Source organism: Rhopalosiphum maidis, chromosome 3 (genome assembly GCF_003676215.2).
Source record: "Rhopalosiphum maidis isolate BTI-1 chromosome 3, ASM367621v3, whole genome shotgun sequence".
Taxonomy (NCBI): Eukaryota; Metazoa; Arthropoda; class Insecta; order Hemiptera; family Aphididae; genus Rhopalosiphum; species Rhopalosiphum maidis.
The window spans coordinates 60,549,225-60,621,313 of NC_040879.1; the positions used below are offsets into that span (position 1 = coordinate 60,549,225).

The following is a 72,089-nucleotide window of genomic DNA, read 5'->3' on the forward strand; positions in this document are numbered from 1 at the left end:
GTCTAAACTGTAGTACTTCTGTAATACTGTACTACTGTTAAGTGTATTAATTGTATTTATTAAGTTAACGTGTATTGGAGAAAATTTATATTAATTTGTATTAAGAAAACGAGGAATACTGAAAATTTTTAGAAATATAAAAAGGGATTTTTGAATTTTTTGTCTGGCAACACTGGTCTGTCCTACGCTCACCTTGAGCAGACCGTGCGTCTCGCCGTGTCCGGCCATTCTTTTCTGTCGCCCTGTTTTCGCGACCATCTCGTGGCGTGATACCCGTTGTGCACCGTTTTTTACTGTCACATTATTTGTAATTATTAGGTACCGACGAGCCATATTTCGCACCGCGTTTGGCGAATCAATCGTGTCGTACCTATTTGCGTGACGCCGCCTTCAGTATCGCGATTACGTAAAGTTGCGCCTTATGTATTCGATCACTCGTCGTTAACGAGTGCCGCCGCCACCTTTCGCTGTTAACACCGCCGTATCAGCTGCTGCAGCCACCAACGCCGCCGATACTGTTTGTCCCGACCGATGCGCATATGCCGTACCGGTATCATTTATGATTATTATTGATTATATTGATTATCATTTATTATTGTTTTGATTTATGCTCGGTTGAAGAGACGTCTTCACCAGCCAAGTTTTATATTTTGTACTTTCCGTGTTACAATACATCTTATCATTACAATATTACACATTGTATTATTATTATTTACATTGAGTCATCTCATCCGGCCAAATGCTAGGCAATAGCTGGTGACGCAACTCTACTATTCACTTTCAATTTTTATTCCATGGTTTATTAATTTCTTAATAATATTTTTGATCGATTTTTAAAACAAAAACTTTCTCACAAGTTTTAAATATCTTTTATCAACTGGACATAACCCAACAGATGAAGAAATTACAAGTTCTAAAAATCTTTTTGACTTTTATGTAAAAGATATGCGACAAATTATTTTTTCTGTTGCAAAGGCCAAATCCGAATTGTAGTTATGAAAAATAAAAAAAATAATTGCTATACTTCACCGTTAAACACAATTAATGGTTTAAATTTATGTGATTTATAAATATTTTAATCAGTATTTATACTTTTGAAAATATTTGCAAGTTACCAGTAATTACATGTACAGCTGAGAGATCGTTTTACACACTGAATTAAAACTTATCTGCGATAACAATACAGCCACGTTTAAATAGACTGGAAAATTGTCATATACGTCGAGGAATTAAGAAACTCGAAATATTAATAGTTCTTTTCGAAAAGGGACCAAGGAAAAGTAAATTTTAAATTAATTTGTCATAATATTTAGTTATAAATATTAAATACCTAATAATATAACATACTAGCTGTTCGAATAAACACTCCTAATAGCGGTTGGTGCATTACTCTGTATTGCACTATTTAAATTATTCAATTGTGTATCTGTCAATGAAACCGATTATTATTAACCTATTTATTGAAGTGACCTAATTATTGCATAGCAGTATAAAACAAAATAACAATTAATAAATATGTCAACTGTTTTGAGAAATAACAATTACTGATATATATATAAGAATAAACTGCAATAACAAATATAATATATATATTTTACGCGCAGTAAATGTTAGTAATAATAATAATAATACCTCATAAGGTATAAATAAAACCATAAAACATCAATTAAAAAAATATCACTGATAACAGTGTATAATATATAAAATTGATAATGACAATAAATAAACCTGCATCACAGGGTGCATCAAATGTCCCACGGCGATCTCTTCAACGCCGTCAACTTTAACAACAATACAGCACGCACCAACGCCAGCCCCAAGACCAATTACACAAAGTTCCGGGTCAAAGTGGTCAATTGAAAGTAAATCGACACGGCGCAAAACGGAAGGCGAAGAGTACGCAAAGCCACCAAACAAGACCGTGTGTCGGCGCATAATATAATAGCAGCCGATCAAACGCGTTATTGTAGTAAAAAGGCTCACAGCACAACCGCGATACGTTAAAGAACGTAATAATAAAATGTACGACAACGCGTCTCGACGAGCGTATGACAAACGTGTCAGCACGAACGATAATAATAATAACGCACAACCGCGGCATGCCAAAAAGCGTAATAACAAAAAGATGGGGACAACGCGTCTCGGCGAGAGTATAAAAAACACGTCTGTACGGACGGATGACAAAAAAAAAAACCACGGAGCCAGCGTAAAAACGGAGATTATAAAGAACGCTATTACGGCCAGCTCTGCACACGGCGTTACCAATATTGACCGGTCAGTCTTGATCCAACACTAGCTGTTCCGTCACAACGTTGCCCGTGTATTAGAGAAGTTAATAATGTGTGAAGATCACGTCGATCAAATGGTTTTCAAAGTGTATTCGAATAAATAAGTGTTTAACATTCGCAAGATGCATTGGAAGTGAAATACGTCAGACGGCAGCGGCATTATTATTGAAAATGTACTATTATATATTTATTAGTTTAATAAAAAATTCCAGTTGACCCTATCCAATAGTTGCATATATTTGTATGACTCCAAAAAAGAAAAACATGTCTCATTTTTCAGTATAACTTTATCAAAAACTTTGGCCACTCATGGACACTAAAATAATCTATTTACTTTTTTATTTTTAGTTATCCATTTAATTACATTTTTTATTTTTCTATATGGTAATTCAAATATCAACATCCAAACCGAAACACTGGGTCTAGAGACTTGAAATTTTGTACAGAGGTTCCTTAACCAATATAAATACTATATAATATGCTATAATACTATAGCTATATAAAAAATACCTTCTTACCCCCTTAGGAATCAAATTTTCAAAAAAACCTTTCTTAATGCGTCCCTAAATTACTTCAGGGAATTCTGTACAAAATTTCAAGTCTCTAGACCAAGCAGTTCGGTCTGGTCGTTGATGAGTGAATAGAGGCGGTCCCCTATATGAATATAGAATACAAACAAATGAAATTGATTATTTAAAACGACAAAAATTAGATGTACTTTTTAATTGTGTGATAGGAAAGTAGGACAATTTTAACCCCCCCACAATCAAAAAAAAAAAATTTAGTAAGCATCTAATATTGTAAAATGTTTTGAGCCCAATTGGTAAACATAGAGTTGTTTAAAAAAATAAATAAATAGTATATAATGTGTATAAATTTGTAAATTAATTAAAAAACTTATCATTTATAACAGTATCTAGTCAAAATCGTACGTATTATTTGTTTATTTATTGTATATCATTATGATATTTCATGTGTTCATTCTGATCAGAGAATTTCGAATAATATGTGTTCTCATTTTTTAGAAAAATAGAAAATCTTTTAACTGCAACATTGAGGGTAGTTTTTGGTATAAAATTTAATTTAGCTAGTTTAATTTGGGAAAAAATTCGTAAAATAACAAACAATAACGGAGAAATATATTTCAAATATATTAATTGTTATTATTTTGAGCTCTTATGAATAATTATCGAAATCAACGATTTTTTCGAATTTATTAAAAATGTCTTAATAATTTCTATAAAGTTATTTTATAAATAAACCTTTTTAATATTACCGTTGTCAACGACATTGAGGAGAACACATACATTACTATATTAGTTTAATTGTTATAACAAATTATTTTATATTTTTTTTTCGTAGAAGGGATAAGTACGTATTATAAATTATTTAAATTAATATTAAATATTAATTCGACATATTAAAATATGTTTATTGAATTAATAATCAATAAAGATACTATTTTATTGTTAACTATTCGATTATTAACTACACAGTTAAGACCAATAGGTTTTACCTATACAATGAGATGAATTACTTATTTTTTTTTTGTAGTACAATATATTAATTATTTTAATATTAAATTTTGTCTTCCTGGAAACTTATATTCTGAAAAATACTAAACAAATAAATAATATTTTATCAACCAAACAGTTTTACTTTAAAACTGTTTGATTCTTAAATGACCTTTTTTATTTCTTTAAATAAGTTATATTGCAATTTAAGTAGCTCTTCTAAAAATAATTAATTTTTTTGAATTAAATAATGATAATTCATAAATAATAATATTTTTTTTTATAGAGAGTGATGAAAGTATGTAAATATTATAAGTTATTTTATTAATTTTTCAGTGCATTTTCAAATTTATATTAACAAAACAGATGTCTCCAAAAATTGTTTCTTTACTCCAAGCTATATTTTTATTGTATCTGGGAAGACCTTAATACTAAGAACATTATATGATGATTTTATCGAATAACTAAAGATGTAATCGTTACTTCGAGTAAACAATAATCACATATCATCATAAGTCATACAGCAACCCTACTGGACTTCTGAGACGAGTTCAATAAGAGGGAGCTGAGGGGAAGACGCACTTGGTGTAGATTCTATCAGGTGTATTTTGTTTTTCAAAGGAGATAATTCAGTATGAATTTAGGAGTTTCGGCTTTCAATTCGGATATTTGAATGAATTAGCGAGGTTTAGATTGAGTTCGTTAAACTGAGTAGACTGCTAGCACTGTTTACTAATTGCTTTCATGTGTGTTTGACGGTCTTAGCATCTTCGACATTAGTAATTTAATATTAAAATTATGAATTTAACATTAAATCAATGTTAATAATGCAGTAAACACAATCGCCAAGCTTTAGAATTGTTATGTTTTAAAATAACGTAGTCACTGATCACCTATCCTAAGTTAAATCAAACAAAACGAAATTATCATTGTCATCGTCACTTTCGTCGTCTCCGATATCAAGTTAAAAAAAAATCTAAAATTCTTGACACGCCAAACAGATTTGAACGTACTAATTATAAAATGTTTAAATTAATATTAACTATAAATTAAACATATTAAAATATGTTTATTGAATTAATAATCAATAAAGATACTATTTTATTGTTAACTATTCGATTATTAACTACACAGTTAAGACCAATAGGTTTTACCTATACAATGAGATGAATTACTTATTTTTTTTTTGTAGTACAATATATTAATTATTTTAATATTAAATTTTGTCTTCCTGGAAACTTATATTCTGAAAAATACTAAACAAATAAATAATATTTTATCAACCAAACAGTTTTACTTTAAAACTGTTTGATTCTTAAGTGACCTTTTTTTTTTTTATTTACTTCAAAATAAGTTATATTGCAATTTAAGTAGCTCTTCTAAAAATAATTAATTTTTTTGAATTAAATAATGATAATTCATAAATAATAATATTTTTTTTTTTATAGAGAGTAATGCAAGTATGTAAATATTATAAGTTATTTTATTAATTTTTCCGTTAGGTTAGGTTTGGTAATTAAAATATAATTACTAATATAATTTGTAATTTAATATTAAAATTATGAATTTAACATTAAATCAATGTTACTAATGCAGTAAACACAATAGCCAATCTTTAGAATTGTTATGGCTTAAAATTACGTAGTCACTGATCACCTATCCTAAGTTAAATCAAACAAAACGAAATTATCATCGTCTTCGTCACTTTCGTCTTCTCTGAAATCAGGTTAAAAAATATCCAAACAGATTTGCCTTTCTCTAAATTATATGAAAGCTGATTACCTAACTATTTTTAAGCAACCTTGTGGTGAGAGGCAATTTTCCTAACGTAAATAATAGAAACAAATTTGTTTATAAAGCTATTTAAAAAACTATTATGTTGTTCTTCTAATATTTTGAAGCATTTCTATAAACTAATTTGTTTCTATTATAATATTTATGTTAGAAGCCCCCTCCCCCACCCTCACACCAGAAGCTTGCTTCAAGACAGCCTTTAATCAGCTCTTGTATATACTGTGAGTTTAAATTCTATATTTATTAACTTGTTAAGTAGAGTTGAATAAATAAATAAATATATATTCTCTGAGGACATTGTTCTAATATTCGAACTATTAATATACTTGTACCAGTCTCAGATACGCCTCCCACCAAAAGTAAAGTCAAAGGGAGTTTCCTAAATGTATCACAAAATTACCCTCTTTTTAATGTTACGAGTGTGTCCCAAGAAATAAGGTCATAATTTTTAGATATCCCAAGTGTGTCATAGTTCATTTAGCGGCTAGGTTTTATATATCCAATCATCATCAAAGATAAAATGAAATTCAATTTCCACACGCTTCGCTTTCATAGCTGTAAAAATTAAGTACCTTTAAAGTTCTATAGTTGTAGTTGTAGATTTGAAAGGGCATTGACCAATTGCGCCTAAATCACATTTTCTATTGCGCTTGAAAATTTGACTACTTTCAGGTATGAACATATTGTTATTCTATATAATTCCATCAACAACAACATAAAAGATCTGGACACTAAAATTATTAAAGATTAAAAACTTTTTTATCTATCAATTGATTACTGTTTAAATAGTATCGGAAATTTTATGAAACGTTATTTTTATTACGCAAGTAAAGCAACTTATTGAATTTGAAGAAAACAAAATGATTTATTTATTTACTTATATTATAATATTATGTATCAACACTCATCAAAATATTGGTTAGTGTATACATTTATTTAATTATAGGTTACTATATTATAAGTTTTCCTTGGGTATTGTAAAATGTATAGAGCACATTTGATATATTACAAAAAAGTAATTTTTAAGTGCAATTGGTAAACTGCCATTTGAACCACCATATTCGATCGTCAAACCTATATCTTAAATCGGACGCACTCGACATATCCCGGCTGTTATCTTAGTAAATTTTTTAAAATTAAAACATGTGAGTAACAAATTTATTGATCAACAAAAAACGTACAAAAAGGTACTTTAATGAATACAAATTTGTAGAAGTTGTATAATAAGTATATAGTATATTATATGTATATATTTATAAATTAATTAAAAAATATATCGTTTATAACAGGTTCTAGTCGTAAACGTACGTATTATTTGTTTATTTATTGTATATCATTATGATATTTCATGTGTTCATTCTGATCAGAGAATTTCGAATAATATATGTTATCGTTTTTTAGAAAAATAGAAAATCTTTTAGCTGCAACATTGAGTGTAATTTTTAGTATAAAATTAAATCTAGCTAGTTTAATTTGGGATAAAAATTTGTAAATTAACAAAACAATAACGGAGAAATATATTTCAAATATATTAATTGTTATTGTTTGAGCTCTTATGAATAATTATCGAAATCAACGATTTTTTCGAATTTATTTAAAGTGTCTTAATAATTTCTATAAAGTTATTTTATAAATGATTCTTTTTAAAAAAACCATTGTCAATGACATAGCGGAGAACACAGCAGATGCTAGAGTCTAAAGTCTTTTCCATTAGCTAACAATAGCGTAATTTTTCGTTAACGATAGTAAGAGTTTCTCTAAATTATATGAAAGCTGATTACCCAACTATTTTTAAGCAACCTTGTGGTGAGAGGCAATTTTCCTAACGTAAATAATAGAAACAAATTTGTTTATAAAGCTATTTAAAAAAACTATTATGTTGTTCTTCTAATATTTTGAAGCATTTCTATAAACTAATTTGTTTCTATTATAATATTTATGTTAGAAGCCCCCTCCCCCACCCTCACACCAGAAGCTTGCTTCAAGACAGCCTTTAATCAGCTCTTGTATATACTGTGAGTTTAAATTCTATATTTATTAACTTGTTAAGTAGAGTTGAATAAATTAATAAATATATATTCTCTGAGGACATTGTTCTAATATTCGAACTATTAATATACTTGTACCAGTCTCAGATACGCCTCCCACCAAAAGTAAAGTCAAAGGGAGTTTCCTAAATGTATCACAAAATTACCCTCTTTTTAATGTTACGAGTGTGTCCCAAAAAATAAGGTCATAATTTTTAGATATTATAAATTTAATAAAAGATTGCAAATTGAATCAGCTACGGATTTCATGTCATCAACAATTTTTGCCTGAGGTGTGCGTGAAGTAGATTGGGGCATCCATAGGATATTACATTAGAACTACATTTATTACGTCCAGAGAGTTCTGGACTTGTGAGATGAGTTCAATAATATGGAGCTGAGGGGAAGACGCTCTTGGTGTAGATTCTATCAGGTGTATTTTGATTTTCAAAGCAGATAATTCAGTATGAAGTTTGGAGCATATTATATAGTTTATAATGTGTATATATTTATAAATTAATTAAAAAATTTACCTTTTATAACAGGTTCTAATTATAATAGTACGTATATTTGTTTATTTATTGTATATCATTATGATATTTCATGTGAAATATGATCTACAATTTAAGATTCTGATCAGAGAATTTCGAAGAGTAGGTGTTCATATTTTAAAAAAAAAAGAAAATTTTTTAACATCAATATTAAGGGTAGTTTTTGGTATAAAATTAAATCTAGCTAGTTTAATTTAGGATACAAATTCGTAAATTAGCAAAACAATAACGGAGAAATATATTTTAAATACAGTAATTGTTATTATTTTGAGCTCTTATGAATAATTAATGAAATCAACGATTTTTTCGAATTTATTTAAAGTGTCTTATTAATTGCTATAAAGTTATTTTATAAATAAACCTTTTTAAAATAACTGTTGTTAAAGACATTGCGGAAAACACAGCAGATCATTACTTATGTGCTGCTACCATAATTTATTTACAATAACAATCATATAAATATATAAAATTGGTAAGCGAGATTCAAAAAAGAAAGTGGGTTTTATCCCTCTAAGTTATCACAAGTGCTATATTATTGATGAGTTTGTTCATGAACAACACTGCTAGAGTATTTACCATTAGCGAACAATACCATAATTTTCAGTAACGATTGTTAGAGCCATGTTGGTTTAATTTAACCTAGATTAGGTTATGTTGATACCCCTTGACTGCTTTTCAACTTTACTTTTGGTCCATCAGTTCGTTTATAGTGTTTATACTGAAATTTCCTTATCTCTCTGATTCTTTCCAGTTAATATTGACCCTAAGTATCAAATATGCATGGTCCTGCTGAAAACAGAGTTTGTGTAAAAATTCTTGTTTTTAAAATTACTATATAAAAATATTATAAATTATAAATTAAATGAGCACATAACATTATGAAAACAATATATTCATCACCTTGACTTCGATTAGAATCTAAACTTTATGAAATATTTCTTCTATTAAGAATCGATTTTTGAATACAATGTTAATTATTTCGCAATATATACATAATGGTGACATTGTAAACCTACCTAACCTAACCTGTAATTGTGACTATTTTAAAAACATGATAATTCATAATACTTTAATGTTATTGATAATTTATTATTTATTATTACTATATTAGTTTAATATTGTTATAACAAATTATTTTTTTTTTTTGTAGAAGGAATACGTACGTAATTAGAAAATGTTTAAATTAATATTAAATTTAATTTAAAATATGTTTATTGAATTAATAATCAATAAAGCTACTATTTTATTGTTAACTATTCGATTCTAAACTACACAGTTAAAACCATTATGTTTTACCTATATAATGAAATAAATTAGAAATAACCAAAAAGTATGATAATTCATAAATTATATTTTTTTTTTATAGTGAGTAACTCATGTACGTAGAAATTATAAGTTATTTTATTAATTTTTCCGTGCTTTCAAATTTATATTAACAAAACAGATGTCTCCAAAAATTGTTTCTCTACTCTAAGCTATATTTTCATTGTATTTGGGGAGACCTTAATACTAAGAACATTATATGATGATCTTACTCGAATAACTAAACATGTAGAACTGAAGATACTTCTAAAATTAAATACCTAAGTACCTGATCGTGATCGTGTAAATAACCTTTTCCTTTAACACAGTTAATTAATTGACCTAAGCAGTAGTCTTCAACCGGTGGTTCGCGACTCATTTTTTGGTCGCTTAAGCTTTAAAGTTGGGTAGTAATAAGTCTTCTTTTTAAAATAAAAATTAAATTTATAAAATTATATAATCTAAGAAAAAATTTTTTTAATCTTTAAACTTAGAAATTTAATCAATAGAAATACCTACTAAAATGTAATTTTTATTCAGTTTTAATAGTACTACTGCAAATAATTTAGCAATTTTAACTTTATTACAAACTCACGTGGGTCGCAAATAATGTAGGCCTAAAAAAGTGGGTCGCGAGTCCAAAAAGGTTGAAGACCACTGAACTAAAGTATAAATATTTCAAAAACAATAATATTCATTTTAATACAAGTATAAAACCACCAGATCATATATTATGTTAAAATATACAATTAATATCAGTATGCATACATTGTAAGCACATGAGTGCAATTGTCAATATGTTATTAAGTTATTAATGTCACACAAACACATACACATACACTCACACACATATATATATATATATATATATACATAGTATATGACAGGGATGGCAAATAGGATTTTTTTTACGTGCCAATTTATGACATAATTCAAAAAAAAATTTTCAGCCGTGCCATAATTATTTTTATTAACACAGCAAAATACAAATACAAAATATAAATGAAAATTTATTGATTTTAATGTAGAAAATTATGTAAAACTGGAAATAATGTGAAAAAAATATTAAATTATTATTGTTTGTTAGAAATCTTTTGCTTCATTTTGGTTGAAAGGTTTTTTATATCTGGTTGATATGATGTTGATTGCAAGGCAATACATGCTGCCGAATCTTCCTCCGTTAATCTGTTCCTAGCCTTTGTATGTGTATGATTTAATACCGAAAAGAGACTTTCGCAAGCATATGTTGAAGAAAAAATTGTTAACAATGAAATTGCTAATTTTTTGACAGAAGAAAAATTTTCTGGAATATTATTCCATACTTCTAATATTATGTTGTCAACACCGCAATCTGTTTCTTCGTTATGTATTCGATGACGTTCCAATTCTTCGATACGCTCTCGCATATTCACAAATTTATTTGTCCAAATTGGATTAGTTTGCAAATCGATTAACTGCATTTCTAAATTTTCTAATTCCATCCAATTAAGATAGTAATCATTAAAATCTTGCACATCGAATAAATCGGGATAATTAATAATTTTTATTAATTTTTCAATTTTTTTAAAATCATGAAAACTTTGTGAAAACTGTATTTTTATCAAACCAACAATATTTGAAAATTCATTGGTAAAATCCCAATTGGTTTGTTCAAAAATGTCCACTTCACCTAACATTTTTTTCACTTTTGGGAAGTATAGAAATTTTCCTGATTTGACATCGTTAATAAACATATCTATTTTAATTTCAAAACCTTTTATTAATCCAAACATGACTTCAATTGTTTTCCCGCGTCCTTGTAACTTTTTATTCAAAGTGTTCAAATGTAATGTTAGATCTGTGAAAAACATATACTATATGACGTCAATGACGCGTATTAAGGCTATTATCTTGTACAAGACTCACTCTCGATCCACAATGTGATGATCATACGATGTGTGTCTAGATCAATTGTATGTTACATTTATATTATTATTTATTTTTTTATTCTGTATTATATTAAATTACGGGACTAGCCCAAGGTACAGTTATCAAAACATAGAATTAGTATTAATCCAGATATATACTATAGGCTTAAAGGCTAGAAAGGTTCACATTTGCTAATCGCATTATTCGGTGGATAGGGTAGTTTCGGCAATAATTTGTGGTGTGTCAAGGGACGTAGTAGGGAGCCGCTAGCGTGGATGATCTGATTAGAACTCTATAGTTTAGCTCTGCAAGAAGCTCAGATGTATCTATGCAACCGTTAACCAGTTTATTAAGAAATTTAATGTTGGCTAAAACTCTTCCTTCAGAAAGACTACTAGGCTGTAAGTGGAGAGTGACAGGGAAATAATCGTAAGGTTGATGATCAACCTTAAAACAAAAAAAGACAAAATCAAAGAAATTACATTGTACTCGTTCAAGTAGTGATGAGGCAGAGGAGGTATTCGGATCCCTAAGAATGTAGCCATATTCTGCTATCGGTCTTACAAGCTCACAATATAAGTTTTTGAGAGAGTAGATTAGTTTAAAATTCGAAGAAAAGCGTTTTATAAAACTTTAGGGAATTACAGGTGATGTTCTCGATGTGGGAGTAGTAGTCTAAATCAGATATTTGGATAATAACCAAGTCTTTCTTGACAGACACTCTAGTTATAGAATGATTGTTAAGAGAGTAATCAAATTGAGTGTAGACTGTCGTCTCGTAAAGGACATGACCTGACATTTGCTGATGTTTAGGCACCCATGATTTTCCAACCAGGAAGATAAGCAACCGAGTTCACTCTGAAGACATAGACAATCGTCAACGAAATTGATTTGCAAAAATAATTTGACGCCATCAGCGAATAACAAAAAGCGGCAGTGCTTAAAAGCTGTTAATTTTAACAGCTCTTTAACTCAGCCTTCAAAAGAATCTTCTGAATCGTATTCTCGTCCTTTATAAATATCATCAGTATTTTTCAAAGATGTTTTAGAAATGTTTGGCCAAAAGTGTGCAAATGACTTCATCTGTTCTAAAAGAACATTCTTATCGATTGTAGGTAATAATTGAGAAATTTCGTTCGTGGCATTGGGGTCATTCTGCTGCCTCTAATGTCTTTGTTTGTTCCATACTTGTAACTACGACATTCATCATGGCAAAAAAAATTTTATTTTAAAATTGTCTCAAGACGTGTGAATAGTTTCTTCATGAATTTAAGTTACCCTCCATTCTGTGTGATACGAATTCGCTTTCGTTTTTGAGGATTTCAAACTATTTCATTTTCTCTTTTTCAAATTTTTTTTAGAAACAAAATTATTAAAAATCTCAGCTGCTGTACTTATTGGAGTAAAAGTTTGTTGATTTTGCTTCTATAATTTCTTTGTTAACTTAAATATTTGAAGAAACGTCATTGCTGTAAGTGTAGTCTCGTGGCAATTATGATCCAATAAACTTCTTGTATCACTTCAACATTAAAATCACTGGATTGTGAAATTTCATTAAGGGTCATAACTATTTTAACATACCTATATAAGACTTCCGTTCTCTGTGTTGAGTTCCAATTATCCACATATCAGCTCAACCAAATATTTTTTGTACTCACATCGCCAACGAGTAGCTCCAATATTTATTCTGTGTGAAGAATGATCATTTTTTTTCTTTCCTTTGTAAATATTAAGCCTATTATAAGATATATTTATACATTTTATATAGTTCTTGCATAAGTCAAAAAAATGAAATAACTGTCACAGAGTGTGATGTGGTTTGCTGTAATACTAAATTTCAAACGTGTGTATAGTGTGCACCATGTATGTATATGTCTAGGTATCACTTCTTTAAGTTTTGGTTGTACACCTTAATATTGATATCCATTCATGTTTGTTGCACCATCAAACGCATCAGCAATACAATTTACTAAATTAACGTTTATTGACTTCAAAATTGTTTACAAAAATTCAAACATTGCTTGACCAGATGATGATTGCATGATGCATGATGATTCACTACAATTTTAAATCTAGAAACACAAAATAAGTTCTCTATAATGAAAATTGAATACGTTGTATAATTATATGAAAGAGGCTATAAATGCAGATTTTATGTCTTCTTAAATTAATTCCCCATGATTCTATACAAGTTTACCCGATATTTAAGGTGTTAGAAATATTATACTTTTTATCCATTTATAAAATGCTACACGAATTGCTCATTTGTTCAATTTTATGTTTTTATTTTTGAGATATAGAATTCTGTTTCTGAGCCCACACAATTTTGATTGTTCTACCATTTGTATAATATTTAGGATTCTAGGTATTTCATTCAACATTTTTAGAACACTTTTACATTTAATATTTTACAAATTTATTTAAAATACTTTAGACAATTACTTAGATTTTAAATTTAATTGTAAATTCTTAACATATTATTTTCTTAATAATACTTTTATAAATTAACTATTTATTACTTTTTTTAGGTGCTAACCAATGTACGTTTTAATTTTTAGTAACAATTATATAGACAATTTATACTAATAAATTAATTTTAGATTAATTTTATTGGTATGAATAATAATATAATAATAGATTTTGATATCGATATATTAATATCAAACATGTGGTCATATGCTTGTAGTAGGACAATTATGAAGAATTTATAATAATTATTAATTCATTTTTTTTATATTATTATGATAACAGTGACTAGAGGTACGTAATGAATTCTATTTTGTAAGAGACGATGGTATTATAAATGGTTTGATGTTATGGTATTTTTCCTAACACAGCATAACATTGCGTTGAGTTAAAAGTTGAAGAAAGAAATTTATGGATTTTTCAATAATACTATTTTTTTTTTATCGACTGTTAACTAGAAATATTTATACTTTTAAAACTATCACACTCATAATGATATTTAATACCATTGTGAATATTAATTATCTACTTAACGGATGGACACGACATGAATTATAATTAGTAATTAAAATTAAGTTTACAGCAGAATATTAGACTTATGAATTATAGAAATCTCTAGAGTAAAAACATTTATAGTAATAGATCAACATTTTTTGGGATGTACCATACTATTCCAATAACTAACATTTTTCAAAGTATTTAAACTTTTATGAAATACTAAGTTATTGGTTCATTATAAAATAATCACCTGTAGGAGTCGATTATGTTGTAAGGTACCTTTTGACAAATCTTAGATTTATTAAACGAGTTTATGCTCAGTATAAATAAGTTGCGTCAACCTTTATACTGTGCTATTATGTGCACTGTGTTGAGATATTTTAGATCTGTATTGTGGGATCCACATAAATTAGTCATATAAATATTTTAAATAGATTACAAGCTACATGGGTTTGCAAATTCTAATTTCTTTTAAATTACCTATTCTCGTTAGATAGGTAATAATAGAGTCTATGCATATTTAGTTTTTTTAAGAACATTTTTTTCAGGTTTTATTTTTAACTAAAGCCGGGGCTATACACGGTCCCTAACCTAACTATGGTACCACAGTATCTAACCTAACTAGATATCAATTGTATGTTAACCAAATAAGTAGCACAAACTAATTTGCTAACGAGCTCCATGTAATAATAAAGAGGATTGTCAAATTTCAACCATCAATCATGTTTTTAATATTACACAACCTTTTTTTTAAATTTTTTTTCTTTTATTAATTCAAAATCGTGTAAAAGTGAATTATATTATAGTAATATATATATATTGGGCTACTTTCCCGTAATTTAAAAAATAAATAAAAACCTCGCTTCATTCAGAATCAACAAGGTAATCATAAAAAACTCTAGTCAACTTCCATTGGTTAGGTTAAGATCGGTAAGGTTCTACATAATGATATATTTTTTTACAAAGACAATATTAGGTCATCGATTTTTTATAATATTAAGTATGAGATAGTTTTATAAGGTAAATTTTATTTGGTACCTATTAATTAGTGTTCATTTTTCTTTTTCTAGAAAAAATATGTAAGTACATTTTATATTTATTTTTTATTGAATGTATTAAAATGTTTAACTGAATTTAAGTAATCAGTGTCTAACTTTTATACTTTTATATTAAGAGAAATATGATTTTAACTACTTATAAAATTATCATTTTTTTCGATTAAAAAATAGTTAATGATTGAAAATGTTGAAATCTTGTTTGGGTTTGTTTTTATACTATACAGTATACTTGACAAAGTAGTAGCATCATATACCTAAATATTATATTTATATCTCAGTTAAATAGCAATTAATTATTTATTTTATTTTTAGATTCTATATTGATGAGTATGTATGTTTTTAGTTAAATTCTCTGTACAATGTGGTTTTTTTTATAATCATTGGAGTACATATTTGACATAAATATTTTTTTCAATGGATGCATTGAACAATTTTAATTGATATACAATTAATATAAATATAAAGTATACAATAAAATATTTTAATTTGTATTAAATATAATCATCTTATAAGTAATACTGTTCAGATTTCTGTAAATGTATTTATCGTGTACTGATGTAATAATATATGAAATACGGGAAGATAGGAACCTTATCACTATGCTGTACAGTAGATATTGAGTAGTGTAGGATATATGTAATAAATATAATAATAGGATAATCATAGGCAACTTAATTGTAAAAGTTGGACGAGATTTAGGATTTAGAGCAATCTCCGGGGACTATGGGGGCTATAGTTGACACGAAATAATCAACAATAATTGTAATATGCTATTAGATTTTGCAACTAGAAAAGGGATGAGTATAAAAAATACAATGTTTCCACGTTAATTACTAATTAACTATATTTTTTTATCTTTATTAATATTGACACGGTTACGGTAGTAGGTGCTCGGTGAGTCCGCAATGAGCCGGTCAGGATAAAAGAACAACACGAATTTCACTATATGTACTCTGTATTTTTATTTATGATAAACAACAGTACACAATTATAGCTAGTTGTCAAATTTCACTATGTCAGGCGTTGACGACATAAAAGAGAATACACAATTAAGGGGATTCCATCCCGTGGTTTTCTGTCTTTGTCGAACACACGCGTGATATAGTATTTTAGATATGTTTTTACCAAACATACCAATTGATCTAATGAAGCGATAAGATTTCTGAAAACAGATTTGAATTTGTCGTCAAGTCTATTTGAAATCGACTTTCTCACAGCTTTGATATTTCTCTCCAAATTCCTAAAAAAATTATGTTAAAAAAGAGTAATTAAAAATTACCATATTTCAATTTTTGTAGAAGTTAAAATCAAAAAGTCAAAAATCTGTTTTTAGAACTCTTATCGCTTTATTGCAGGGGTCGGCAACCTTTTTGGTGTCAAGGGCCAAAAAATAAAAATAAATTTTTTCACGGGCCATAATTTGAATACACCTTATTTTATTTAAACGAAATATTGTAGTAATTTAAAATTTAATTTATTTAAGTACATCACTGATTGGTACATTAATTATCGAGGTATCTACAAACAAAGTTATAATAATAATTACACGTAATAATAATAATAAAAAATACATAGTAAAATATAGTATAATATTGGAAAAAATTAATAAATAAAAATTAATGTGATTTTTGAGTTTGAATAGCATCAACAAGTGTATTGATAGTAGGTTTTATTTTCTATGTAGAAATTCTCAAAACAGCGTTTAAGTGACCATCGGTTAATCGTGAAGCATATTTGCTTTTCCGATATTTCATTGGGTAAAAGTTTGTTCACAAATATAAGTGCTTCCAAATATGGTCATCATTTTTTTAGCAAAATATTTTATTTTGCTAAATTTTTTTTCACAGAGACTCGAATAAAACTGAATTAAATTATTACAATCACGAAAAGCGGTTTTAAGACATTCGTCACTTTCAACTCAATAATTTCCATTTGTAAACAGCTTTCAACGTCATCAATATCAACTACAAACGGGTTCTGAAATAATTTAATTTTGAAGTCAATTGAATAAAAATCAGAAAATTTGATTGAAAATTCATTTTGTAATTTTTCAATGATACTCATAAATTTTACTTTAACTTCTTCCCAGTTACATTGTTGAAATGTTTCCATAGATTTTTTACAACAAACAAAATGATCTAATTTTTTTTCATCAATATGCTTGTAAAACAATTTTAATTTCACCGTAAATGATTTTATATCAGAGTACATATCCGGTAATAGTTTTTCTTGCCCTTGTAATTTTACATTTAATTCATTTAAAAATGTGGTCATGTCAGTTAAAAAAGCAAGGTCGAGTATCCATTTTTTATCCGATAATTGGGGAAAATTTTTTTCTTTTTCATTCATAAATATATTTATTTCCTCTCTAAGAGTAAAAAAAAACGTTTTAAAGCTGCACCCCTACTTAACCAACGAACTTCCGTAAAATAAATAACATCACCATATTCAGCTTCAATTTCTTCCAAAAACTGTTGGAATTGTCGATGAGCTAACCCATTTTTTCGTATATAGTTTATGGTTGATATAACTGTATCCATGATATTTTTCCAAGCCAAGACTTTGCAACATAGTGCCTCTTGGTGTATGATACAATGAAAAACCATGGGCATTTAAAATTTTTTATCAATCATTTTAGTCTTAATTCTCCCAACAAAACCTTTATGTATGCCACTCATATTTTTTCCTCCGTCAGTAGTAATACTTATAAATTTCTTCAACGAAAGCCCTAATTTTTCGAATGAATTTTCTATATTTTTAAATATATCTTCACCTGTTGTAGTGCCTTTTATACTACACATATCTGCTAACTCTTCATAAATATTAAACTCCTTGTCCATACCACGTATAAATATTAAAAGTTGAGCTGTGTCAGAAATATCTGTGCTCTCATCAATAGCTATCGAAAAACAGTCTAATGACGGTATGATATCTTTTAATTGGGAAAATAAATTATTTCCCAATTCCTCAGTTCGCCTCACATACGTTCGAGTCGAAAGACTAATTTCTTCAAATAGTTTTATTTTTTCTGGACATACTTCATTCGTTACAGCTAACATGCACTTTTTAAAAAACTCAATGTCAGTAAAAGGGCGATTGTTTTTTGCCAACATTTCAGCAACTACATAACTTGCTCGTACAGACGCTTCGTTACGTGTATTTTGGGATTTGAAAATATTTTGCTGGCTACTAAGAGATGTTAAAAAATGTTTTATTTTGTTTTGTCTTAATTCACCAGTTAAGTTTTCAAATTTTGCTTTATGCTCATTGTCGTAATGTCGCCTGACGTTGTATTCTTTCATTACTGTTATGTTTTTATTACAAATTAAACATAATAACTTACCACCGTGTTCGATAAAAAAGAAAGTTCGGTCCAATCTTCTTTAAAAATACGATGCTCATCGTTAATTTTTCGTTTAGGAGCCATAGAGTTACACGTACAAAAATTTGAAACACAGAATTGAGACGATTACACATCACTAGAAAATCAATTCAGTAATACTAAGTCGTATTTTGTTTTGTATAATAAATTATTATCGATGTTTAACGAAACGTAGATAACGTGTACAATGTTTCTATACATAATATCTATTTTTGTTCAATAATTGTATAACTAACTTCTCGTGAGAAATCCCAATTTTTATCAGCAAAGATAACGTGTTGTATAATATTTTTAAACTAACTATAAATTATTATCGCGGGCCGCGGGTTGCCGACCCCTGCTTTATTGGATCAATTGGTATAATTGGCAAAGGATCAGTCTAAAATCCTATGTCCAACGCATGGTTGGACAAAAACAGAAAATCACGGTATCGAATCCCCTTAGTTATACTTTACGCGCTCTTACGACTAGGCGACGTTGCCGCCGTTGTCGGTAAGACGGTTCAAGCAAGAGAACGAGCCGGCCGGCGCCCAGTACTTGTCCGGACCTACTTGCCTTCCCGTCACAACCTGTGCTTTTGTGGTATGGGGAGGGGGTAAGTCGACGGAGTTCTAACGTCGTTACCCGTAGTGGTAGTTGATAAGGCTTGGACCAGTCGCTTCGGTGACTGTACTTTGTACCGTCCACCGTTGCGTACCGTGTCAATATTCTCTTATCTTTATCCGGATAAGAGATACCATTAATGTTGCCTTTATTTTTAGCTACATAATACTTTATTACAATTATTTCGTTATGTTTTTAGTTATTTATTCTCAAACTACCTATATAAATTTTTTAATACCATTGAATTATAAGTAACTTTTATAATATTTTTACAGATATTGCATCAAGTTACAAAATGTCATTAAATAGTATGTATTAATGTATTCCAATATTGATTTAACATATTAACATATCTTAACATATTCTTTCAATTAAATTATTTTTAATTTATTTTCACATTAATCTTAAGTATAATAATACCAGTAATACCAATTTTTATTTAATATATAATAAATAAATAAAGTATCATTTTTGTAAATCATTAATAAATGCATTTATATGTAAAATATTAAAAAATATATGAGGTATAAGGAAACGTTCAAAAACACCTTGTGCGATCACACGTGTTACAAACAATGATGGGACTCATGGCGGGTTAAATATATAAGTAGTATCCGTGTTTTACATACATATTATCATGTGATTGAGGATAAAAAAAACAACTGAATTCTGCTATTATTTTTGTTTATTTTAAATACGTAATAATTAAATATATAAAAATAAATTATTTCCCTTACATTAATGTAGTTTAAGTATTAAATAAAATGTAACTAGGTATGTTGCAAAAACTTGCTCTTTGCTATATTTGTATACAGGGTGGTGCTTTTATCATTAAACACTCATTATTTTAAAGTGTTCACTTTTTTTCAACATTTTTAGTTTTATAGTTTTCTAAAACTATTTAACATTTTTATTTTTTTCATTACTTATATTTATTACTGAAATCATTATCAATTTTTGATTTACAAATGGAAACCTATATTTAAAATGTCATAAAATAGTAGGGTTATTTTTTTTATGAATTTTAACGTTAAAATTATTATTTTTCATTTAACCGTTAATGACTTACAGTTGTTCAAAGTTGGTGGTTAGAAGTTTTTAGGTGTTCGTCCCACAGATCATTACGGCTGTGAGGCATTGATGACTATATGTACAAAGTTCATCATAGTGTCGATAGTTGATAACGTGTTTATTACATATGAAAATATGTACCTCTTATTATTATCTATTACGCATGTGACTACTGATCTTCGGAAACAATAAGTAGTATAAAAACCAAAAACACCCAACTTTTAAAGCTATATCTATTATAATGTCTATACTATAATAGCCATTTAGAGCTATATTTAAAAAATTAACGAAAAGTAATAATTTGAACGTTAAAATTAGGTTTGAACGTTAGAATAGCCTATTAATTTAGTTCATTTTAAATATTGGTTTCCATTTGAAAACAAAAAGTTGTTTATTATTTTACTAATAAATAAAAGGATGAATAAAATAAAAATTTCATTGGCATTAAAAGTATGTAAAAAAATATTGCGAAAAAAATTAAAGAAAATCAATACTTGAAGAAATAATGAGTGTTTAATGATAAAATAATCACCTTGTATAAACAAACTCTAAGATTATTTGTCCTAAGATAATCTTATAGTAAACAATTACCATTCTTATCCAAATTTATTTTTCAGTTATAAATTCTAATGATCCAATACAAGAATTCTGTGAAAGCTATAACCATATAGCCCATATCAAATCAAATTATACAAATGCACTAAACAACGATGTAGTCGATCTTGAATGATTATAGATGTGAATACAACCTTCTTTAAGAAAAAAATTTAATTCAATAAAATATTTAATACAGCACTTTTGTTGAAATATTAATAATATTAATGTATGTACTTATTATTGTGATATTGACTATGTATTGCATTTTAACAATAAAGCAAATATTGAATGTAATAATTCAATACATTTAAGAAAAAAGTTTGTAAAAAATATAATGACATAAGATAACTTAACACGTTGACCGCCATGAGGTCCTATTTTGGGTCTCACTAGTTTACTCCCAGACGCCATGACATTTTAATGTGTTTACTTAAATTTAATTTGAAAAAAAAAAAGTGATTGGATTTTGCTTAAAATTTAAATATAGGTTCAGTATCACTTATATGACTTATATGACAGTAATTTTAGATAAATTCTAGCTGAGACCCTTAATAGAGTCTAGAGACGGTGGGAGTAACATATAAAAAAATGATGATTGTTCCTAACATACTGAGATACCAAATAGGTTCTCAAAATATTAATTGTAATAATGTTGTCATTCCACTAAATTTAGTTGGAATTAAACTTAGGATATAACTTTTAGGAACCTGAGGTTTACATGGTTAACAACATAATAACAAATTTAAAAAGAACCATTTACCTTGGTAAACGGGTAATTATACAAATAAAATAATAAAAATTAAAAAGTAACATTTTCCTTAGGTGTTCTATCTTATAATAAAAATAAGTAATTTTATAACAATAACAAAACAAATTAAAAAAAGTAACATTCTCTTAATTTTCTTTATATATCACAATATAATTTAGTTATTTTTAAATTTTAATTTCATAAAAAAAATAAACAAGTAAAATTTTTCTTAGGTGTCTTACCTTATAACAATAATAAGTAATTTTATAACAATAACATAAAATAAATTTAAAAAAGTAACATATTCTTAATATGACAATATAATTTAGTAATTGATACATTTTCATTTCATAAAAAAAATTAACAAGTAATATTTTCCTTAGGTAACCTACCTTATTGCTACGTGCTCTGATGTCCTATACCAATAATATAATACACAATAAAGGATACTACGACGTACTAGAATAACAATTACCCATATATTATAATAACATGACACGCAATAAGAATATTACGACGTAGAAATAAATATCTACATGTAATGGGGAGTATCTACACACCTGGGCGGTAAAATAATAGGCCTAATCGATATGAAAAATAATAATAGGAGAATTAAAATCATCTATTACTTTAACCTTCGAAAATTGGAGATAAGCGAACTCAACGATACATTGTAAGCCTATAACCGAAAATATGATTTTAAATTAATCTCGAGTTCTGAGAATCCCGAGCGAGGCTGACTACAGGTGGGTGAGCAAGCATCACCGGATGTCATATACAGATTAATCATTGCACGTGCATCCTGAAATGCGCAATAGTGTGAGAACAAATGACGCACTTTTTGAATAGGCCAGAGGATACATGGGTAGTAGGTCGGGGGACACTGACTATATAAGGGGGCCCTGGAGAGGACTCCCGCAGACGTGATTTACCAGAGTTAGCGCAAGCAACTTCACGTCAGTCTACACCAGAAATCTGTGATTTGGACTTATAATATTTTAAATTAATTTAATAAACGACACTTAGAAATATTTCGACGACCAGTTGCCGGTTGGCCCCAACTACAAATTTGGCGCATTCGGTAACGGAATTCTTTCAAGCAGAATTCTTTGGCTGAATATTATTTATTAATTTTTAATAAAAAATACTATTTTTCAACTTCGAATTTTTTCCGAAATATTTGAAAAATAATTCAACGAGACAATTTACAAACGAATCACTGTTGAAGAGGACAACTGATCACTGTAAACTTCAGCGACTTCAAGAAAGAACCGTATGCGTAGCGAGCCATCAGCATTCAACACGTCCGTGAAGTTGGCACCCCCATTGTGAGGTATCTACTTCAAACCAACGGCAATATTTTGCAACCGATTTGCAATAATTTGCAACGTCTCTATTGAAATTTACAACTTCACCAATCTCCGGAAAAACCGATTTCCCGATGGGAATGATGTATTTTTTTTTTGTTTGTGCTTGTCATCACGTTTTGGAGTAGAAATAATGCTTTGATTTTTGACTTCAGCCCCTCTTTGAAAAGGAAAATTTATTTTGTTGGTACTTTGGTGGAAGTAAAAAATTTCCATAGGTTTTCAAAAGCGTCAGGAATAACCCTAAAAAAGTAACGGAAAAACGGAAATTTTTACACATAATCAGTTTTTGACAAAATTGATTTTTTTATTTTGCTGTAATTAAAAACGAATCATTGTAAATACTTGAAATTCTCACTAAATGTATATATTAGCGTTATCTATAAATGGTTGAATTTTCAAAATATTTTGACTTTTTAAGCTATTTAAAGAAAATTGAAATTTTTGATTTTTATATTTGGCATTCTAAAAAATCTTTAAAATTGCAACAATTTGCAACGTCTCTTTTGAAATTTTCAACTTCACCTATTCTCCGGAATATTCGATTTCCCGATGAGAATGATGCATGTTTTTTATTTGTGTCATCGCGTTTTGGGAGTAGAAAATAGAAGAATTTATACATTAAACAGTGGTAATTTTCTGACATCTGGAAAATCTGTTCTATAACTTCAATTTTAAAATCTAGTCAGGCACGGACTGGTTAAAATGCTGGGATGCTACTTAATCGAAAATATATTTAACACATCCATTAAAGTGACTTACTCAATAACGACATATACTCAAACCTACTATAGTGCTGAGAAACTTCCATAGTTTTAACTTTTAAACTTGCCATTTACAAGCAAAGATAATCTTTCAATAAACAACTGTAAAAATATAGTCATGTGTCTTTATAATTTAAAGGAAATAAAACTATTGCACGTGTTTTGTATTAATAATGTGGTACGATGCTACATTACATGCTGCATCACCACCAAATGTTTAGGTGTAATCTCATCACATACGTTAACAACGCGTCGTGTGGTCACTGCAGGTTTGTTATAACCAGGGCTCAGGACTTCAAGCATTTCCTTATTTTTACGGATTGACTTAAAATGTAGTAGAGTGATATAGAAGTGTATGTCATGTTAAAACGCGTTCAATAATAATTATGAAATTTGAAAGTGCTCTTTTTTTGCTTTTTTTTACCATTTTTTCTACTTTTTATGGTTTTTTCAAAAAATCCCTCGGAAAATCTATAAACAATAAGGCAAAATGTCTCGAAAGTGAAGTTTGATTTTTTTATAATATAAAGATTTTTTTTTTAAATTTTTTTGATTTTTTAGTTGGAAACTTTTCCTAATCGTTTTGTCTCAATATTTTTGTAGTATTTAATTATATTATTTTTGCACAGTTACAAATTATGTATAGTACCTCCTATATCATGTAAAAAGAAAGTTTTTTATTTGATTAAATAATTTTGATTAAGTTTAAGTTTTTTAAATGCTTTATTGAGTGCTTATAGTATGTTTTCAAGCGTCTTTTTTAAGGTATAACTTATAACTAAATGGTCCGTATAAAACCCAACAAACACGATGACATATATACCATTATAGCCCCATGCGGCAATATCGCATAGTTTGGCTAGTTAGAGCCTTCAACACAGTGCCGCAACTACACCAATTTGGGCCCGTGTGCAAATAAAATTAATGCCCCCCCCCCTGTCTTGAAAATTAATTTTTCCAAATTTGAAAACAAAATTTGGAATTTTGAATTTTTACTCATACAAATATAAACAAAAATAAGGTTAACATAAGGAAAACACATACAGGTATGTATTTACAAATAAATAAATGTAATAATTTGTAACCTTTTTTTATTAATTTTAAATATAAATAATTATCAAGTAACAATTTAATTGAACACACTATACATAAGCATTAACAGCCAATTAAAAAATTGAAAAAAAAAATACATTACTCACTTTAAAAAATTCTTTTTTCTTGCCTTTTTGTTGGCAAAATTGTCAATTATATTTTCTATGTTAATATCATTTGTTTGTTGTCTTTCAATATTAAGCATAGCTATACTTGAAAGTCTCTCTTGACCGATGGAGTTTCGTAAGTAATTTTTGATAAGTTTAAGCTTTGAAAAGGATCTCTCAGCTGAAGCAGATGTCACTGGTATAGTCAAAAAAATTATAGTACCGATAAATACATCAGGAAATATTGATGTTAGCTCTTCCTTAACAATAGTATCAGCTAAATCATGAATTGTCATACTTTTTAAATAGTTGGTTTGAAATTTGGAAGATAAATAGCCTTTAATTATTATAAGTTGACGAGTGAAGTCAGAACTGATATCTTCTTTATATTTGTTAATAAAGTCATATGATGACTTAACAATCAATTCGTCAACCATTGATGTTAATATTTCAGGCATTAATATAATAAAATCATTACACACAGTTTTCATTCCTTTAAATCTAACTCTTAATTGTAATAGTGTTGTATCTACAACTGGGTAAAATATAGTAACTCTAAAATTATCATCAGTTGTAGTAAGCCGCCGATCACTGTCTACTTCATCAAAATACTTTTTAGCATATCTTTGACGAGTTTCACTTAACTTGATGGGTATATTCCACTTCATACATAATTCCCTTGAATCTTCTACTATTTGGTCATATTGATCCCGCAACTTTTCTATAATTGAAATAGCACTTTCTAATTGTGTTGATGCTTTTTGCAAGCTGAAATTAACTGATTGCATACTCTTTGATACCACTTGTAAAGATTTTAAAATGGGTTCCCATATACATAGAATAATTATAAATTCAGCACTTTCCATTTTTTTTTTTTAAAGTTGTAGCCATATTTATTTCATCTTTTTTGGAACTTGAAAGCTGGATATTAGAAAGAGCTTTCAAAACATCAACAAACCTGTGTTTTAATGAAAATAAAGCATTATGTCTTGCTTCCCATCGAGTAGGACACACTTTTTTTAAAGTTATTTTATTTATTTTTATCCCGTACTCTTCACCAAAGGCTAGCTGAGCCCATCTTGGCGAACTTGAGCTAAAAAAATTGTAGATGTCTTGCACAGTATCAAAAAATGATTGTATTTTTCTAGTACTTTTAGCAGCATCACATAAAACTAAATTTATATTATGGGAACAGCAATGAACAAATGTAGCGTTAGGTACAATATCACAAATTTGTTTTTGAACGCCTGTTATTGAACCACTCATCACCGCTGCTCCGTCATATCCTTGACCACGACATTTCATAATATTTAAATCTAATCTCATTAATGTATTTTTTAAAAGTTCTACATAATTTGCTGCACCATGATGGGATAGTAAATAAAAACCAAGAAATGACTCTTTAATTTGTATTTGTTTCTTTTCAAAATCTAATGTAGTATAACGAATTACAAGACTAACTTGGTCTTGTTTGGTTACATCTTGAGTTGAGTCTAATATAACAGAAAAGAAACTACTAGATCTTATTTTATTACAAATTAAATGACGTAACTCTGTAGACAAAATGTCTAACAACTCGTTCTGAATAGACCAACTTAAATATTTAATTTTTTGATTTTCATCATTTAAAATATCATTTAGAATAGGATTAAACTCTGCGAGTAATCGAACTGTTCTTAAAAAGTTTCCTTCGGTGGCACACTTAATTTTTAGGCTTCCTTCATTCCCTCTTAAAGCACAATTTCCTGCTGTTATAGAAAGTATTATTTTTATCAACCTTTTCAATACATTCCTTCATTTCACTGCTTCATCAGTATATTGTTTTTCTAAACTAGCGTCAATGGTTTCATTTTTAACCCAAATGGAACGAATTTTGGCAGCATCCAAATGTTGAATAGATGATTCATGTCTTTGAATACTTTGTGACAAGTGATTCCAATCATTAATACCATAAATCCAATCCCACTTAAATTTGCCATAAGATCTATCAGCAAACAGCCAACATGATTCGCAATACACACAGTCTAAGTTATAAGAATAACATAGCCAAGTTCTTGGAATTTTTGTACCAGATTTAGTTGTTAGAAAATAATAACTAGATGAAAAACGTTTACCATTATTATTTACTGGAAAGTTAATATCTGGCTTACAGGGTCCATATAAAATCAAACTTCTTATTAAATTTGAATCAGTAATAGTCCATGGAAATTTGGCTATGTCTGTTGGGAAATCATCTTGGAGATTCAGCATACTATTCAAATCTATAAGTTTTAAAATATTTATTATAATATAGCATAATATAAAAATAATAAATTTGTAATAATAAATTTGTAATATTAGAAAAAATCAAAATCAAAATTATTATAATGCATACATAATAATAATTAATAGTATAGAATAAAATAGAAATTTTTAAATCAAAAATATTAGGTATTAAAAATATTTTACAACACTGAAATATTATTAACATATGTACGTATTTGAGCTAGACGCTAGTGTATACCTGTAGAAGTGCTAACATTAGGAGAGTTATTATTTTCAGTGTATGTATTATTTTTGTCTTGTCCATCTTGTTTTGAGTCTAAAATACTTTTAAATTCATTTTCTGATATTTGTCCAACACTTTCAAGTCCCACATCATATTCTACAACTATTAAACCAAAATTAATTTTAGGTATATAATATTATATCGAGTAGTATAAATACATTTGAAGTTTTTGAGTTTTTTCCATATAATTTCAATTTTAACCCTTTTAATTAAATTAAGTAGGTAATTTTATTAGTCTTAAAGAACCAAATATGCCAAAAATCATGTTAACCTAATTTTCAATAAAAATAACGAAAAATATATAATAATTTTATAATATAGTTCACTCATTTACTTCAATTTGGAATCCCTGATTAATATATATTTATAAACCGACCAAAATTTAATTTACTGTGCTATGAGAATGAGAGTATGAGACCCTATACGGAAGAGACAGCCAAACAGTCGATCGCGGATAATTTTAGTCGATCATGTTAAAATTTATTTTTAGGGCCACGCACACGAAAATTAATCGACGTTGTAGTGAACAAATTGTCGATAAATTTTATCTGTATAATTTTTATATATTATATAAATTGTAAATGGAAGTTGATCCTCAAGGGTGAAGTATATATTAGTAGATCGTGACCAAAAAAAGTTTGGTCACCCATGCTATACGGGATCACACGGTTTAAAAGTACAAAAACCAATGAAAAATTTACATTTATGAGCTAAAATTGTATAATATGTACATTTTTGAATTAAACAAGGAAAGTATCCCATAATTTTAAAATTTTTGTTTGAAAAACTAGTAGTAGAGTTTAAAATTTAAACTGTGTGAGATTTCAAAAAGAGTCTCACGGACCATGATATAGGTATGAATATTGCAATAAAATTGTTAATAAATACCTAGATTAAATAACAAAATCTCAGTCATCTCTAATTTAACATCTTGCTAGTCAACAATATTTATTCATAAAATAATTTTGTACTTACCATTGTTATGTTGACTGCTTTCAAAAAAATAATTTATCTTCTGATTGGTTTTTAAAATATTACACTGTAATTGGTGTTTTTTTTTCTTTTAGCTGCTCCACTTAAAGCTTTTGGCGGCATGATTTATTGTAGACGTAAATAAAAATAAATAAATGGATAACTTATTGTCTAATGACCGAATATAAAACATCGACTGACGAAGATCCCGCATTTTCAACGAGCGTCGTCGTCGTGCAATATAAAAGCTAGCCCGATCGCGGTTTTCCCGCGTGGCACATAACAAAAATAAACACCGATAATTGAGATGCGTCACACACTCATACTATATAGGACGGTCAAAATACGCGTTCCTTCGCATGACGCGCTTTAATCAATTGCAACTAAACTATTTTTAATTTCGGTTATACGGGCCGCAAAAGAAACGTTAATATACGATAACGTTGTGTTGTACAAGACAAAATCGATCTATTGTTCAATAATTATTAATTATTATTATATTATTATAACAAAATCTTATTATTTTTTTCTTTCTACATACTTTTCAATTTTTATCATTGGGCCCCCCATTATAGGTTGGGGCCCTGGGCCCGTGTGTTTGACACACGCAACACACCCGGTTATTGCGGCACTGCTTCAACACAATTACCAATATTGTAATTATTTATAGTGTGTAAACTGTGCCCATTGTCATTTCTTATCACTTGGTGTTGATGCGCTGTTACACGCGTGCTAGTGGCATCGTCTAAATACGACGATAGATTTGTGTAGACAAAAATAATATTATATTGGATAAGCTTAACCGAATAATAACGTTATTGTTGAACTAAAATTCAAAAGATTGCGTTCCCATTTGCATTCCAGACGTTCAGTCGTATGTACGTGCATTTATTCACCTACTTAATTGTGTGTATACTTTATAGTAGTTTGGGTCGTTTTGTTGATTTATTTTATTTAAATTCAACATGTTTATAATGGTAAGTTTAAAAATATTTTAAATTACAATAGTATGCACTTATCTACGTATTATTAAAATTAAGTCATTAAAATATACAGCTAAATAGGTCATTTTTTTAACAGTCCCACACTCATTTTATATTAGTTATAATACTTCAGTTTTATATTATCCACTGCGTTCGATGCACACGTCTTATTCCAACTCCGTTATAATTTCGTTGTTATTCTCGCTCTGTGCAACCGATTTGGTTCAAATTTATAGCAAAAATTTACTAACGTTAAACTCTATGCAAATTAGTAACTTAATTTGTACTGTTCTCGTAATGCTTACTAAATGTAATTTTTATTTTACCTACATGATATAAGTGTCTAGTGAAACATCTAACAGTAGTTGCGTAAACCGCAGATAACGCCCCGCGTTATCGCGGTTTCGCGTCCGTCGTCCAGCGGTCCGTGACCTTGCTCACGTAAGTAATGCCGCCTACTCCAGTTATAAATAGTGTACAAAAAAAAAACAACCAAATCAACTATTACGGATAAAATTAAAACTAAAAACAGCACTATACAGCCTGCTCGTTTAACAATTCCTACAAATTCTAACAAAAGTCCCTTAATTAATTCTGAACACAGCTCTCAGAGTCGTAATATGAACAACCCTACAGATGGCGAATGGATCTTGCAGAATTCCTCGCAGAAAAATAAAAGGATTCTTTCTAGTTCTTCTTCTGACGTTTCTCATCCGAAAACCCCCCCTCCGCCGAGCAAAAAATTTTTTACAACACGAAATCACTTCAAAGCTTTAAATTCAAATCCAAGTGAAAAAGATTCACCAGATATCGATGTTGACGCTACCTCTGAAGCAGAAGATGTTAATAACGATATCCACATCAAACCTCTTCCCCCGATATTCATGAAAGGTGTGTTAGACTTTCCAAACTTCTGCGCAGCTCTTATAGAGCTAATTGGTGTTGACCATTTCTTTTGCAAATCCGCCGGCGACCGTCTAAAAATACAAACCTCAAACCCGGAATCTTATAGAATGCTTGTTCGCTATCTAAAAGATAGCAAGGCTGAATACCACACCTTTCAATTACGGGAAGATAAACCTTTACGTGTTGTCATTCGTCATATCCATCAATCTACACCTACTGATTTAATAAAATCTGAGCTTGAAGCTCGTCTCTTTGAGGTAAGACAGGTTACAAACGTTCTCCACAAGACCACCAAATGTCCACTCCCGCTGTTCTTTGTTGATTTGGAACCAACTGCTCATTCAAATGATATTTACCAGCTATCCTCTCTTCTACATACTAAAATAATAGTTGAAGAGCCTTACAAACCTAAAGTGATCAGTCAATGTGTTAACTGCCAGGAGTATGGACACACAAAATCATACTGTGGCTATCACTCACGTTGTGTCAGATGTGGTGATCATCATCAATCCTCGTCATGTCCAAAATCGCGCTCAGATCCACCAAAATACGCACTTTGTTCGGGGGATCACCCAGCAAGTTATAAAGGATGTTCAGTCTACAGAGATCTTCAGCGTGGCAGAAATCAAACTACAAAAAGTAACTTTTTATCTGATAATGTTAGAAATAAGACTACAAATGTAAAAGGCACCCACCCCTTAACTCATCCAAACCAACCCTCAAATCATTCTCCCACTTATGCTCAAGCCACTTCTGGTCAATCAGACAATACACTTCCTATTCCAACTCAAGATTTAAGTAACACAATTACTAATTTTCTGGAGGAGTTCAAATCACTTATTAACCCTCTCATCTCTCTACTCAATAAAGTAATCACGAAACTACTTGATAAAATATAAATGTCTAGTAACGTCACAAATAAATCTCTTTTAATACTCCAATTTAATGCTAATGGCTTAAAAAACCATATTAATGAACTTGAAACTGTTTTTCACGTTAAACGAATAGATATAGCTCTTATAACTGAAACCCATTTTACCAAATATTCTTCAATCCATATCCCTGGTTACAATTTATTGAAAACCAATCATCCTGACAACACTGCGCATGGTGGAGTTGCCATTCTAATTAAATCATCGATCATTTTCCAATCGCTTCCAAATTTCTGCCAACCCTATTTGCAATCCTGTGCTATAAATATTAAATTAAATAACATACCAATCACTATTGCGGCCTTATACTCCCCCCCGAAACACAAGATAACAAACCAAATCCTTACTGACTACTTTCTCACATTAAATCACAATTTTATAGTTGGAGGTGACTATAATGCTAAACACTTGTCATGGGGTTGTCGTACAAATAATCCGCGTGGATTAGTTCTTCAAAATTTTATATCATCCAAATATTTCAAAGTTCTTGCTCCACCTGGTCCTACATACTGGCCGACCTCCACACACAAAAACCCTGATATCTTAGACATTTTTGTTGCTAAAATTCCAAATAACCTTTACTGTAAAACAGAAAACCTCCTCGAACCTAATTCCGATCACTCCTTAGTGATGTTAACAGTAAGTGCTTCCCCACTGACTAGACAGGAGTCTCCTAAATTATTCAACTCCTCTACTGACAAGTTTAAATTCCACAATCTTGTTGACCAACAAATCCGTCTCAATGTAAAACTTAAAACACCTGAGGATATTGATCTTGCTGTAAATAACCTTACAAAACTTATACAGTCTGCGGCGTGGTCTTCAACAAGAAAACTTCAACCTGCAACTCATCACCCCCTAATTCCAGAATATATACGCAATATCATTGTAGAAAAACGTAGAGCTAGAGCTTTGTATCAACGAACGCGTCTTCCGTCCGATAAACAAAAATATAATAAACTTGCCAACTATCTTAAAAAAGTTTTGGCAAAATATAAATCCGAATCTCTTGCTAATTTTATTTCAAATCTATCTACTAAAGATGGTAGTCTCTGGAGAGAGACTAAAAAAATCTGTAAATATAAATCTGCTAACCTCCCAATCAAAAACCCAGATGGCAGTTATGTAATTTCTGACCCGGACAAAGCTGAACTTTTCAAAGCGCATCTTTCTGATATTTTCCAACCTCACCCTGACATTTTTTCCCATACCATTGTTAATACTGTTAATGATTATCTAAATTCTCCGTTCCCTCCTACGACTAGTCCTGTTAAACATTTCACACCAAATGATATTAAATTCGCAATAAGTCAATCCTCCCTTAGGAAATCTCCAGGATTCGACCTAATAACAGCTGAAGTAGCTAGATGCCTACCTAAAAAAGAAATTGTCCATCTTTCCCATATTTTTAACTCTGTTTTACGTCTTTCTTACTTCCCAATCTTATGGAAATTCTCTACAATTATCTTAGTCCCTAAACCTAATAAACCACCTAATTCTATTTCCTCTTTTCGACCCATAAGCCTACTTCCATTTTTTGTTAAAATTCTGGAAAAACTTTTACTCAAACGTTTGCTCCCGTGTATAGCAGAAAACAGTATCATTCCCAATTCCCAATTTGGATTTCGTATTGCCCACTCAACTATTCAGCAGGTCCATAGAGTAGTCGATGCCATATTATACGCTTAAACCAACGTTTACGTCTTTTAAAAAATCTCATTTATAATAACAGATACACTCACACTAGTACCAATCTCCTTATTTATAAATCCTTACTTAAACCCATGTGGACATATGGACTGCAATTATGGGGAAACGCAAAAAAGTCCAATCTAAACAAAATACAAACTTTCCAAAATCTAGCGCTTCGTAAATTATTAAATGCCCCTCCCTATGTATCTAATCATACTATTCATTCAGATTTAAAAATGCCTCTAGTGCATGATGAAGCAAAAATTTATTATAAACGTTTCCACCACCACTTATTATCTCACCCCAATCCCCTCGTTAGAAATCTCTCTACCCCAACTATCCCCGGAAACCCTCCAAGAAGGCTAAAACGTAAATGGTGTCGTGACTTGCTTATATAAATCAAGTATTAAATAATTAAGTACTCGTAGAAAAAAAAAAAAACGAGCGAAAGTGTCATTAATGGGTGGCTGCTCTCATCAAACGTAACATGTTTTTATTATTAATATTGATTTGTTTTGATACCTTGTATATCTATTCTGTATCACATTTACTCATTGTGCCTAAGGTATAGATTGTAAATTTCTTTTAAAAATAAATAAAATAAAAAAATAATACTTAATTTTTACCAAGACATTTGATTTGATTATATTTTTGTTCAAATAATTAGTTAAGATAAGTTTTTAATTTTTTTAATATCTGTCTATATAGTAAGTTATTTTACAATATTTGTTTGAATATTTTTACGTTAGCTTTACCTTCATTATAACGCTTTTAAATAGATTTAGAAGTGTTCCTAAATCGAAATGTTGGTTAGGTCAGTTAAGGTTTTATTTTTAATTTTGAGTTCTGCATGTGCGTATATTGTTTAAATTATGATAATATTATTGCTGATTCTGAACCGAGCGAGGGATCTAGTGATTTTGGAAGATACCATATTTCATTAATATCGCATATAACTATTTTCCGTAATTTCGAAAATAATCATCATACTCTTGAAATTTTTAATAAGAACGTATTTTTGTGCTAGATTATTACAAAGAAAATTTTTAAACTTTAAATTTTAATTTATTAATTACGAACTGCCTCTAAATGTCTTGGATATCCTTAACCGTCTGCAGAGCTCTCGTCTCGGTCCCTCTTATATTTGGTCGATTTTCAGTGGAGTGGTTATGGTGGTGGTGACTCCGTTAACACACAAGGACCTCATATCAATATTAATATTCTGATCATTCATATCGATATCCATTTTCGCGAGTTTCAACTTGTCTGAGAAATGAGTGACGCGTGGACATCTCTTAATGTTCGAATTAAATATTATATATTGTTTTATTGATATCCGTCCTGGCCTTCACATGCTTGTGTTATTAATTTATAAAACGGAATATGTGTCATCAAATAATATAATATGAATATAAGAGTTTTTATACTTTATAGCCATGGGCTCGTAATAAACACAATTATGTAATATTATATTATTATTATTTTTTCTTATTTCACTTTTCAGTCAGGTGACGTTAAAACTGGCAGAAAACTTAGATTAGATTCTCAATCTATTTATAAAGTTTTGGAACTAAATAAGTCTTGTATTTTCAAAAATGGGCGTTTAAATCCTCCATCACATAAAATATGGAAAATATTATCGGAACAGCTTAATTACAAAATTCATCCTAAAACATTGTACATATCAGTTTTCCAAGATCATCATAATCACCAAACAAATTTTAGAGCATTATTAAACATTGACTTACCAAACCATAAATTATTGGCAAGTTATAATGATTCAAATGATAATATAAACGAGAAAATCGATGAAGATGATGATGATAGCATTTACCGGAATAATAAAGATAAGACTTTGTTTGTTTTGAATATTTGAATAGTTATATATAATATTGTTTCCTTTAAAATATGTTTGTAATTCAATTGGTGGAGGTAAATTACCGAAGCTATCAAAATGTTTAACTTTATCCTTATTTTTATAAAACGCCACCCAATGACTTCCATTACCGGAAGATAGTCTAAGTTTAATATACCATATTCGATTGTGAGAAGTTTTTTAGGTAAGTTATCACGCGAAAAGACTCTGCGGAAATGACTGATATTAAACCTTATAACGTATTTTATAATATCTCTAGAAGTTAGTAGTCTGTTAGGTAGCGTATTCATCAGTTTTTTTTCCTTGATCCATTATTATTTAAATATAATCCATTACCTTTCTTTCTTTTTGCATTTTGTATTGCATTATACACACTAGCACTTCCAGACAACTACCAAGTGCTGATAATCCTGCAAAAATAGGCATTAAGGGAATTGCACCTCCTGTCTGACCTGGTGTTAAAATCAACCTTTTACCAACATTTTTTTTTTAAAACGTTTATTTTTTCTTCGCTGGCAGTATACCATTTATTTTTGTAGTACGTTTCCGTTTACGTTTACAACCCATACCTATTTTTTTTAGCTTCATTGCGTTTGTTAGGTGTACGCAACGATTTTCTCTTTTCTAGGCGTATCTTTTATCTCCGAGCACGAAGTTCTAACGCGTTATGTCTATCTTCTAAATTTTTTACTAGTTGCATGCAAAATATCGTGATCGTGACATGCAGTATCCAACGGGTTTATTGCTTTATCACCACAATCTAGTATTTTTTTTAACTTCGTACCATTTTCTTAATACTAATAGTTTGAAATACGATCTTCAAACGGAAGACTATTTATAAGTGAGTTTACAAATCCTTTACCAGTCTTACCTAATTTACACTTATGAGTTGAACGTATCATCTATAACTGATTATAAAGTAAAAATTCTTTAGTATTTATACAAAAAAATGAACTTGATTAAGCAGAAATATAAATTAGATATTACAAATGTAGATGTTCAGATAAAAAAAAAACCATTAAAACATGGATCATTATTACCTAATACCATACGTGCTATAGTGCTATATTAGTTGGTCCTAGTAGTTCAGGTAAAACAAATATAATGTATAACCTAATCACACATGAAAACGGATTAAGATTTGAGAATATCTATTTATACTCTAAAACTTCTAATCAAGAAAAATATGTTTTATTAAAAAAAATAATATATGATATAAAAGGTGCTAAATGAAGAAACGTTATTGATGATTCGAACATAAGAAATGCTCCATTTGATTTTTCTTCTCCTATGAATAGTTCTAAAATTACAGAACCTCCAACAGGTCAGCTATTTAAATTTAGTTTATCGCCATCGACTAAGAAAGGTTCTGGTTTATATAAAGACGTAATACCTCAAACACAATTAGTGTACTATAATGATCCGAATGAATTAGTTACTAGAATAAATCTTATAACATCATCTCAAACTGCTGGTAATACTGGTGTAAATAATGAAATCATATCTATTTTAGAATAATTACGTGAAAGGAATATAATAGTATAATGTAGACATTAGAGTGTATAGCTAATGAGCTACATCGACCTGCAAGAAAAATATTTCACAGGCGTAGTGTAATAACACGATTTAAAGATGACCTTTGGCAAGCTGATTTAATGGACATCTCTCATTCTAATCAAAATCTTGGTTTTAAATATATTTTAATTGTTATAGATACATACACAAAATATGTATGGGTAGAATCATTGAAAAATTAAACAGGAAAAGAATGTACAAAAGGTATGTTTAATATATTAAAACAAGCTAATCCAAAATCATTACAAACAGATAATGGTACAGAATTTTATAATAATCAATTTCAAGATTTAATGAAAAAATATAAAATTAAACATTACAATTCGTATAGCGTTATCAAGTGTTCAATTGGCGAACGTGTTATACGAACACTTAAAAATAATATATATAAACATTTTACTGCGACAGGTACATGGAATTGGTATAATACTATATCAAAAATTATTTATAATTATAATCATACAAAACATAGAAGTGTACACCGTATGAAGCTCGAATGAATACAAGTAAAATTAAATCAAATGTATAAATAGATAATAAAACATTTCATAAAACAAAACTTAAAATTAATGATAAAGTAAGAATATCAAAATACAAACATATTTAGTAAAGGATAAACACCGAATTGGACAACGGAAATTTTTACAATAACAAAAGTTTTTACATACAAACCCAATAACTTATCAACTAAAGGATGAATCAAATAATATAATTCTAGGAGGTTTTTATGAACAAGAAATTAAATTAACTGATTTCCCGAACACCTTTTTAATTGAGTATATTATAAAAAAAGTTAAAGATACAATGTTTGTTAATGGATGGGTTTCGATTCGTGGATATTGTCAGCAGATATTTTAAAATAAAGATTTTTTAATGTATGTAATTTATTTTTATTTATTAATTTTATAATGTCCATACGCTAGTGTCTTAATACAATCATTCATTATATGACGTTTATCATCGTTAGCACTTAGTACAAGTTTATTCATTGTTTTAGAATGAACAATATGTTTATTCGATTGAATAAAATTCATATTTCTACGTGTTTATCATCAACATGTGGTACACGACTATGAGGTGAAGTGGGTTGTACTAAATTACCACAAACATTTTTATGGTTTATATATACATTTAATATTTCTATATAATGTCTAAATTGCATATGTTTTTTAGTTACATACTTTTTCACACCTTTAGCTTTTTTTACCTCAATGTCGTCTACAGTTCTGTTAGCGTATAATTTCGGTCTTAATGTAACGAATTCTTTTAAAAACTTTCCTCCCATTTCATCTTTGAAATAACCTGGCTGATTTTTATAAATTTCACTAAAACAATAATGATCGATAGTGTTCGAGCGAACGTAGGACGTGTAAACCTTGCCGCCGTCCGACACACACACACACACAACCACTATTTTTATATTTGTTTTTGTTCGTTTAATTATAATTTTTATTATCGTGTGAGTTATATAATATTGTATTACGTAAATTATGACGGCGTGTTATCTGCCGCCGTACCGGTTCACCGATGGGCGCAGTTTAACACAGCCGCCGTAATTTTCTCCAGTCTCGAGCGTAACGTCGTTGCTTTATGCATTGTTAACGCCAGGCCCCCCACATCATATTTTTGGCCCGGGTACACAAATAAATCCGGGCCCCTCTTAAATAACAATTTATTTTTCGACATGAATATACCTTAAATATTAATTTTAAATATAAATTATAGGCGTAGGTAGGTATAATTAAAAAATAAAATATCAACAAATTTGTAGGTATCTTTTATAAATTGAAGACATGTATAATGTAATATAATGTACAAACTAAAAATGTATTTAATTTTTTTAACAAAAAACATGAAAAAAAGAAGTTATAAAAAAATTGAAAATAAAATAGTATAATTAATATAACTTATAACAATTTTAAAATTTCTATACTAACTAAATTTTTCTTTTCTTGCTTTTTTTTTAGCAAAGTTGTGTATAATGTCATCAAAATTAATACTTGATGCCAACTTGTGTTCAATAGATAAAATACCAAGAGCATTGAGACGTTCTTGACCGATTGAAGCTCTCTGCCATGTTTTAAGCTGATTTCCTAACTTACTAAATGCTCTCTCTGCTTCAGAGACTGTTACTGGTAGCGTACAAAAAATTCTTAAAGCAATAAAAGTGTTTATAAAAATATTCTCTAATTTTTTAGTATATATTTCGTTTAATAACTTCAATGGAGGTATTTCAATTTCTGTTAGAAAAACAGATTTATGAATTTTCCTTAAATGTAGTAATTCATTCAAAATATTTGGCGATAAATCATCAGAATATATTTTTATGATTTCTTTCAACTTTATTTCAAGTTCTGTAGAAGATAACTTCATGTAGCATAAAATAGGAGAAAATAGATCACACATTTTTTTATGAGCTTCAAAACGATGCGTTAAATCAGTAATAATAAAATCTATACTAGCAAAAATGACATCTCTTCTAAAAGAATCATGTGCTATACTTTCTGTACTAGGTTGAATATCCGTTTTTGAAGAAACTTCGTCATGAAAAACTTTTCTTTTCTTAGTTCTTTTTTCTTTATCTTGGAAATTTGGTAAAATATTCAAATTACTTGCCACTAATTTCGCTTCATTTAAAATTATAGACCACTCGTTTCTTATATTTTGTAATTCTTTAATTAAATCTTTCATTAGATCAATTTCAGTTTCAAGAGATATACCTCTTGACTGAATTATAACATTTCTTTCATTTATAGAAGAAAGTACTTTAAACCAAAAACTAGCTATAGCTATACATTCAAAGGAAGAAAAATAATTTTTCAAAGATATTATTTCACAATACATTTTTTCTGGCAAGTTAATTTCATTTAATATTCGATCTAATGATTTTAAAATACCAGGAAGATGATGAACAATAAGACGTATGGCTGAAACACGTGAGCTCCATCGTGTCTCAGATTGAGATTCTAGTGATATATTGACCTCTTCGTTTAAAATACTCCATTTTGCTGGACTGCTACTAAAAGTTACATATAAAGTTTGTACACATCCAAAAAACGTTTTCACTCTAGAATTAATTTTTACTGCATTTACACCAACGAGATTAAGGGAATGAGCGCTGCATGGCGAATAAAGAGCAAGATGATTTTTTTCCAAAATACGTGCTTGTACACTCTTAATTTTTCCACTCATATTAGCCCCTTTGTCATATGCTTGGGCTCGACAATCTGCCAATGGGATTTTGTGACGTTCTAACGCTTTTAGTAATTCTGAAGCAATACTTTCACCTGTTTTTTCATTTAAGTTCAAAAATTCAATAAATCTCTCTTTAATTTTAAATGTTTTATTTTCACTGATATATAAAACATATCTTAAAATTAAAACATTCTGTTCTTGGTGAGAAACGTCAGGAGTAGCATCAACAATAACACCATAATATATATTGACTTAATTCGTTCGTTTAGAATATGGTTTAAAACTTTTCACCACAAAGAGAAATAAATTCATTTTGACTCATCCAAGACAAATAGTGGGTCTTTCCTTTCATACTCTCGCCTTTATTTTGATATTTTTCAACAGTTGCTAAATGGTCTCTAGTTACCTCATCATACCGCCCAAAAAATTCTAATATTCCAAGAAAGTTACCATTGTTTACTTCACCGATTTTGGTACTGCTACCCTGAAAAGGCAATCCTCTAGAAGCGAGAAACAAAGTTACATCAAGGAGTCTTTTTAGAATAGCCTTCCATTTTTCTGCTTCACTAAGAATTGTTTTTTGTAATTGACTATCTACTCCAAAACCAAACAAAGACAGTTGTACATTTTTCCATTTACAATAACAAGTACGATGCGTTTCACTATTTTCATGAAGTGGAAGTCTACCATATAACTTTTTCCAGGGTATTGTTTTTGGAGAAAATCCACTTCTCTTAGCTAGAACACTACGACTTTTTATTGACTCAGTAAGATTTTCACTAAATAACAAACAAGGAAAACAGTGTAATGTTTTTTTTGAAGAACTATAAATGAGCCAATCTCGTGGATATTTTTCTCTATTATTTGATGATTTAGTATATAACAAAAATTCAGAAAATATTTTACCATTACAATCTTAAGATATAGTTTTTCTCATTTTAAATATGTTATCGAAATTAGAAGGATTCGTAGCAATAATTTGTTGACGAATATCGTCGTTGATATGTTCCGGCCATAAACCGGGGTCGAATAAATCGTGCATATCGATATTGTGTGTAAGGAGAGCATTTGTATTTTCATGCTTACAGATTTCTTTTTTGGAAATATTTTTAATCAAAATAGGTTTTTTAGCAGGGTATACTATGTCTATATTTTCATTTTCAACTGGTATAGTTTCAATAGAGTGTGTATTTTTTTCAGGTTCTTTTGGTTTAAAAAATTTACTTATTACCTGAGTGTTTAAAAAGTTTTTTCTTCTTTTTCTTCTTTCAATTTTCTTTTCTGATATCCAGATTTGTGTTTATAAAAAGACATTTTGAGTAAAATAATCGAAATAAAACAAATTATAATATTTACGATTTTACGTACGTATGACGTGCCTATACGATACGCGGTTATAGTAGAAACTAAAATGAAACGAATTATCAGTTATTGTATAAATATAAATATTGCTTACAATTCGGATTATAAATTTTGTTCGTATCATAGTTATTTATAAATTAGTTATTATGAATTCCGTAGACATAACCACTACTTTTGTGTGTCAATGAAGAATCATAGACATATTAATAAATATTAATAAATGTTTTAATATTTAATATGTCTATGTGTAGAAAAATAGAACAGAACTGCATGTTTACACAAAATAAATATACGACAATAATATAACATAACGATATAATATATAAATATAAACTAACATTTATATCTAGACAACTAATCTATATCTATATATCTATATATCTAGAAAACTAAATTATAACGAACAAAAATACAACGTATATACATTTATAAATAAACCAACTTTGGTTATTACTAGTAACGGAAAGAGAAGGAAAAATTTCATAGGCGATCAATTGTTTTCAAGTTATTAATAGTGGTGTGATATCATAATATTTAGAATTTAAGCTTTATATTTCGCATATGATTTTCGAGTTGATTAAAAAAATCCTAAAATAATTAATACTTGAATCTTGAAAAAAAAATTAAGTATTTAAAACATTTTTCTAATATATTTTGAAGTAATTATTATTAGCCCGGCACGGACGCCGGGCCCCTCGGAAGTCCGGGCCCCAGTACCATCGGTCCTCCTGACCCCCCCCTTGTGGGGGCCCTGCGGTTAAGGATATCCAAGACGCTCAAAGGCAGGTCGTAACACCACTCATGGTCTTTTATATCAGTATTTGAAGTCAGGTCGTAACACCGCTCACCATAACTTTTATATTTTACTAACATTGTAATCTTGTATCAAGTTTAAACGTATAATAAAGATATTTGTACACTTATACATCAGTATTTTCATTCCTTTGTTAATGTATGAATCGACGTCAGCCGGGACGTACAAACCCTTTCAGCCCCAATGATTGAAATTCATTAAAATTAAATTTTTTTTTTAATATTACTAATAGGACTTAAATAAGAGATAAAAAATTTTTAATTTCCACTTTCATTAAAAACTTAGTTTTTCCAGACCCGATGCCATATGGCATCATTGGTACTATAAGGATTTATATTTTACACTTTAAAAGTTAACAAAGTATTTATTTGAAATAAAACATAACATAATTATCAAATTTTAAAAATTATTAAATTAATATAAAAAAAAACATAATAATAAACATAAAAATAATTGACAAACCTTTGTAACATATTTATTATTATAGGAATATAAGTTCAAAAAATTCATACTTATATTATATAAAATAGATAAAAAAATGTAATTTTTGGTCTCAAATTTTCCAGCAAAATGTTCATTGTTTTGATTAACCTGATCATTTTCGATGAGTTTTGAACTTTCTCCATTGAATGGAATATCACAAAATATTTGTTCCTAAATTAATTATAATTTATAAATAATAATAATAATTCAGATGATTATAAACTTAATAATTTATTTAATTCAAGATCATTTTGATGCAAAAAGTTGTCCATGTCTTTGAAAGCATCCAATAAATTAATATTTTTTTCGTCATTATCTGACTTCAAATTCATCAATATTTGATAAATTCCCACACAATAAATTTGCAATTTGATCATCATTGAGAGCCATAATAAGACTGAATAACAATAATTACTATTATAAATAAGTTGTTAAATAAAATAAAAATATATTCAATAATAAATGTAACCAAGATACACACAGTTTGTAACCATTACAATATAAATATATATTCTATACATTTCCAATGATGGATGCCATATGGAATTATCAGATATGTGACATTGTAATATCTAAACTACCTAAATTAAATAAATTAAATATTATAAAATGAAATAGATATTTAGATAGATGAATGTATCTTGTTTTATAAATAATTTACCAAATAGCAATAATTATGAATTTACTTACCTAAATTAAATAAAATTGAACACGAATGATGTCAATAGTGAAGAGTCGTAATTTACGTAAGCATATTCAATGAAATTTAATTTTTCACGAAATTGCATAAAATAACGATATATTAAAATTTAAATATAGGTAATAATATAATATATCCTACTAATCTTACATAACAAATCATCTTCGTTCAGAATCGTTTATTGTGTACCTGTCATTGCATTTAAATTTAACACATCCATTATAGTGATTTACTCTCCATTTCTAGTATACAACAGAGCGATACTCACTTGCCCACCCTTTTTTATACCTGTCTTTTAATGTTTTCATTATTGTTCTTAATTTTTTAATGTTTGTTCTATTTTAATTACTTAGAATATTAGTGCTCCAATTTCACCAACAAGAGATTTCTTCAGTGGTGAGTTGGATCATTATACTCGACAATTTTGATTAAACTACTGTTATGCAACTACATAGGGCTAATGAATTATTATTGTTATTAAAAGTATGCGATTAAATAAATATTATTCAATCATCCAACAAATGTAATAGAATCTGTTATTATATAAAAAATTAATTTCAAACTTTCTTTAATACTTTAATTTAATTAATGTATTAACTAATAATTTTGATTTATCTAATGAGCACATTATACATCGATGATCTTGATTTCTGCGCAGTGGCAATATTGTCTTGCGAACACTGTAATTGCTGCCATCTTTTTTACAGATGTTATAGGTAACTCCTTTACTTTGATCACAAACTTCCAGATTTTTTGACTTTTTATTTCTAAAATTATTCGCTAATTTTTGCGTCTAAAACGTAGTAGTTAAACAATCGATATTAATACTTGCTTAATATTTTACATAATAATATTAATAACTATCATTACAATATCTCAAGTAGATACATCTATGTAAGAGTATATCTACGTTTTCTGAATCATTTTAGAAATAAAAACCTAATACATAATACACCTTAATTCCTCCGTGTGTACTAAAGTACTGAAGTAGGTACTAATTAGTTATAAACATTGATACAGAATACTTAACGAATAATAGTAACAAGGGCAGGTTTTTACTGTTTTTAGTAAGGACGATATAATAAAATATTCAATGCAAGCAATCTTCACTTACCACAAATTAAAATTGGTTTTAAATACCTATGTCAATTATGCTTTGGCAATAATCCTTAAAAAGTATAAGTTAAATGCATGTACAAGATTGTTCATTGAATAATTAAGTAAAATGTATACCCAATTTAAATGTTTTTTTCTTACTTTAATATGTAATAAATTAGTGTGGTTAATTTAAATTTAAGGACGAATAAAACCATAATATGATTTATATAAATTTACTATTTGAATAAGTACATAACTACATAAGTGATAAGTAATGAAGTATGAGTAGTTCATATATATACAGAACTATTTAACAAATAAAGTAACATTTGAAATGGAACTTTGTCAAATAGTCTAGTTACACCTTATATAGGTATAATACACTATGTATATTTATTTTATATACGTACATAACCATCAGCACATCTCTGAAAATAATTTTGTTTAGATTCATCTCTTCTTGATTCTATAACTTTGGTAGCATTATCGTGTTCATTACTCCAGCCATCCGGTGAACTATTCAAAAATATGTTTACGAGATCATCCAAAACGCGAGCTATTATACAAACCAGTGTATAAATATTAAATTATGTATTTATTCAATATAAGCGTTTTAATTATTATTTACTTTTATTTAAAAGTTTTGTTACAATGGGTACAGAAAAAAAATGTTGAGTACAATCAGTATAGCAATTAGCATATTTTATATAGTATAACGGCTGGTTAATAACAAAATAAATTAGCAGTCTTAATTATATTTATATTCTTCTTATTAATATAAATACATTTTTAGTTCCAATTAAAAATAATAGGTATGTTACCCTGGCACCCCTATGTCAGAATTTTCACTCGAAATTATATCATTACTTAGTAACCTATCCGTAACCGTTCGTAATCACAAATTCGGAATTCGTAACTTGATTTTCACCACGGAAAATCCATTTTACTCTCGGAGTTCTGCGGTAACGTTACACCAACACCCCGCTAATAGGAAAATGCACTTATTGAAATTAAAATAGTACCACTGTTTAGTAATCGATTTGTAACCATTCATAACCACAAATTCGGAATTCATAACTTGATTTTCACCGCAGAAAATCCAATTTTTTCCCGGCGTCCATCTCGTCACACCAGCATCCGCACCCGTATTCTAGAAATATCTATTTGGCCAGTTGAAAATTGAGCCAGGGTTTTGAAATTATACCTTATAAACTGTAAATTATTGTGTAATAACTCTCTTAGCCATTTTATTTTAAAATCTAAATTTTTTTGTCTAATTGCACTTCGTATTATTGATAAAAACATGTTTACTTTATTTAACATTATTATTTATTTTATGAATCAAAACATTTTTCAGATTTAAAAATATATTAACACAATTTATTGTGAATTTATACTTATATTATTAAAACTACTTACCTATAGGTAAATTGTTTAAGAATACGTTAGTCTGTTATTTAACTAATATCAGGTATCAGATTCCGGACTAGAAATTATCAATTAAATAAGAAACCTATAACTTTATTTCAAAATATTATATAATATCATAAATCATAATATTATTATGACCGGATTTATATTTTACATATGCTTTATACTTTATACGTGTTCTTTACGTTTGTTAAATTGTATGCAAATTTATAAAGAATATAGGAAGAACACTATGTGTTGCTAAACACATAACTGAAGCAACAATACAAAAATATCGAGCTGAATTAATATGTGAAGATGGAAAAGTAAGTAATCTTTTATGTTCCATAATGTTAAATAAAAATTGAAGGTAGTTGGTTTTAATTTAGTAATAAATAAGGTGCATTTAATGCTTGGTATCTTCGGAGTACGAAAAACTTTTAACCTACGATTAATAGTTTTCCGGCATATTATATTCTACTGCTTAAAAATGTATTTAATCTTCGTTAATTGGAACTTAAAGTATGAATATATCATACACAAAATAGTTACGCATGCGACATTGTGACAATTTATGTATACAATATTTAAAAACTAATTATATAAATCTTTTTTTAGAGGTTATATTAGGTTCGATAATCGTTGTTGGTAATTATTAATAAATAAAAATACACATGAACATGATATTTACAAAAATATTTTTATTTACGCTCCACTGTTTACTTATTCTAGTTACACCAAAGGGATCAAAATAGAAAAGAAGTTTTCAAAAACGCCAAGGAAAAACAAATTAAGGATAAACTATGATTTATATTCAAAACTAGTTTTGACAAAATCAAACTAATTTGCTTAGTGTAACTATAATACTAATAAAATAATAACTATAAAATATATATTAAAGAATAATCAGATGTTTATATCATAATTTTCAATACGATATTAATTTTTCAAAATATTTTAACTGTTTTTGAACTATTTATAGGTATTTGAAAATTTCGATTTTTATAATTTATTTTTTAAAAACTGTTGTTACAAAATTTTCGCTGGATCAAAATACTTGAAAATTTATAATAAGGCTCCTCCAAGTTTCTATTAATGAAAATTTAAAAAAAAATTGAGCGTAAATCAAAAATAAGTTTTCTCATACGTTTTCCTACATTCAACAAATAATACAAAGTTTGAAAAATTAAAACTAATTTTTTATGAGCTTTTAAAATTTAAATTATTTTAATTTTGGATTTTCAGCAATAATTAAACGACTTCTCATCGAATGATTTTCTATATTTGTGGGAATTCGAAAACAGATAACAAGAGATACTTGAAATATTCACCACATGTTTATTTTATCATTTTCCATACTTAATAACATTTAAAAAATATTTTGACTTGTTTTATGAGCTATTTATAGATATTTCGAATTTAATTCTAAAAATATCGATTAAAAATTGTCTATTGGCCATACAGTCATAAACTTTATAGCTTTGATACAATTTAATACACATTAAATAACCTTTTTCATCTACTTAAAACTAATATTCGTTCAATGACCATTGATGTTAATTCAATTTATACAATAGTTGTTCAAAAATATTAAAGATGCATAATATCACTATTTTTTTTTTTAAGAATTTATTATAGTTTTATGTTCATAAAAATCACGAACAATTAAAAATTAATAAAATGTTCAATTTTTACAGCTAAGGATTGAAAATTTAAAATAAGCTTTCTCGTGTATTTCATAATGTAACTATAACATTTAAAAATTAAATAAAATCAATTCTTTAATAGATATTTTAGGTTCAAATTTGGACGAAGTTATATATTAAACGGAGAATAACTATTTCAGTTATTTTTTTATAATTTAGAAATTTTCATGGGTACTTACTTGAAACTTGTAAAGTATATTAAATTAAATGTTTATGAAGAAATAAACTCAACCAATTATACTTATTAATTATTAGTAAAACAAATAGTAAAATAGGTTGTATGTCTCGAAATTCAATTACCGAAGGGAGTTGGACGAATTCCCGGTCTCCAATATATAATTAACTGTATACACAAAATACAAAAATAATATGTCATCTGTTAGATACCGTCGGAGTAAATCATGACGTTTGGAAAACAATTGCTGATGAGTTAAGTAATGATAAATTTAAGGTTACTCCAGCATCAATACGCGAATCTGTTACTAAAAGAAAATCGGGGTTCTTAAATTGTATTCAGTTCACGAAAATCCTTGAAATTTTCACCAAATATTTATTATACCATTTCCCACGAATAATAACATTTTCGAAACATCAATAAAATATTGAATATTAAATAAAATCTTAATTAGATAAAAATAAGTTTAGTTTTTAATCCGTTTTTAATTTGTCTACACCAATCACATATCGAACCTATTACTTATCACCGTATTGCCGTAAACAACACATAACCGATGATGAATTTGAGCTGTGCTATTTCCTTCGGCTTGCAAAAAACGAATTACACTTCGCTCCTCACAGGCGGTGGAAGATAAAATTGTATTCTCCATGTTAAAACGGCAACTATTGGAAAAATACTGAACGAAAACGGTTGAAACTTGGCATATTATTAAGGAATAATGTACTGGTTGCGACATGCAAAAACACGTCACCAAAGTGCACGTATGTAATGAATTGTAACACATCGGAGGTTAATTTTGAAATAGCCCTCATATAATTCCAGAAGAAACACATTTATCTTCCGATGAAGGAAGTTATTCAAATGAAGAAAGTTCCAAATGTCATAAAAAAAAATTACAATATGATATTACTTTTTCGATAGATGAATGGAACTCAATCGAACCTAGAGAGAAAACATACAAAGAACAACAAGAACAGAGATGTATAATGTATCAACACCGTTTGAGTGGAGTAATGTAGTGCATGACCGCTTATTTTTGCATATAAAGCTTCCATGTTCATTAAAATCTAAAATAGCTAATATTAGTTTATACGGTGTTGTTTATATTTCATTGTTGGGTCGTTGTTCTGATTATGGGTCAATATACGAAAGTGATATAGATTTAATTCCAGCTACAGATACAAGATAGATAATATACTTTAAATTACTTAGGTATTATAATATCAATTACAATACTTACTACGAACAAAGTTCGTGCTATAACAACTATAAATATTGTATTTTTAATAATCACACTACTTTTCTTAGGAAACAAATTAAATGAATAGTATTGCGCATTTAATTTTAAGGTGGAAGTAGTATTTAATGATTATTTTAATAACTTATAGAATGCTACAGTGCACTTACACGATAAACAATATTTTCATTAATCATTTTTATAAATCTAATTATTATAATTTCTTTATGTATATATTTTTGTATTATTATTTTTATGGCATCAATTATAAGGTTATTATTATTATTATTATTAAGCCAAATCATAATGATATTAATTCATTTAAAAATTAAGTAAACAAATAGTCAATTTTGTTGTTACAGAACTGTTGACACCTTGTGCCAAAAGAAAAAAATATTTAAAATATTTGATACATTTTTCAGATCAAATTGATTATTTACAGTTAAAATATGATGACATTATTATTCAATAAAACAATACTAATGATGATAAAGAACGCCATAATGAAAATCACCTTGGTAGTTTTAAAGGATGGGCACAGAGTATTAGAAATAAAGTAAAAGAAGAAATAGAAGGTACTGAAGGTTCTACAGATAATGCACAATTTTTACCTGAACTTGAGGTAACTATAGTAACAACAATAAAATTGTTTCCATGCTGGTCTTCTATCGTGATTAACATTTTTGGATATGGGACACTCACTACTTCAAGTAGAATAGAAAGCAATTTTAATCATATTAAAAACCATGTAATTAAGAATGAAAATTTACCTTTAAGAGTGGATACGCTCGTGAAAATGTTATTAAAATATTATAAAAGTGATCATCTTTTATTGGAAGATCAAAATAAAGATAACGAAAATTTGGATTTCAGTGATGAAAATTAATGTAAAAGAAATGAAGTAACAGATCAGCTTTTTGTGGATGAAAATAGTATTAGACAAGACAGTATTCAAAATATTACTGAAAATGAAGATGAATATAGTTATCAAAACAAAAACAATAACAATAATCAAAATGGAAATTACGATCATGCTGATTTAAATTACGAGATAAACAAATATATAGATAATAGAGAAACCGAATATAGTCAAAATATAAGTATTTGTAATAATGACAATGATTACAATGGTTTACTTCACAACCAAGAAGAAAACGGTGATTTAGATTATGAAAATGATTATTTGGTAGTTGAATCAATAAAAAAAACAAAAAAAAAATAATAATACTGAAATCCATACACAAATACAACATATTAGAGCAGAAGCTATTATAAATAAAAAAAAATCTACGTAAATAACGACATGTCTTCCATGTGCAAATGGAAATCTACCTACCGGATTGCATAAGTGTGTAAGATACAAAAAATCTATTCACTTGTTTGAATGTTCTGTTTTGATGTCTGGAACAGAAGCGGGTTGTGGAGAAGGAAAACTATACTTAAATTGTGACAACTAAACATCAGAGGTAGCTGAAAACAAAGCATTTGAAAAATGGAATAGAAAAGTGAATAATCAAAGCTCACTTTAAAGAGAACACGTTCTTGTTCGTTATAGTGTTCCTCAACCGAGTTTTGATTTATTGGATTCAAATAAATAAAAGTTTTCTCCATTAATTTACTTGTTTAAAAAATGTTAACAGTTTATTAAACAAGCCAAGCTCAGTTGCTGGTACAGGAAAAATAGTACTAAATAATACATTCACAGTAGATTCTATAATGTCCATATCAGCAACTTCAGTCGCTGATAGCATCAATTTTAGGAATTATTTGGAAAAAATGATACCAAATTTGACTACTTCTCTTGCCATATAAATGATTTCACAAAAAAATGCCAAGAAACTTTACCTTACTCGATTAATGATGTTATTACAATTTGTCAATCATAAAACAAAAACCTTAATAGGTGGGTTAATAACTTTAGACACAGTGGCTTCTATAGTGGAAAAACTTTTAAAATAATGCTTTCTTGCATAAGCTCAAGTGATTGTGAAAATAATTGTTGTCCAGTTCCACATTTAGAACACACTTTTTCGAAACTATCCCTTAACATCTTTAATGAAGAATTTAATATTTAATATGAGCTGGAAGAATATTTTAAAGATAGAAAAAAGTTAGGTGTTTCCTGTGGAAAAAAAAAAAGCTATTCAGTAATTAAAACAACTCATCAATCATTAGAGCTGAACGCAATTCCTTTAAGAAATAATGGACATTAGGTACTTTTAAATGACAAAGAATTTCACTAATTTATTTTTAACTATTATTTTCAGATTTAAACACATTAACCAGTACAATAGATATAGAAAACGTACTATTGGATTTAATAAAACAACATTTTGCAGAACCCAACATATACAAATTACTAGACATTAAAAATAATTTAATGGTTAAAGGAAATGTGTACTAATTAAGAGGTATAATTAACTTCCACGAAAGTGAAAGAAGTGGATATTGGTGTGCAACTGGACTGTGCATTTAGATTACATAAAAATTGGGAACTATATGATGACACACAATTAAAACATAAAAATACAAAACATACATTCATCTAAAATTGTTAACACAGAAATTATAATTTTTACCATTTAAATTTTTGAAAACATGTTCATTGTATTATATTGTTAAACATAGATATTTTGAGTTAATATTTAAAGTAGGTAAGGAATATAAAAATATTTGTTATAGTGTATCTGAATAAAAGCCTATTCACTTTTATTTTATACGTAATTTTAAATCAATGTAATATATCAAGATATTAAGTCATTACAAAAGACGTACCTAAGTATGAATTAATGGCACTATTGATGAGCTCTAAGTTAAAAATTTTGAATTTTTGTTTTTAAACGATTGCGAAGAATGTTTGAACTTCGTAGTACTGGGTATATGCTGTTTTCCTTATACTTTTTACTTTTTAGGCAAATTAACTATTTTAATATTATGGACACATTTTTAAAATAAATAAATAAATACATTCTTAAAAATAAATTAATTGTTATTACAATTCAATTAACAAAATGTGTCATTTTTTATTTAATCAATAGTTTCTAGTCTGGAACCTGAATAATAGTTAAATAAAAGACTAACTTATTCTTAAACAATTTACCTATAGGTAAGTAGTTTTAATAATTTAAGTATAAATTCACAGTAAATTATGTTGATATATTTTAAAATCTGAAAAATGTTTTGATTCATAAAATAAATAATAAAGTAAAATAACGTAAACATGTTTTTATCAATAATACAAAGTGCAATTAGACAAAAAAATTTAGATTTTAAAATAAAATGGCTAAAAGAGTTATTACACAATAATTTACAGTTTATACGGTATAATTTCAAAACCCTGGCTCAATTTTCAACTGGCCAAGTAGATATTTCTAGAATACGGGTGCGGATGCTGGTGTGACGAGATGGACGCCGGGAAAAAATTAGATTTTCTGCGGTAAAAATCAAGTTACGAATTCCGAATTTGTGGTTACGTATGGTTACGAATAAGTTACTAACTAATGATACAATTTAGAGTGGAAAATTCTGACATAGGGATGCCAGGGTTATGTACCTAAAAACAATAGGTAAGTAATTATTTTTGTTTTAAAATGTAAATGTTTAACTAACTATTTCTTATTTATTAATTTAACTATTGTAATGAATTGTAATGAAAATAAAAATATTACACTCAAATTCTTTTCCATCCTCGTTCATAATTATAATATGATGTCCGTTATCATCATCAAAGCCATTATCACAATCTGTATTCAAATCACTGTAACCTGCATCATCAATATCGTGTGAATTGTTGTCATTATATTTTAATAATTCTTCGTCTTTCAATAAGATAGTATCATATTTTTCTTCTAATAAATATTCAGTCACCCTCAAGGTATGTCCACTAATATCCGTTACATTCAGAATTCTGCCTTCTTCATTTACATTATTATTATTATAGCTATTTGATATTCCATTTGACATCGCTGGCGTAGAACCGTGTTCTAATAATAGTTTGCTACCACCGTCATAATGCGACTTGGAACGATCATCCATTGATGTAATTCTATGACCATCGTCATTTCTTCCACCATGATTCATGGCGGTCATCGAGTGAATGTTTTCCGCATCCGTAGCTGGTCTAAGAGATCCAAAATCAAGAGCATCGTTATTAATAAAATCATTTTTATCATTGCCGTTGTTGTTTGCTTCGAATGTATTTTCATTATGTAGTTGTTTTGTCAAATCCGATAATTTTTCATTGTCTATCACTGGTCTATAGTTACTATTTTTCCCGTTTATGTTCTTATCACGACCATTTGTGTTATTATGACATTCATCGTCGGGAATGTTCGAGTTTTTTTCATTTATTATATTCGTCTCACTAACATTTTTATCGTCTGCAGGCTTAACGAGAACAGAATTTGATAACATTTCATTTTTTTTAATAAATTTCTTTGATCCATTTATTGCACTAATTATTGACTTTGATTTCAAACCTTTTTTAGATTTTTTGTTTGTATTTATTTTTTTTGTAGCTTTATTTAAGTTTTGCTGAGACAATTTACCTTTTACAATAGTTTTTGAAATTTTATTTTTTTGGGGTTTTTGGTTTTTTTTACCAAAGTTATTCAACTTATTTTTTATTTTCTTCTTGATTGTAGTTTTACTGACTGAACGATTTACGAGTACAACATTTGATAATATTTCATTTTGTTCAATAATTTTCTGTAAATCATTTACTGCACCAATTATTGACTCTGATTTTAATCCTTTTTTTGATTTTCTGTTTGTTTTTATTTTGTTTGTAGCTTTTTTTGAGTTTTGTGAAGACAAGTTGTCTTTAACGATGGGTTTTGTAAATTTACCTACTTTCGATTTTTGATTAATTTTAACTTTACTTGGTGTTTTTATTTTAAAACTATTTGTCTTATTTTGATTCATTTGATTGGTTTTTAAATGTTTTGTTTCAATATCAATCGTTTGATTTTCAATTTTGTTAATTGTATTCTCTTTATTGTCTGTTTGATATACATGATCCGTATTTAATTGTCGATTATTATTATTATTATTCAATTTTTTAAGTTGACCTCTTTTTAATTTTTGGTTAATTTTAATTTTTTTTTGTGTTTTTATTTTTAAACTATTTGTTTTATTGGTTTTTAAATGCTTTGTTTCAATAGCAATTGTTTGATTTTCAATGTTGTTAATTGTATTATCTTTATTGTATATTTGATATACATGAGCCGTATGTAATCGTCGATTATTATTAATATTATTAAATTTTTTAAGTTGACCTCTTTTTGATTTTTGGTTAATTTTAACTTTTTTTTGTGTTTTTATTTTTAAACTATTTGTTTTATTGGTTTTTAAATGCTTTGTTTCAATATCAATCGTTTGATTATCAGTTTTGTTAGTTGTATTCCCTTTATTGTTTATTTGATATGCATGATCCGAATTTAAATATCGATTATTATTAATATTATTAAATTTTTTAAGTTGACCTTTTTTTGATTTTTGGTTAGTTTTAACTTCTATTGCGGTTTTTAATTTAAGTATATTTGTTTTATTTTGACCTACTTCATTGTTTTTTGAATGTTTTGTTTTAATACCATTTCTTTGTTTCGCAATGTCATTCATTATGTTTCTGTTTTTTAAGCCTTTATTATTATTACCTTTACTGCAGATATTATTTATGGGTTTTTCTAGCCACAGAGATAGCATATTTGCTACAAATATTTGAACTCCTTGTAGAAAATTACCTGGTGAGTTTAGTAACACGTATTCGTCGGTAATATCATTAATCTTTTTTAGGATCATTTGTGTCATTTTTCGTTTTTTTGATATCTGACCACTACAAAGTACTTGAACCATATAATCAAATATCAAAGATGACAACGTTTTGAAAAAATCGCCTTTCCAATCGATTGAATCACATTCTGGATTCAAATTCCTCAAAAAACGACATAATTCCGTTTGTGTGTTTTTGTATTTAGACCATTTCCTGCGTACATAAATCTCAGATAAATATGTAAAAATACGTTAGGTACGTTAGCTTAACGTGTATTTAATTATATGTGGCAGATTTTAGTAGCCGCGTAAATAAAGAAACAAGGTGAATACGGCTGAAGTTTTTGGTTGGTTTAATACAGCAAAAATGCAAAAATGCAACATTACAACAATACTAAGTTTTAACTGAATTCAAGGCACTATTTTGGTTTTTGTAACCGAGCTAAAATAGTATATTTACGTCAATGTTTTGTGTACCTAATAAATTATTAATATAATTAAAGAGTAGATTTTATTATATTTTATACTTACGGGTCAGAAAAATTCACTCTTGTGGGTAATATTTTTGATAATATTATCCTGATGGCTGGAGCTAAACTGTATTCTCCATGTTTTAGAAATTGTTTTACAAAACTACGAGTATATATAAAAAAGATTTTTTCTATAGGTTGGTATTATAATAACAATTTATAAAGCTTAGTTCCTTTCTAGATTAATTAAAAAACATAAAATCCTTAAAATAATATTCAAAATAAATGATATAGAAAACATTTATAACAAATTTATATACATTTTTTTGAAAAAGGAAAAAAATATTCTAATAAATAAGTATGCTAAAAATTACTAAAATTAAAAAAAAATGATTTATTTATTATATTCTTATAATTTAGCCATTAATACCTATTTAAAAATTAGAATAAAATTCAAAACTAACTTGTTCAAACTTTTATTTCATTGGAACAAGTAATGGGGAATGGGCACTAATATTTTTTAGTAATTTTTTGTTCCAAATTTCCAGAAAAAGTACATATGTTTATATAGTTATATATAAGTTCAAACTTCAACAAATAGTTTTAATAGTAACAAGATAGTACCTACTTAAATATTTAAACGAAATTTAAATATAGTATATTTCAAAATTGTTTGTTACCTTTTTTGTTCATCACAGAAAGAAATCAGAATTTAAATTAGGTTATGCGTATTATTTAAGCATGAAAAAGTGCTGATTCGTGAGAACATTAAAAACATTACTATGTTTAAGTTATTTAATTAGATAGGTAATAATTTTGAGATCGAACTCACAGAGGCCACATCGTCGTATTTACTTCAAAGAATGTGTGTTTCCCGGTCTCACGGCGACGGTCATTCAAAGTGATCCCACTTGTTTTCCGACATTTTTCCATTATGAAATTCAAACTCCGTGAATGGGTCCATACGTGCCCTTTAGGCGTGGACAGCAATGCCGTATGTTGTATTTGAGACAGACAATTCCGGTTAATTGTGACCATGCCAGTTCGTTTTATTGTTCTCATCATGTTATCATTGTCACAATGTCGTCGTTCCCGTAACTTAATGTTCATTATTTCCAGCTATACCTACGCCTAATTACTAAGTTGCCGTGAAAATATAATTATTTTATTATGCCTACCAAATAGGTATATTATAGCTGATAAGTTATATTTGTTGTTTTATATTTTTATCTTATTTTGCAGTATATAAGTTTTACAAGTGAAAATGTTTAATTTAATTTAACTTAAAATTGTATTTTATCATGTCTTATTGATATAAACTGTTATAATTTCATAACTCAGGTACATACAATTGTAACCAGGGTGATAAATGCATGGGTGAAAAATTCGTAGCGAAAATCCATACATAATATTCATGATGGCTAATATTAATTTATAAATAAATATATTTTTTTTTGTAGTTTGATAACGTTACTTGATTTTAGATAAGAATTGTAAACCATATTATATAATTTTACCTTTTACCACAGTGATGCTAAATTGTTACAAAAATTGGTAAAAGTTATCAACTATTGTAACTGTTATTGTTACAAAAAAATAACAATGAAAATAACTGTTACTGTTATTTTTGTTCATCCAAAGCATCAATTGTTATTATGTTACTGACTGTATTCCAGGAGTGGTACCAGATCAGATTTAATCTATTTTCCTGTTATATTATTATATTTATATTTTAAATAACTAGTGCCTAGTAATAGATAGGTACCCCATTGGTGGTTTTGGTTCTCAAATCAAAATGCCTAAGCATCTTACGTGTTAATTTTTTTATGTTTAAATATCAACGTGTTCGTATTTAGTAGGAACCTAGAAATTATTTTAGTGTACATAGGTTTCTTTCCCACTAATTGATATTGAATAAGTATATATTTAAATTGTATTTGTATAGTGCTTATATGTTATTATTAATTATTAGTAATTAAAAATATTTTTGAGCATTAAAAATGTGTATTTATTTATTTTTATTGATTCATATTAAAATGATCACTTCAATAAAATATAACCAAATTTGTATAGTGTACAGTATTATAGTCTGTAAGGGTAAGATTTTGCAAACAGGTTTATGCAGGTTTATTCCTGAAATAGATGTGTCCCATCTTACAGTAAAATATTTTAGTATAATTGTCTGTATCTGTCATACATAATTCGTTCTGATTTCTTGCACATGAATGCTAGTTTCTATTGACTGTTATTGTCTTAGTGAACTAAGTTTCTAAAAGTGTAAAAGAAATTGTATCATTATTTTAAAAATATGGATAGACGCACAAGTAGTATTTGGGAAAATTTCACTATTTTTGACCAAAATAAGAATGTTGCTAAATGTGATTTATGTCGAAAAAATACTCTTATAAGTCAACTATATATAATCTTAAAAAACATTTATCCAATTGTCATGTAATCGAACTGTCGATAAATTCTTCGAAAGTAAGTACCTAATAAAATCAAATATTTTAATTAGTAACTGAATAAATTTAACTACTATATTTAAATAGTTTAACAATGTATTATACAATTTTAACTTAAATCAAATAGTTTATAATGAAAAGTTATTAAAAGTATAGTTTGATACATTAATTAATTTTATTAGTTTGATATCTTTTTAATACCAATATTACACATTTTTACATTTATTTAAAATATATTCCAATTAATGTACAATATTATATGGAATTAAATTAAAAACTGATTGTTCTTTATTTTGGTAAAATTTTACTATACTATTTTAAGGCCGTTATTTTAAAACTAAAAGGTTAATAATATATTTAAGTAAATTCAAATCAATTTTTTTTGAGTAAATTAATAATTATTTTATTTTATTCACAGAAATGAAATAATATATTAATTATTTATATATTATATTGTCATTTAAATTATATTAAGTGTTGAAGAAAAAAGTCCATAATCATTAGTGTTAGTTTTTTTAACATTGATTTTTTTTTATTTAGATTTGAGATTATGTGTGTAGTACGAAAATGTTTAGGTTAGGTTTGGGATTTTAGGGACTGGGAATAACGGATTAGTCATTACTGTTACTGCTTAGTGTTTACTGTTTACTAACTATTGTCTGTTATTCGTTATTCCAATATTCCGATGGTTATTAAAAACGATAACCAAGAAATAACTATAACATGTTAAAATCGATGTTCTAAAAAAAAAAAAAAAGGTAACTCAGTAACTGTTACTTTTTTTTCCAAGTAACAGCTTGTTATTGCTACTTGTCTGGTAACTGTTATGTTACTGTTATTTTCACCCATCACTAATTTACCATAGAGGCATAGACCTATAAATATATAGATTGCACAATAAGAAATAGAGAAAGATACGTATGACCACTATTGTTAAATAATATTATTTCTACATAACAACAATTAAATAATTAGGTACATGCATTGTATACGAAACGAAATTTATGGGCGATACTGTAATGAATTGTATTTATTTTTACAAAAGTGGATATATAATAATGAAAAAAAAACCACGGCAAAGCGATATATATATATATAAAAAAAAAGCACAGCGGAGTTTAAAAGAGGCGCACTGACGGAGGAGGGAACGGGTCGAGCGGCTTGACAACCGGTGCAATGCCAGAATAACTCCGACTATTGCATCATAGGATGCGACAGGTGAGCCGGTCGGTACAATGCCGGAATTGCTCTGACTATTGCACCATTGATCGACTCACAAACCGCTTGACAAGTTAGCGGGGATGGCTTCTTTCCTAGTCGCGTAAGTCTGCCCGGGTGGGTCTTACTACGACGTCGGAAAGAAGCGTAATAGCAAAGTACACGCTCCGTCAGGCCTTTTATACCTGGTTCATCGGCGATTACACCGGGTCGGTCCCGTGTTCTGTGACAGAATTCAAGAGCCCCAGACCTGGTGAATCTGTGATTACATCGGGCCGGTCTCGTGTTCTGTGACAGAAAACACGAAGATACGCACAAGATTCAAGTAAAAGAAAAACAAAAGATGACAAGAGGAAACATAAGAAAAGCAATCCGTGACAGCCTAACTCAGGAATCGGCCAAGGAAAGAATTACTCAGCTTGAAAATGTAATTAAAACAACGGCAGTGGAAATAACAGAAATAAAAAACAACTTCAACAATCGTATCGAAGCATTACACCAATTAATCAATAACTATGAGACAAAGAGACTGGTTGGTATGACAAACATAAAGAAGTAAACGATATCGCAAATAAACAGAACCCGGCAAACACCTTGATGAACAAACAGAGCATTGTAGAATTACCAATGCCCATATTCGAGGGAAACGATCAAACGACCACCCTAAGAAGTTCCTAAGAAATTTAAACACATATTTAACCCATAAAACAATCGCGGAAGAAGACAAGATGATAGTGATCTAGAACTGCCTAAAAGAAAAGGTAGCAAAATGGTTCACGATGAACAACGATGCAACATGTGATGCGGAAAATTTCAAAGAATTACTTTTAAAATATTTTTTCTCTGAAAATAGGCAATAGAGTATTTTTATAAAATACACTAAAGCAGGCAAAGCTACAACTAAAGGAAACTATCAAGAACACTTTCATAAATAGATAGATGAGTTAAAATATCTTGACTTATCAAAAATAGCCGAAGAACAGGCAATCAACCTAGTCATGAAACATTTTTCCAATATCTATACAAGCTTATATACAAACCACGGAAAAAACATTCCTAACAATTAGGGAAAAACTGGAAGAAATTAAGGAGAAAAAATAAGAGAACCCACTTCCAATACAAAGAGTGAATTATAACAACACGTATCAACAAAATCAAACTAGGAACACGAATCAATCACTGTGTAAACAATCGTCATAAAATAATACTTACGGAAGACAAACCTTTCAAAATAGTACAAGACTAATAGAAAAGACAGTAAACCAGAACAAGATCATACAATTAACAACGAAGAGGACAACATTTTAGACGAAGTACCAAAAAATTGGATACGGGTGACGGGGAGGATCACCCACCGTCATTGAATCCCACAGATCCAAAATACATAGAATAAAACGCAACAGGGAAGAAGCAAATCCACAGCACCTCAAGGAAAGTACAACAATCCTAACGGCAAAGTAACTGTCGCAAGATGATGACTTCGACAAAAAACTCGAACAAACACTAATACACCGGTGTCCATACATAAAAGTAACCATGGATAATATAGAATAAGAAATGTAGTAGATTCTGGCGCAGATATAAGCGTAATTTCATCAGAACTAGAGGGAAAAATAATAAAAACAAACAACCGCACATCCATATTGCCAATAACAAGACTAAACGTCCACGGTGCAGTTGGAAACAAATCAACGAAAGTCGATAAGCAAACCTTGCTGCTAATCAAAATTACAGAACACACGATACCATTCATTATCATTACGGGGTTAAATGAATCGGCAATAATTGGCAACGATTTTTTAGAAAAATATAAAACATTATTAGATTTCGAAAACCAGTCACTAACATTACATACGGAAAAATCAGTACAAACCCTATTCACAAATAGAAAAAGGATAACAACATCAAAAATATAAACCATACACACAAGAGCAATGATAGAACCAATTATACCAAGTTCAATAAACATAAGACCAACAATGGAACAGACATATGTTGAAGAAATACTCGAACAATTTCCCGAAGTTTTCACCAAATACCCAGGAAAAATTCGAGGATACAAATGTAAAATCCGATTATCCAACACAAAACTAATACGAGTAAAACCATATCCAATTCCAATAGCAAAACTAGACGCGGTAGAAAAAGAGATAAATAGAATGTGAAACTTGACATCATCGAACGATCGAGATCCCCGTATTCAATACCAATAGTCTCAGTTTTTTAAAAAAATGGAGAAGTCAGGTTATGCCTCGACGCTCAGAAAATAAACGACATAATCATATCAGACTGCGAAAGTCCATTAACAATCGACACCATTCTGGCTAAATTCAAATAAGGAAAATACATGAGCACATTGGATCTAAAATCGGGATACTGACAAATAGAACTGGAAAAGGACAGCAGAGCCCCATGTTTATTCCTAATAAATGGAAAAAATTTACTCTTACAAACGTCTACTATTCAGGTTAAACGTATGCGGTGCGGAAAATCCAAAAAACTATGGAAAGTCTTTGGACCATACACAAATGATTTCGTCGATGACATATTAATCACATCAGACAGCATAAAACAACACTTTTATCACATAAGAACGGTACTGAAAAGATTCTAAGAATACGGAGTTACGGTAAACCTAGAAAAATGTAAATTTTTCAAACAAACGGTACCATTCTTAGGACACATAATAACATCCAACGGCATAAAAATGGACCCAGAAAAAATTAAAACAACTAATAACTTCAGAGCCCCAAACAACAAGAAAGAACTCTAACGCTATTTGGGCTTCTAAAACTTTTACAGGAGATATATAAAAAAATACGCGCACATAATTGAACCTATGATTGAATTGACACGAAAAAAACAAAAACGGGAATGGGAGGAGCACAATAAAATAGCATTCAAAAAATCCTTAAAAAAGTCGTATGAGACAGTATGTTACCATTTTTCTCTATTTTATAATTTTCATACAACTTTTTATTATTCAAATGAAATCTTAGATAAAATTTATTTGAGTGCCTACGAAAATACGAGCTCTGGTATTTTGGATATTTTTCAAGGTGATTTATCATGTCTTTTTTTCATTTGTTATTTTATTATGTGGTTTATAATGGCCACGATTATCAAGTAGTTGTAATGTACCTGATTTTCAGTTTTTTTTTTTATAAGTAAATCAATTTTATCTCGAGTTACTCCATATACACTTGGAAACATATTTTACATATTGTTATATTTTTTATTTGTATCACATAGGAAGCAGTAACTAGACGATTATGACTTATTCCATATTTTTTAGACATAATTTGATACTAAATTTCCATTTTTAACTTATAAAAACCTTCAAATATTATTTTTTGTATATCTGGAGAGCAAACATCATATTTTATACGACAGCAACTAACTAGTTCCTTAAATCTCTTATGAAGAATTATCACTCTTTTGCGGTTAGTATGCTCCAATCCATTGATCTTTCAAATTTTTCTGTTCTAGCCTTTTTAGATTTTTGGTGCTTCATACCATTATTCGTCGATATCTTCAGTATTAATACAATTGTCTTAATTAGAGAAGGCAATTAAATATTATGTACTTGTTCGCGCCAAGACAAATTAGGTGAATTGTCATGTACTGAGAAACAAGTTTTATTAAGTGGGCTATCGTGATCGGCTCATTAGCACGACGAAGCCCAACACCCTCGTTATCTCCAGTTCCTAATTATTTTTAATATTACTGTAATATCCATATTGTCATTGATTATCGTGTCGGTTTATCATATTTTATTTTATCTTTATATTGTTTATATTTTTCTTGGTATAATCATCGTTATTTGTCCAACGCCCTTATTATTGTTATTACTTTATTCACGTGTGCTTTTATTGTAATATATCGTTCGTTGGCTACTGTATCCAACAATCCTGTTTCATATAAATATAGTGTCTCGTCGTTTTTCCACGTGAGCTCTGTCTATTTTTTTTCTTAGTAAATTTTTTTTGACATTACGTTCCTTGTGTCCATTGAACCAGATAGAATAGTTAGGTTACATGGTATTGACGGCAAAGTGTAGTACTAACCTTCCTATAATTTTACCCATTTATCGCCATCGTTTATTGGAAGAAAAACTTTATATAGAGAAAATTTCACAACAATACATCGTTAAAACAATACATGCAAATCATACTTATTATTCGCCCCAAGCAAAATGCTTATCGCCGGATGCTATTCTGCGCAACAGTGTCATTGTCCACAATTTAACCTAACCTTTTTTTGTTTTGCTTAAATCGACGACGTCGTGGGAATCGCTTGTACATTACTTCCACGGCACCACCATAGTTTATTATATACATAACAACACATAATTTACATATATAGAGTTATAACATAACAATTTCAAAATAACAGTTACATAACAAGGCTAGAACTAAATGCAATAAATATAAGAACAAATTTTTTTTTTCTACAGTTGAAATCGAACACTAGGGGTGGTACCGACGCGAGTCATATCACCCCCTAGTGTCCATTGTTTATCAATGAATAACAATACATAATAAAAAATACCAAATAGATTTACAAATAAATTTACTACAAAACAGAGAGCCTATAACCCCCTTGTTTTAGCCTTTGGCCCACAGATTATATTACTTTAACTAAATTTCATTTTCTGCTTGTCGTCGCCCTTCCTCCGCTTCCTTTTTTGACATGACAATTGATACGAGTCATTGATAGCCGACCAGTTTGTCCTTGAGTGAAGCATCAGGGCGACCAAGGTTTGTGAACATATCTTTGCAGCACAGAGAGATGAGAATCTGCTGTCTCCGGCTGTACCAGGCGTCGCACTCGAAGAGGGTGTGTTGCACATCGTCTACTTGAGCCCCACAATACCAGCACTCCGGGGACTCGAGCTTCCCAAAGCGGTGGAGGTACTGGGCGAAACAACCATAGCCGGACAGTGCCTGGTTGAGGGGAAAATTAGTTTCACCAAAACTCCTAAGGACCGAAGGCCTGATGTCAGGGATCAACTTGAAGATCCATCTGCCTGTGAAGGAGGAGACCCAGCGGGATTGCCACTCCGAGAGTATCGTGTCTTGACAGTCTGCTTGGTGAGTTCCTGAACCTCTTGCTTTAGACAATGCCTGGAGTTCAGAGCCAAGCAAGTCAATTAGCGTGATGCCAGCAATTACCAGTGCTGCGTCTATCGAAACTGTGCAGTATGCAGACACCATCCTCAATACAATCCTCCGCTGGCACTTCGTCAATTAAGACAGTCCACATTGCGACATCTTTCCTGACCATATTAGGGCATCGTATAACAAGATCGAGTGAGTCACACCCGCCAGCAGACTACACTTCTTCGGAGTAGCAGCATTGATGTTGGGGAGGATTGTCGCCAGGCTTCTAGCCACTTTCTCAGCCTTGGCGGTGACATAAGCTGCGTGCGTGATAAAGTTAAGACGATGGTCAATAACGATCCCAAGGTAGTTGGTTTGGTTGACATTCTTTATAGTAACACCGCCGATAGTGATGCGCAAATCATTGTGAATCATGGACTTAGTGATAACCATAGCTTCCTACTTTTGGATAACTAGTCGAGCCCCATAACAGCCATCCAGTTGACAACGGTTTCGGCGCTTCTGGTGAGTAGTCACTCCAGTGCACACACATCTTTGCCGCTATCGACAAGAGCCACATCATCAGCGTAAGCTAGAAATTAAACTCCCGAAGGGAATGGCTCACGAAGCAGGTCATCGTACATGATGTTCCACAGGGTTGCGCTGAGAACAGAACCCTGCGGGACATTGCTGGTGACTGGTAAAACCGATTCCACCCTGTTTATTGACGCAATTAGTGTACGATTTTTAAATTAATCCCGGCATTAATCCGGGACTACTTCTTGATAGCCCTGACCAGTTTGCCCCTAACCTTTTTGTTTTTTTTTTACGGTATCGTAGAGAGCCGGAAACACCGAGTGGCAATTCGTTAGATCCTCTGCATCGTTTATTTTTGAAAAACAAAACAACATTACAAAAATCGCAAAACATGAAATATACAAACATAGATGGCCCTACACCATCTAAAGTTGTCCTTCGGCCCACATTAAAAAAGATTTCACGATCTTATTTCTGAGCTCCTCTTTGCCGTAGCTTTTCCTCTTTTTACCTGGTAGAGAGTATGAGGTCAACGAACTCAGCAATCGCGAGCTAATTATTCCGTGACTCCAGCATAGGTTAGGTTGGTTAGGTTTAACCTAACCAAGTTGGCCCTTAACCTTAACTAACCTAACCCTTTTTTGTATTGATATTATGGCCTTATTGGGGGACACTTCACCCAAGATGGACCGTCCTTCTCCCTGTATCCGTAATGCTCAAAAACAGTACAACTTATATACATATATAGCCATTTAATTAGCTTCGCTCCATAAAAAAAGAGGATTCTGTCCCTCTTATATTTCGCCTTTAGTATACAATTTACGAAACCTTAACTACTGATTTAAATTTGTCTGTTCCTTTTGTCATATTCCCTCCTGGATTTCTCTTGCCCGATGAATTTCTTGATGGCATACTAATTGCTCCTTTTCTTCAACATAATTCCTATTGTGTTTTCTGGGTCTAACGATTCTTCCACTTCCACCTACAGTGCGTGGTACTCCATCCACCATCATTTTTTTTTTACATTTTTGAACCGATGACTGGGGGTGGCACTGACGTCAGTCACTTCACCCCCCAGCCACCATCGCTTATTGAATTAAATCACATCATATTTTTAGCCTCAGTCCGGGACAGTCCCCCTTCCTGGCGACCTTACACGTTTCTGATACATGATCGAGACTTATGGTCTCCTAGGTTTCGCTTTCAGCGTACAACATAAATAATAATAATAATAATGGACGTTGACATTTGTGCTACACGTGTGCTCGCTGTCTCTGCCTCTCCTCTTCCTCCTTTTTCTGCATCACTTGGTGGATGAAATCCGCCACAACATTCCACCTTTCGGTGGATTACATCATCACCCCGGACATCGTCTCCGCCGTGATGTCCTCGCCAATCAGTGTGTTCATAATTCTTCTTCCGTACCACGCGTCGCATTCGAAAAGTGTATGGTGGGCGTCGTCTGTATGGTAGCCACAAAACATACACTCAGGTGACGGTAGCTTACCGAATCGGTGTAGGTATGCCGAAAAGCATCCATGCCCTGTGAGGGCTTGTGTTAGGTGGTACTCTACCATACCGCTCGTTCTTTTGTGCCATCTCTTAATGTTTGGTATCATCCTATGAGTCTACCTTCCGTTGTCAGCCTGTTCCCATCTTGATTGCTATGCTTGTATCATTTGTCTTCTGCTTCTACTTTTTCTTCTGTCATCTTCATGCTGCTCCTGTATTCCGCTACCAGATCTGGGGGTGGCATTCCGGATAGGACTTCCACAGCCGATTTTGAAACGGTTCTGTATGCCGCTATGACTCTGATGCCGATTTTCCTATTGCTTTTTCCCATTTCAGTCCATCCTTTGCATCCCATGTGCTTGACCCAAACTGGTGCGCCATAAAGCATAATGCTCTGCGTAACGCTTGCTAGAAGTCTTCTGCGCGATTTTGCTCCATCTTTTGCATGATTCACGTGAGCATTGTGGTCAGGTCATCCGCTCTCCTGGACACCATACGTGCATGTTCAATAAAATTCAATATTCCGTCCAAGTGCAGGCCAAGGTATTTGACGGTTTTTTTGGAGTGGATTGTGTGTCCCCTTATCATTATCGTTATTTTGTTGTGTTTCCATCTCTTAGTGAATAGGATTACTTCTGACTTCTGGATCGCCAGTTCGATTTCAGTTTTTTCTAGCCATTGCAGGACCTTCTCAGCTACTTCTTCTAATAGATTTTGCAGCTTAGTACAATTCTCTCGAGTTTCTTTCCGTCTATATTCCTGGTATTTCGGCGTGTGAATTCCTTTTATGGTCTTGGTGCATTGTCCTCAATATTATACTCGATATAGCTATGGTCGCTATGAGAATATTCCTCCAGAACTCTCTAGTTAAGTTAGCTGATGCCATTGTCACGTCGATATGTGACTCTCAGTCACCTCGCTGCCAGGTGGGTTTATTGCCTTGATTACACACCATCAGCCCTAGAGCGTTCTCAAATTCAAACAGGGATTCTCCTTTGTTATCGTTTGCTCTGGATCCCCATGCTCGATGTTTGGCATTGTAGTCCCCAGCTACAGTGACATCGCCGGATGCGGATCTGATGCTCAATTCGAGTCTAGTCAACCAGTATTCATACTCCCTTATACTGACGTTTGGGCTGATATAACATGCGTATATCCTTGTTTTCCGTACAGTGATCCAGGAAAATCCGTTTTGTGCATCACCTATCTCGTCGATTGGAATGTCGTTGCAGTTGACTATGGCAGCTCTGATGGTTTTGTCGCAGTACCAGCCATGGGCTTCGTTCGTGTTTTGTCCGTACTTGTAGTATTCGCTCACGATTAATAGATCGATCTTGTCTTCGCGTGCTTTTTGGAGTGCTAGGTCTTGCACTCTTTCCTGCCAGGTTTATTATATTATTTTATCATTTTGTCCCTTGGGACTGTTCGGATCGGGGTGTGATTCGCGTCCCATTGTTCTCACTATCTCGGTTGGTGATGTTCAGTTACTCGACGCACTCCTTGGCCACATGTCCCTCCTTTTTACATTTAAAGCAGCAGTTTGTTCGGTCCTCTCCTCGACAGTTCGCCGCAAGGTGTCCGACCTCTAGGCACCTGTAGCATAACCTTTTTCTCTCCTCTGGTATTTTCACTCTACAGTAATCCCATCCTATTTTGATTTTCGGTCCGGCGGCTAGGCGGATTGCAACCGCTATCGGGGCTACGATCATAGCCGTGCACCATCCGTTCGTTCTCGTCCGGATTGTAAAAGGTTTGATGTGGGCCAGCTCCCGGTCGATTTTCGTCAGTTCTGCACGTACTTCTCCGGCGTTTAGTGACTCGTCGACTCCCGAGATGAGCACTGGTATCGTTCTGGCGGTTTGTCTCACTGAAATCTCCTCTGCTAATTTCTCCGTCAGTTTTTTGGCGAAGAGATCGGCGTTTTCCTTGCTTTTGACTTCGATGAGAACGTTGCCGGCTACCGTTCTTCTGGTTTCCACTACCTCTATCCCTAGTTCTTCGAGGTTTGGGACTGCGTCTTTTGCCTTTTTGATCGCTTCCGCGTAGGTGAGTCCGTTTGGTGGCACATTGAGAATGACCGCTTCGTTTTTAGGCAATTTTCTCCTCAGTCTCTGCACTCTTTTCTTCTCCGCGTTTTTGTTTCCTCTTTTTCCGTTTTGGCTATTTTTATTGGTGATCGTCGTCCATTGTCTGTCTTCTTCCTCCGTTTCGATCTGATCTGAAGGCTGCGACTGTTGTTGTTGTCGTTCCTGGCTATCTTTGCGGCTCTATTGCTGCTCGCGTTGTTGCTTTGTACTATCATGTTGATTTTGTTTTTGGCTTGGCTATCACCACCGACGCCAGCCTCGCGTCGGTTGTCTTGTGTCGTTCCGTTTCCTGATCTTGCTGGACACCGGGGGTCGATCACGCCCCCGGTGGTGAGCTTGTCCGCGACCGCTTATTCGCCCAATCCCGAAGGGTATGGCTTATTTCGCGGCTACCCAGCATATCTGCAGGGCGTTCCCCTATCCGCAACCGGGGTACGCGCGCGATGGCATGCTCATGCCCTCCCGAAGGACGGGACTCCCTCCACCATCTGCCATATCAGAACTTGACGTGCTCTGCATCATCTGTGGGTTCAATTTCTTAAACCTGTAAAGGTACAGCCCAAAACATCCATGACCTAACCCTTGATTAGCCTTCGTGTCCACCGGCCATTTTGCTCTTTGTCCCATTCCGTCTGCCATTTTTGTATAACCTCGATATGAATCTTTTTAGTAACCCATTCTTTATCTGCTTTATTCTTCCGACGATACCGTTCGGAATGCTCCCATGCCAATAGATTCGCCCTTAGGATCATATACTATAAATGGAGCTATGGCCTATCTCGTCTGTGTTATCAATTTAATTTAATTTATTTTGTGATATTAGCAATATTAGCGACGATTCTCTTCTTGACATTCATTATCTGCGCATGCGCAAGTATAATCGTTGCATATTTATTTGGAACTGGCGCAATGTTGTATTCGCCCTTTCCAGAGCTGAGAGTACGGCGTTCAAACCTCTCCCCTAAATTAATTTTTTCAACTTTTTTTTTGCATTAATCGATATAATGTAGGTACCACCACGCAAACCCGTGATCAAATCGTACCAAAACAATTTTATTTTTGTTTTTTGCACTCGGTATTTAATATATACATAAAATATAATAATATAATATAATTCAAATAAATAATGTCCAATTTTCAATATATACAAATATCAATTATAATAAATAATATTACGAATCTAAAAAAAAAAGAGAGTAAAAAAAAAAATATGTATATTATTTACTATTTTATATTTTTATTCTATGTATTATTTATTTAATATAATAACAATTTATAATATACAAAATTGATCCACCTATTAATAAAACAGAACATACAACTACTGATAATTAAATAATATTAATTTAGTTAGATTTCTTCTAACATTTTCACCTGATGTTGATATAGTTTTATCTTCGCAAAATGGTGTAACCTCAATGTCACGTAGTAATCAATTATGATTTAACTCTTTTATGCACGAGATTTTGAGTATGTTCTACACCCTTGTTGCACGGACATATAAATTCTTATATATTTTTTTTTCGTTACTATTTTGTATTTAGAATTATATCTGAACATAGATTTTAGAAATTAAACAAGAAATACTTAAAAACTTAGAAAGTTACCAAAGGTGGGACAGCATAAATCCCACCATGCAATAAACGTTTCATATATTTTATACATCTACAATATAGATGTACAATCATTGTACATGATGTACAATGAACCCGTGCCGACTTAATGTTAAACTTTTAAATATAATTTAGGCTGCAGCACTATTGAGTAACTTAAAATTAGAATACGTTTTAAGAAATAAAACACCAATTGGTTGACATTTTACGTTTATTATAACTTTAGATTTTTAAAATTAATTATTGAACATATTTTCTTTTCAAAGTTTTTTATTACAGTCGGGAAAAATTCTTCTGTGCTCTTGTACACAACGTAATAAAAATTGTTTTTATTCTTCTTCAACTGTAATTAAACCATAAAAGTCTAGCATCAGTTTAAAACCCCTTTCGGCAGTATCGTTAACAACTGAAAGGGTCGACACAGCATTTTTGGCGTTGAGAAACGAAGTATTAGTTTGCCTTGATGAAAGAGCCTCGAGGAGAAAACTATCATCAATTTTGAGACGAGTAAACAAATTCTTGCTCTTGGCCGATATAAAGTAGTAAATATTTTTTTCTGAAAAGATAAAAAATATTTAGTTAGAAATACCTGAAAATATCTATAATAAAAACAAATAACATATTATTATATTTATATTTATATGTCATACTAACCGTACAATGAACCGCGAAGTTCGTCCTTCGATGGGATGTATCGTTTCCCAGTGGTCGATATTTTTTCATTTGTTAAATTTTCCACAATCTTTATTTTTGTTGCTTCGTCAACCTTATCGTCAAATAGTGCCAGGATAGCTGCTTCTTCAGTCAAATACCATAAATGTTGGCTAAATTTGTGTAGAGCCGCTTTTGAAATGTTTTTTTCAACATTCTCGTATGTTTTTAAAGACTTCAAAAAACACATATCTTATTTCGGTGATTTTATTGGTATAATACATTGAAGCCAAGGCTTGACATAGCAAGTTACAATAAATATGCAAACATCTAGAAGAGATGCTTTGTCCTTACTGGTTAATTTTGACTGAGAACTTAGCAAACATATTTTTAGGGAATAAATTGCTCTCGCCATCCATCGAGCTTGGTGTATGGCACCCGGAGGCCTGATTTTTAATTTTCGATCTGGATCTCCATTTAAAAATATAACTGAAAGTTCTATCAACTCTCGATAGTCATCTCTAACAATTTTTTTTACCAATTCACCATGATAAAATGTAAGCAGTGCTTCTATTTCAGAAGTTGTAAAATACATTTCCACTTTTACCCTATATCCTTGTATCATATTGGGATCGACGTTTTTCCAATATTCTCTGAACTTCTCGAAGAGCGGAATATCAGGACTTGTGATCACTTGACTGATTTTTATTTCAAAAACGGATTTTAGGTCCAGCTCATATACGTGATGGCGACAAGCAAAAATCAGCAATTCCCTGTCTAGTTTTTGCTCTAGGAGAATACAAGCGCCATTGAGACGATCTGTATTTGAAGCTGTCGTATCACAACAAAGAATCTGTACTTTTTCTTCAAGATCTCAGTCTATGATTGCATTCCAAACAGCCTGTACCTGTTCTCTTCCTGTAGAACCGTCCAATTTTAGGACAGCAATAAGTTTTTCTTTATTTCCAAATGAAAAACCTAACTATAGGAAGACTTTCTTCTTTTCAATTTCGATCATTTAGTGCAGGCAACAATTTTCCGTCCCAATGAACAGTGACAACGTCTGGTACTTCGTTTTTAAAATCTACCTTTATAGCTTCCGCTCGTTCTTTTCGTTTTGCCGTACGGATTCGTTGAATGGAAGATTTACTTATCGGATATACATCTGTATTATATCCAAGCGCCTCAATAGTAGCTTGAAGAACAAACACAGAGTCTCGTATACTCAACTGACACCTGTCTAATGCAGCTACTAATTTTGAAGTAATAAAATTATTTTTTGGTACTCTTAGAATTGCTCCAGTTTCAGGTTCTGTGTTCTCGATAGTAGTTTGCTGATTATCTTGTGAATCTATATTTTCATCAGAAATGGAAAATAAATCGTCTTTTACAGGTTCATTCGACATTAGGGAATTTGAAGCAGAAAGATATTTCATTCGCCGATTTTCTTCTTCAGTTGCTCTTAGTTGCGCCCTTTTTTCTTTGTCTGACAGTTTCTTATCCACTCCACCCAAATAACCAACTCGACCTGGCTCTCTCTGATGCTTTAAAAATATTTTATCTTCCTCTATTTTAATTAATCGTAAGGCATCAGCGTGTGCAATATCAAACAAATTATCTAAATTGTCTGTAAATTCTTGTTAACGTTGTTTGAATACGTCTTGTGTTTTCTTTGCATTTTTTTGTAAGCCTCGCCAAACGTAATGTAAGTCAACAAGTTATTTTACACAATTAGGTAACGATTTGGTTGGGATTCGCGCCTTTTCCCAAAATATAACACACTCACGAACAGCAAGATTCGCGCTTTCATTAATAGTTAATTTTACTTCCCTGATATTATAAAACAATACTGCAAGTACTTGTC

General features: G+C 29.9%; 5 protein-coding genes and 1 pseudogene across 5 annotated transcripts; all 6 read right to left on the reverse strand.

Annotated features, from left to right (window-relative positions):
* Window positions 1–10,549: 10,549 nt before the first annotated feature.
* Window positions 10,550–11,248, reverse strand: LOC113557600 (general transcription factor II-I repeat domain-containing protein 2B-like). The gene is made up of 2 exons (XM_026963170.1): window positions 11,083–11,248; window positions 10,550–10,983 (listed from the first exon to the last, which is right to left on the reverse strand). Exons 1-2 carry the CDS (start codon window positions 11,246–11,248, stop codon window positions 10,550–10,552), a joined length of 600 nt encoding a protein of 199 aa, XP_026818971.1.
* Window positions 11,249–18,018: 6,770 nt separating this feature from the next.
* LOC113557601 (general transcription factor II-I repeat domain-containing protein 2-like) lies at window positions 18,019–18,708 on the reverse strand. The gene has a single exon (XM_026963171.1). It carries the CDS (start codon window positions 18,706–18,708, stop codon window positions 18,019–18,021), a length of 690 nt encoding a protein of 229 aa, XP_026818972.1.
* A 6,425-nt stretch (window positions 18,709–25,133) lies between these two features.
* Window positions 25,134–25,925, reverse strand: LOC113557602 (zinc finger MYM-type protein 1-like). The gene has a single exon (XM_026963172.1). The coding sequence runs from the start codon at window positions 25,923–25,925 to the stop codon at window positions 25,134–25,136; it is 792 nt and encodes a 263-aa protein (XP_026818973.1).
* A 266-nt stretch (window positions 25,926–26,191) lies between these two features.
* Window positions 26,192–28,601, reverse strand: LOC113557603 (annotated as a pseudogene).
* A 9,050-nt stretch (window positions 28,602–37,651) lies between these two features.
* LOC113557605 lies at window positions 37,652–56,108 on the reverse strand. Its single transcript, XM_026963173.1, has 13 exons — window positions 55,876–56,108; window positions 55,105–55,206; window positions 54,288–54,787; window positions 52,473–53,651; window positions 44,684–44,829; window positions 43,756–43,968; window positions 42,584–42,646; window positions 40,108–40,579; window positions 39,519–39,908; window positions 38,840–39,203; window positions 38,622–38,773; window positions 37,813–37,923; window positions 37,652–37,713 (listed from the first exon to the last, which is right to left on the reverse strand). Exons 1-13 carry the CDS (start codon window positions 56,106–56,108, stop codon window positions 37,652–37,654), a joined length of 3,987 nt encoding a protein of 1,328 aa, XP_026818974.1.
* A 7,324-nt stretch (window positions 56,109–63,432) lies between these two features.
* LOC113557606 lies at window positions 63,433–63,939 on the reverse strand. The gene has a single exon (XM_026963174.1). The coding sequence runs from the start codon at window positions 63,937–63,939 to the stop codon at window positions 63,433–63,435; it is 507 nt and encodes a 168-aa protein (XP_026818975.1).
* Window positions 63,940–72,089: the final 8,150 nt, after the last annotated feature.

Bases quoted from the DNA above. Each gene is read 5' to 3' on its own strand.
- LOC113557600 (XM_026963170.1), bottom strand. From the start codon at position 11,248: ATGTTTGGATTAATAAAAGGTTTTGAAATTAAAATAGATATGTTTATT. The intron at 10,984-11,082 runs GTTTGATAAAAA...TCGATGTGCAAG, and splicing joins TGAATTTTCAAATATTGTTG to ATTTTAATGATTACTATCTT.
- LOC113557601 (XM_026963171.1), bottom strand. From the start codon at position 18,708: ATGAAAGAATACAACGTCAGGCGACATTACGACAATGAGCATAAAGCA.
- LOC113557602 (XM_026963172.1), bottom strand. From the start codon at position 25,925: ATGCAATCAGTTAATTTCAGCTTGCAAAAAGCATCAACACAATTAGAA.
- LOC113557605 (XM_026963173.1), bottom strand. From the start codon at position 56,108: ATGATGAGAACAATAAAACGAACTGGCATGGTCACAATTAACCGGAAT. The intron at 54,788-55,104 runs GTAAGTATAAAA...TTATGTACGCAG, and splicing joins AGAGTGAATTTTTCTGACCC to GAAATGGTCTAAATACAAAA. The intron at 39,909-40,107 runs GTGAAAAGTTTT...ATGAAAAAACAG, and splicing joins TGAATTTATTTCTCTTTGTG to GTGAAAGTATTGCTTCAGAA.
- LOC113557606 (XM_026963174.1), bottom strand. From the start codon at position 63,939: ATGGTGTCTGCATACTGCACAGTTTCGATAGACGCAGCACTGGTAATT.